This window comes from Hemiscyllium ocellatum, chromosome 17 (genome assembly GCF_020745735.1).
Source record: "Hemiscyllium ocellatum isolate sHemOce1 chromosome 17, sHemOce1.pat.X.cur, whole genome shotgun sequence".
Classification (NCBI taxonomy): Eukaryota; Metazoa; Chordata; class Chondrichthyes; order Orectolobiformes; family Hemiscylliidae; genus Hemiscyllium; species Hemiscyllium ocellatum.
In genome coordinates this window covers 51,125,784-51,197,872 of record NC_083417.1, presented here as the reverse complement: position 1 = coordinate 51,197,872, position 72,089 = coordinate 51,125,784, and the positions used below count along the sequence as shown (strand labels likewise).

Here is a 72,089-nt window from a genome sequence, read left to right as displayed (position 1 = left end):
CGTCATGTTGTTATGGTCTGGTGATGGAGGAGTCCAAGGACCTGCATATCCTTGGTGGAGTGGGAGGGGGAGTTGAAGTGTTGAGCCACGGAGTGGTTGGGTTGGTTGGTCCGGGTGTCCCAGAGGTGTTCTCTGAAACGTTCCACAAGTAGGCGGCCTGTCTCCCCAATATAGAGGAGGCCACATCGGGTGCAGCGGATGCAATAAATGATGTGTGTGGAGGTGCAGGTGAACGGACCCCTCCACCAGGGATATATTTCCCTCCCCTCCCCTATCAGCGTTCCGAAAAGACCACTCCCTCCGTGACTCCCTCGTCACGTCCACACCCCCCACCAACCCAACCTCCACTCCCGGCACCTTCCCCTGCAACTGCAGGAAGTGCAAAACTTGCACCCACACCTCCTCCCTTACTTCTCTCCAAGGCCCCAAGGGATCCTTCCATATCCGCCACAAATTCACCTGCATCTCCACACACATCATTTAATGCATCCTCTGCACCCAATGTGGCCTCCTCTATATTGGGGAGAAAGGCCGCCTACTTGCGGAACGTTTCAGAGAACGCCTCTGCGACACCCGGACCAACCAACCCAACCACTCCGTGGCTCAACACTTCAACTCCCCCTCCCACTCCATCAAGGACATGCAGGTCCTTGGACTCCTCCATCGCCAGACCATAACAACACGATGGTTGGAGGAAGAGCGCCTCATCTTCTGCCTAGGAACCCTCCAACCACAAGGAATGACCTCAGATTTCTCCAGTTTCCTCATTTCCCCTCCCCCCACCTTGTCTCAGTCAAATCCCTCGAACTCAGCATCGCCTTCCTAACCTGCAATCTTCCTCCTGTCCTCTCCGCCCACACCTCACTCCGGCCTTTCAGCCTCACCATGACCTCCTTCCACCTATCGCATCTCCAACGCCCCTCCCCCAAGTCCCTCCTCCCTTCCTTTTATCTTAGCCTGCTGGACACACTTTCCTCATTCCTGAAGAAGGGCTTATGCCCGAAACGTCGAATTTCCTGTTCCTTGGATGCTGCCTGACCTGCTGCGCATTTCCAGCAACACATTTTCTGCTTGGCCCATATACCTCTATACTCTTCTTATTCATATACCCATCCAAATGCCTTGTGAATGGTGTAATTATACCAGCCTCCACCATTTCCCCAGGCAGCTCATTCCACACACGTACCATCCTCTGCATGAACAAGTTACCCCTTAGGTCTCTTTTATATCTTTCCCCTCTCGCCCTAAACTCATGCCCTCTAGTTCTGGACTCCCCGACCCCAGGGAAAAGACTTTGCCTATTTACCCTATCCATGCCCCTAATAATTTTGTAAACCTCTATGAGGTCACCCCTCAAGTGCTGACGCTCCAGGGAAAACAGCCCCAGCCAATTCAACCTCTCCGTATAGCTCAAATCTTCCAACCTTGACAACATCCTTGTAAACCAGATTGCAATTATCCAACATTCCCTCCGTCCAATTCTTTTTCGTTTCATTCCTTTGAATAATTCTTTTCATACTGTGCATCCATTTCCACATATTAGTTCATCAATCGCCTCCATGTGAAACATTTTGACTCACTGTTGAGTTATCCTACCACCTTATTTCCTACTGTGTCTGAACAGCAACTGAAGCCTTGCTTATGACTCTGTATTTCAAGAATAGGAGGAAGTAAAGCCCAGATTTGGCAGAGGCAGAATATAACTAGGAACAGTGGCAATCAAAGAATCCTCCCAGTATGGAAAGAAGCTATTCAGCTCATCGATTCCACAGCAAATGTCTGAAGAGCATCCTACCCAGACCCACCCTATCCCTGTAACTCTGTATTTACCATGGCAAATCCACCTAACCTGTGCATCCCCGGTTCAATTCCCACCTGTCTGTGTGGAGTTTGCACATTCTGCCCGTGTCTGCGTGGGTTTCCTCCAGGTGTCCGGTTTCCTCCCACAGTCCAAAAATGTGCAGGTTAGGTGAATTGGCCATGCTAAATTGCCCATAGTGTTAGATGAAGGGGTAAATGTAGGGGAATGGGTCTGGGTCGGTTGCTGTTCGGCGGGTCGGTGTGGACTTGTTGGGCCGAAGGGCAAGTTTCCACACTGTAAGTAATCTAATCTAATCTAATCCCTAGACTTTATGGGCAATTTAGCATGGCCAATCCACCTAACCTGCACATCTTTGGACTGTGGTAGGAAAGCGGAGCAGCCAGAGGAATCCCACACAGAAACGGGGAGAATGTGCAAACTCCACACAGACTGCCCATTATATCCCACCTCTGATTCCAAAACCCATTAAAGGAATCAGAGTGGTCATTCTTGTATTTATCACCTTTGAATTCGCCTCGTCTTAGAGACTAATAGCACAGAGAAAAACCACTTGGTTCTTGGTGCCTGCACCAACTCTAAATGAGTCTAGTTCCACTTCATCTGCCGTTTCCCCTCACCATTTCATTTTTTTATATGAAATATTTATCCATACTCCTTTTAAAATTTTACCATTATAGATTTTGCTTCTGCCATTCTTTTTAGCAATCTTTGCATGAGATAACATTTCTCAACCTCCTTTATGCTTTGATTAATGAACTTTAAATCTTTTAGTTACTGACTTATCAATGGATCCTAGACTTATCTTGATTCAGATATTTTCCTGACGGCAAGTTTTTATATTATGCTTTGAGGTGTAATCCAAAGGTTCGGTTTTAAAACGATTTGACACAGTACAGTGCACCAAGGTAAGTTGCCAGGTAAGCCAGTTAAAGTCAATGTCCCCAGTGACCTAACAATAGGTTCCACAACAGCTTCAGGGACAACAAGGTTGTGAAGCCTATTATTAGTTCACAAGCAGAGTCACCCAATCCAAAGCATTGCAATTACCTGCTCTCGAAAGCTCTGAAATCATTGTTTGAAAATTACATGGTGTACATTTGCTGTTGGCAGATTTTCATTTACCCCACAGCCAATGTTTATCCCAGGATTAGTAAGAACGGTTTTTGGTAATTTAAAAGGGAATTAATATGCATGGCAGATCTTTTATTTTCAGACTACAAGAAATACTATAAATGGAAGACTAATGTGGTCTGGGTTATTGCGTCCTTACAGCAAACACACTGGTGAAGTTAAAATGAGTTACTGAGTAACATACAGTGACTATATGGCACTGCATTCTGGAAATGAGTATATATTTAATGAAGAGACTGATCCGAAACCAATTCCCTCCCCCCACCCTCGCAGCTCCTGAATATTGACAATGAACACTGACACCCGGCTAATTCTCAGCGATGCAGCAGCCAGCAGTCTTTGTTATGCAAATATTAATAAGGAGTAAAATGGCAGATGCAACATCTATAGTCTGGGGAGGTTTGCCTCCAATGGTTTCACGATCCACCTGCATCTTTCCTCTATTTGAATATTTCTTAGACTGAGGTTCCATTAAAAAAATTATTCATATCTCAGAAAATATATTATTACCATAGAGGGAATGCAACAAAGGTTCAACCAGGATGGGAGGATTGTCTCATGAAGAGAGATTTAATAATTGGGCCTGTATTCCCCAGAGTTTCAAAGAATGAGAGGTGATCACATTGAAACTTACAAAAACATTTGAGAGATAGATAGCGTAGATGCAAGTAAGATGTTTCGCCAGATTGGAGAGTCAATAACCAAGGGGTACACTTTAAAAATAAGAGGGATGCCACTAAATGACCAAGAGGAGCTAACGGTTGTGAATTGTTTGGAATTTGCCATCAGAGAGGGCTGTGGCGGCTCAGTCTGTGAGTATATTTAAGCTAGAGTTGATAGATTTCTGATTACCAATGGTGTACAGAGTTATGTGCCTAGTGTAATCAGACTCTGAAGTGTTTGATCAGCCATGATCATATTGAATGTGGGGCAGGCTTGACAGGCTGGATGGCATAGTCCTATTACTAGATTCCTAAGTTCATACTGTTATTGACACCACTAAATTTCAGTTACCATGTCCAACTCAACATGAGAGGAACAAATGCTGAAATTACCACATATCTAACAATAATACAATTAATACGGCAACTCTTTTCATGCATCAGCTATTTCCTTTTTTGTCCCTTTGACTTACTGCACACTTAAAACTTATTGTTTTTGTCTTAATGTCTCCTAAATGGTTGTGAAAGCTTAGATATGGAAAGAAAGCAAGTTGTTCACTTTGGTACCATCACACACCAGCTCAGTCCTGTCTTCATCTAGATCCAGGTATGCACTTTTTAGAAAGATGGTCATTAGATATCGATCAAGGGTCAGAATGTTGTTTGATCTGCAACTTTCCCCCAAGGACACTGATGCTGTTTGTGATACCCACATTGTTACTCCAACAGACGTCAGATAACTTAGCTCAAACCTGAGCAATAAACAAGCTTTTCTTGTGACTTGTTCAGCTGAGTGTCACACTACCTGGTACGATTAACCAAAGGCCCGTTAGAGGGCTAGGTATCATAAGCCAACCTAATGATTGTTACTGAAAATTCAGCTTCTTAGTTTTCTTTGCAAAAGTTTTTAAAAAACATTTACAAAATTAAACTAAATTCTCATAACATTGAATTCACCAACCTTCTTTATTAATTGTGCAGATAACACTGCAGCTGAATAAGTTTGCAGTTACAGATATAGGCATGTTTGCAAGTCAGACTGACTTTAGAAAACCTTCTCTTGATCATGTGCCCTATGATAAACAAAAACTTCACAGCACTTGCATAAACTGCCAGTGGCTCATATTTCAAGCTATTTTAATTGTAAGTGAAAAACACTATTAATACAAAGGAACACAAAATGCTACCAAGCAGTGATCTGAATGAAAATTGCTAAGCAAACACAGAGCTTGAAATACAGTCCTTTTGTTTTCTGGGTCTTTTAATAAAGAAAAATTAAATAAGCGACCAACAGTTGAACACTGAGTTCTTTCACAATCTCAGTCACATCTAAGTTGCCAAAATTACTAAATCTGCACATGTGCAGCTTTCTTATTCAGAAAAGGCTAACAATCTGTGGCTGAGAATGAGGTGACCTACAGTCAAGGACAGAATAAGAAACTGATGGTCATTGAATCGTAAAATACTAAAGAAGGCCATTCAGCCTTCTGTGTCAGTGTTGGCCTCTTCAAAAGGGCTATTTAATTTGATACACATTCCACACCTTGCCCCACAATCCAGAAAAAAATTGTTCTTTTCAAGTTTATAACCATTTCCCTTTGAAAGTTTTTATTCAATCTGCTTCCACCACCCTTTCAATTAGAGCATTCTAGATAATAGTCAGAAGATATCAGGTTGAGCTTGAAGCAGTGAGGAAGTGTGCTTTACTGAGGTTTGGTAATACACATGAAATTTGATAAGAGCTGTTTTTGAAGGATTAGCGTGTAGTCTCAGTCAGAGTGTAACAGGGTGAGATGTTCTTAAATCTATAATTTACCCATCTATTTGGTACAGTGAATTACTGCCTTGTCCTGCAAAGCCCCCTGAGGCTATTGCCTTGATTATTTAGCTATTTGACTCAGCATTCACTCTGTTCATCACCCAAGCAGGGTGTGCTGAGGCCTGTGGGAAGACACTCTGCAATGGCAAATAGGACACTCTACCTTTAATGCTAAAAAGAACTTTCAAAACAACACCTGAAAATTGGGTTTTTTTTTCTTTAATAACTACTTTCCACTTTCTGCCCAGCAACATTCAAATCCCCCCTTTTGAGTAACTCCAGTTGTCTCTTGAAGGTATGGTCCTTGCTGACTGAACTCCCACATACTGGGAGCTTGCTGCAAATACATACGTTCTGAGGGCATGGTGCACCAATGCCAACTTGCCATTTCCTTCGATAATTTGCAACACTGATCAACATCAAAGAGAATCCCATACCAATATTAAAGATGCAACAAGAGCAAAATTTCTGTTTGATTTCTTGTAGCAGTGATTTAAGAAGTGGACGCTATTTTAGCTACTAATTACAAATATACTAGAGCTTATCATGCTTTGGTGGCTCACATCTGGTAATACACTCCAAATAACTCAATCTGCCCTGCCTTTGCTGCCTTCAGTCAGATCCACATTACACCAACCAGGTGACTAAGGCCTTTCTGCCAAAGTATAACAGACTATCTTGTTGCCTCAATTTATGTAAACAGTGTCCCTGCCCAAATAAGAAATGCGTTTGACTTTTGCAACTGTAGAGAATGCCAAATTCCAATGTTTTGTTTTTCTTGACATGCAAAGATTGTACAGAACTGATTCAGTACCTGCAATCATACATTCATTTTTTGATGAATACAGTATATTTTTGCAATAAAAGAATTTGTGTGTAGACTAGTGCCTGGGTCTCCCATGACTGAGCTAGTGACAACCCAGAGTTCTAATCATTTTGAACACAATAAATTGGAATGCAGAGTACTGAAAGTTCTGATTGGTATCAGAGTGCAAATAACATTAAACAAGTAAATATTATGTGGCACTGTATGAACAGTTCCCTTGCACCAACCTTCAGAATTTGAAAGTAGGTCTGGGAAGGAATTATGACAAGTAACCATACCTGCCTCTGGCACTTTGCAATAATTCAAAATCTAAAGAGGTTGATTTACCTTTTGCCTGTTCTAAGGAATTCTGTTCTGTGGGCGGCACGGTGGCACAGTGGTTAGCACTGCTGTCTCACAGTGCCTGAGACCCGGGTTCAATTCCCGACTCAGGCGACTGACTGTGGGGAGTTTGCATGTTCTCCCCGTGTCTGCGTGGGTTTCCTCCGGGTGCTCCGGTTTCCTCCCACAGTCCAAAGATGTGCGGGTCAGGTGAATTGGCCAGGCTAAATTGCCCGTACTGGGTATGGGTGGGTTGCGCTTCCGAGGGTCGGTGTGGACATGTTGGGCCGAAGGGCCTGTTTCCACACTGTAAGTATTCTAATTGAATTAGTGGCAATTCATTTCAAGAAACAGTCATGTGTTCAAGTTTCTCATTTCTTATTGGTCCTCCCTGGCCTGAGCTTATGGATTGGAAACTAGAATTTCACATGCAAAGCAGCAGGAGACCTAGCTATAGAAACTGCACATACCTGGGGCTGACACCTGCTTCAGAAACTTACCTTTCTTCATATCAGATGAAATATTTCAGCAAGTCAGCTTCCTCTCTGACATCAAGGGAAATAATGACTTCTCTCTGGAGCCTAGATTCCTTCTTATAAGTTTTTTTTTAAAAGTTCTCTATTTTCAGTTTTACATTAGCATTGTTATACACATGCATCAGAAATACATGAACAGAAACAGCTTTTGGAGAGTGAGTTTATAGATAAGAATATGTTCAAGTAAAAATAACGTAAAACCAAGTGAATACATTTCATTTGAATTAATAGTCTTAGTACAAAGGAACATCAATGTATAAAAAGTTAAAACTTGCATACTGGATGTTACAATACATTCTAATGGGAAGTGCCTCTTCTGTTATTACAACGATAGCCATTGTTCCTCTGGTGCTTGTAAACCATCTATTGAAAAATGCATAGACTGGGAAGTTATAAAACTGACCTCAGATAGATCTGCAAGTTTGGAAGAAAAACGGACCCTCTGTGTTATACTTTAGTGTTACATCTCTGTTGATCATTTAACTTCCAGCATGCCGTGCCTTTCAGATGACATCATTAATAAATTGCCTGGATAACAGCTGGTGCTCAACTAAATGACCGCTGGGCAATTTCAAGAGATTCAGAAGTATGAATTATTAAAATAAGGCTTGAGACCATGAAAAAGTATATAAGTATTAGACTCCATTACGTAAAGACTTGAGCTTTTAATTATCACGCTAAGCTTCTGAAGTAGGAAAACTCCATATTAACAACATCGGTGTTAGTATCCATGATATTTGAGAGGGGCCTGAGCACCTTCTGGTTGTAACACTGATCTATATTGTGCAGGTAAGCCTACACAATCCACCTCCAGTCTCTACAAATGGATTTAGCTTTTGTGGTTGAATTACAAAAAATGGCCTCATCTAGGGAAGGAAATAAGAATCATCCCTGAGTTCATGGCTCAGATATTTTCAAATCAATCTGTTTAGAGATGTTAGTACACATCTCTTGGTGCAAGTGGGACTTGAACCCAAGTGTCAACTCAGACATAGGGACACGACCACTGTGCCACAGGAGCCCTATGTGATGAGTGCTGTCCTATGAGCTGGCTCATGTTTGCATGGATGGATATGGCCAACGATAAGGTGAATGTAAATTAGAAAATGTGGCCTGGCCTCCACAGCCTTCTGCACTAAATAATTCCACCGATTCACTCTCATCTGAGAGAAGAAATTTGTCCTCATTGTCTAATCTTTAAGTGCTGCAACATTCAGTCATGATTAACAGTGGACAACTGAATACTTCACTGGCAGCAGAAGCTCCACAGATATTGGATGATGAGGACGTTCAGCATCAGTGTAAAAGACAAAACTGAATTACTTGTGTCTTTAGTTAGGGATACCAAGTGGATGATCCATCACATCACCTCTGGAGATTCCCAGCATCACAGATGTCAGCCTTCAAGCTAGTTCAATTTATTCCACTTGATATCAAGAAACAGCGGAAGGCACTAAGTACTGTAAAAACCATGAACTCGGACAACATTCTGACAAAATTACAGAAGACGTGCTTCAGAACCAGCTGTATCCTTAATCTAGTAGTTCCAATACAGCTACAACACTGGCATCTACTTGACCAGGTTTAAAATTGCCCAGGTAGGTCCTGCAGAATAAGCAGAATAAATCCAACCTGGCCAATTACTGCCCCATCAATCTACACTCGATCATCAATAAAGAAATCAAAGGTAACATCAGTGTTATCAAACAGCACTGAGTTGGCAATCACCTATCCTGTCACCCAGTTTGTGTTCTGCCTGGGCTACTCAACTCCTATTCCTCATTCCAGCTGAAGACTGGAGGTTGGCAAACATGGTGCCACTGTTTAAGAAGGGTGGTAAGGACAAGCGAAGGAACTATAGACCAGTGAACCTGACATCGGTAGTGGGCAAGTTGTTGGAGGGAATCCTGAGGGACAGGATGTACATGTATTTGGAAAGGCAAGGACTGATTAGTGATAGTCAACATGGCTTTGTGCGTGGGAAATCATGTCTCACAAACTTGATTGAGTTTTTTAAAGAAGCAACAAAGAAGATTGATGAGGGCAGAGAAGTAGACATGATCTATATGGGTTTCAGAAAGGCGTTCCACAAGGTTCCCCATGGGAGACTGATTAACAAGGTTAGATCACATGGAATACAGGGAGAACTATCCATTTGGAACTAGCTCAAAGGTAGAAGACAGAGGGTGGTAGTGGAGGGTTGTTTTTCAGACTGGAGACCTGTGACCAGTGGAGTGCCACAAGAATCGGTGCTGGGTCCACCATTTTTCATAATTTATATGGATGTGAGCATAAAAAGTATAGTTAGAGTAAAAAGTGAGGTCTGCAGATGCTGGAGATCAGAGCTGAAAATATGTTGCTGGTTAAAGCACAGCAGGTTAGGCAGCATCCAAGGAACAGGAAATTCGACGTTTCGGGCCAGAGCCTGATGAAGGGCTCTGGCCCGAAACGTCGAATTTCCTGTTCCTTGGATGCTGCCTAACCTGCTGTGCTTTAACCAGCAACACATTTTCAGCTAAAAAGTATAGTTAGTAAATTTACAGATGACACCAAAACTGGAGGATTAGTGGACAGCAAAGAAGATTCTCTCAGATTACAATGGGATCTTATTCAGATGGGCCAATGGGCTGAGAAGTGGCATATAGCGTTAAATATGAGGTGCTGCATTTTGGGAAAGCAAATCTTAGCAGGACTTATACACTTAATGGTGTGGTCCTCGAGAGTGTTGCTGAACAAAGAGACTTTGGAGTTTTAGATTAGATTAGATTAGTTACAGTATGGAAACAGGCCCTTCAGCCCAACAAGTCCACACCGACCCACTGAAGCGCAACCCACCCAGACCCATTCCCCTACATTTACCCTTTCATCTAACACCACGGGCAATTTAGCATGGCCAATTCACCTAACCTGCACATTTTTGAACTGTGGGAGGAAAACAGAGCACCTGGAGAAAACCCATGCAGACAGAGGGAGAATGTGCAAACTCCACACAGACAGTTGCCTGAGGTGAGAATTGAACCCGGGTCACTGGCACTGAGAGGCAGCAGTGCTAACCACTGTGTCACCATGACACCCATAGGGCAGATTCATACTGCCTTGAAAGTGGAGTTGCAGGTAGATAGGAGAGTGAAGAAGGTGTTTGGTGTGCTTTCATTTATTGGTCAGAGTATTGAGTACAGGAGTTGGGAGCCATGTTGCAGCTGTAAAGGACATTGGTTAGGCCATTGTCGGAATATTGTGTGCAATTCTGGTCTCCTTCCAATTGGAAAGATGTTGTGAAACTTGAAAGGGTTCAGAAAAGATTTACAAGGATGTTGTCAGGGTTGGAGGATTTCAGCTATAAGGAGAGGTTGAATAGGCCAGGATTGTTTTCTTGGAGCGTCGGAAGCTGTCAGGTGACCTTATAGAGATTTACAAAATCATGAGGGGAATAGATAGGATAAATAGACAAAGTCTTTTCCCTGGGGTGGGGGAGTCCAAAGCTGGAGGGCATAGGTTTAGGGTGAGAGAGGAAAGATATAAAAGAGACTTAAGGGGCAACTTTTCCACGCAGAGGGTGCTACGTACATGGAATGAGCTGCCAGAGGAAGTGGTGGAGGCTAGTACAATTGCAACATTTAAAAGGCATCTGGATGGGTATATGAATAGGAAGGGTTTGGAGCGATATGGGCCGGGTGCTGGTAGATGGGACTAGATTGGGTTGGGATATCTGGTCAACATGGACAAGTTGGACCGAAGGGTCTGTTTCCGTGCTGTACATCTCTATGACTCATTGATCTCAACGTGAACAAACAAGCTGAACTCTAGAGGTGAGGGGAGAGTGACTGACCTTAACATCAAGGCAGCATTTGACTGAGTGTGACATCAAGGAGCCCTAGCTTAACTAAGGCCAATTGGAATCATAGGGAAACTCTATGTTGGTTGGAGTCATGCCTGGCATAAGGGAGATGTTTCTGGTTATTGGAGGTGAGTCATCTCAACTTCAGGATATCTCAGTAAAAATGCCTCAGGGCAGTAGCTTAGGCCCAATCATCTTTAGCTGCATCATCAATGACTTCTCTTCATCATAAAGTGTAGAAATGGAGACACCTTAGTGACAATTAAAGCAGTCCATGACCAAATGCTGCTGGACAATATCCAGTTTGGGCTTTCACGTGGTAAGTGATATTTGTAGCGGTTAAGTGCCAGGCAATGACCATCTCAAACAAGAGAGATTCCTAGCCATGGGGCCCTTGGTATTACCATTGCTAAATAGTTACCATCAACATCCTGGCAGGTTTCCATTGATCAGAACTGAATTAGCCAAGAGAAGGTCAGAAACTAGAAATTCTTGACAGGTAACTCACCTCTTGTCTCCCCAATGCCTATCTACCATTGTCAAGGCACAATTCAGGAATAATCTTGATCTCACTGGAATCTGAGGAGGATTGCATGAATTCTTCATTTTAGCCACAAGACGACAGGAATTCTCTATTTTGGCCACTCTGCAGCTCAGAGCAGTAGCACTGCAAAAAATATTTTAAGCAAGGAAAATAAATAATCATAATAGGAAGATGTGGCAACAGAAATAATATTGTCAAGAAGATTTAATTTCAGAGATTAGCTCAGAATTGAAAAAAACCAATTCTTAAGACCCAGTATAACGTTTAAGGTAAATACTAACTGAAAAGCTGAGCAGGTTAATACATTTTCATATAACATTCAGAGTAAAGCTGATGATATGACAACCCACCAATAAAAGAAGCAGCAGGTATTATTGATGTACTGAAAGACATCTTTTAAAATCTTGAAACAAATAAAATTATGGAAAAAGCAAGATTTAATAAAAACATTCTGCTTTCAGGGAAATCCATAAATGATTTCATGAATGATCGCTACAGATTTGTGGGAAAATGTTACCTTGATAAATTGTCAGAATTTATGACAGATAGAATTGTTGTTGTAATTGTTAATGAGTATCAGATTTTTTACAGTCCAAAGAAGATATAAATCTCGAGAAAGCCATTCAGATGTCCAGAGGCAACACAGATCAATCCTAAGAGGACAAAGATCGACCTTAGCACATGAGCTTAGCAGAGTCCATTCAATTCTGAGGTACAAAACTACCAACAACACATCAGATACTAAGGGTCCTTGTCAATTCTGTGGAGCAAAGCAGACTCACAGGCGTAGACAGTGCCTAACTATGAAGCATGAATGTTTTATCAGACATGAGCAAGTCCTTTTCAGAAAATTTGCTGAAGTAGGACACAATCCCAGAAAAACAAGAAGTTACTCAAATGGGTTAATGAGATAGAACAGTCTACAAAATCTAAAGTATTCCGAGGGGCATTCAGTGACTCCCAACCTTGCACTTTGGCAAGCTGATATTTATGTCAACGGTCTTCTCAAGAATTTCAAGTTGTCCCTCATGTGTGAGTTTCATTGTATTATCGGAGAGTGAGCTATAGTAAAGAAAATATAGTAAAGACAACAGTGCAGCTAACATGGATCAGGAGAAATAGCATTAAGGATTAAAAGTGTGTCATAACCAACTCCACAATATGGGGATACAATTGGTCGAAAACTTATTTCATGATCAAGAATTTATACTGTTGAGTAGGAATGTGTGCCTCAATTTCAATCCTCCTCAAATGGCAAAAAGATTTAAACTAGTTAAAGTAGAAAAACCTGATCAAGGAATGACCGGTCAATGGACTGATGGAGGAAGATTTCATCGGGCTCCCTAGACCCAGGCCAAAAACAAATAGGAAACAGAATACATGGAGATTAATGTTTTTGGCATAAGAAGCTTGCTTCTTATTGTCAATGAGATGTGGGCCTGTGACTGTACTAGTTTGGAGGAAATGTTTTCCATTTCTATCCACAAAGAAGTGAGTTTGGACTCCAAGAATCACTAAGGTTTGTGAGGAGGCATAAGCAATGGGATAGCAGAAGAGCAGAACACCCCAGTTGAGCCAAAGATGGACATACAACTAATAACATATAATAACTAATATAACAACTCGGAATGAAACAGGGTTTGGTGAACAAGCAGCTAGTATAGATTTGATTGTAATGCTAAACGCTGAGGTGATATGGGAGAGACAAGTTCAACGCAATATTTGATTTCCTTATCTTCCCAGGAAATATCTTCAGTAACCGAGACAGAGAACAAGCCAAGCAAGAAGAATTCCCAAACAGCAGAACTGAGGAAAGGAATATTTGGGTTTCTTCAATAAAGCAGTCGCTGAGCGTGAATAAGAAAGATTAAATCAATCAACAAACTGAGGTAAAGGGTCTACAGAATAAAACCGATTTGCTGGTAAATTGAGAATTAAAAAGCTGCTGACACAGATTGAAAACGTGGTGCATTCAATTCCCTGGAAGCCACAACTTGAAGGATGGCCAATGTCGAGTGATACTCCACAGAGGAAATCACCTCTCTCTTCGAATAAAGATGATATGGAGAAGTAATTTCCTGTTTTATCAGTGAAGATGTTCCTTGTGAAGGAAATCCAAGAGATTAAAGATCTCCCACTTTAAAGGGATATTAGATGCTAGGAAGAGGATCAAAGACGCCAGTCTTTCACTACAAACTAACCATCTTACTAGTCTGAAGAGAATGTATTCTGAGAGAACAGTGAAACCTCTGGATTATCTCAATATGTAAAATATGAGATGTGGGGCCAGATAAGACTGGAGGTTGGCAAACATGGCACCCCTGTTTAAGAAGGGCGGTAAAGACAAAGCAGGGAACTATAGACCGGTGAGCCTGACCTTGGTGGTGGGCAAGTTGTTGGAGGGAATCCTGAGGGATAGGTTGTACATGTATTTGGAAAGGCAAGGACTGATTATGGACAGTCAACATGACTTTGTGCATGGGAAATCATGTATCACAAACTTGATTGAGTTTTTTGAAGATGTAACGAAGAGGATTGATGAGGGCAGAGCAGTAGATGTGATCTATATGGACTTCAATAAGGCGTTCGACAAGGTTCCCCATGGGAGACTGATTAGCAAGGTTAGATCTCATGGAATACAGGGAGAACTAGCCATTTGGATACAGAACTGGCTCAAAGGTAGAAGACAGAGAGTGGTGGTGGAGGGTTGTTTTTTCGGGCTGGAGACCTGTGACCAGTGGAGTGCCACAAGGATCGGTGCTGGGTCCTCTACTTTTGGTCATTTACATAAATGATTTGGATGCAAGCATAAGAGGTACAGTTAGTAAGTTTGCAGATGATACCAAAATTGGATGTATAGTGGACAGCGAAGAGGGTTACCTCAGATTACAACAGGATCTGGACCAGATGAGCCAATGGGCTGAGAAGTGGCAAATTAAGTTTAATTCAGATAAATGCGAGGTGCTGCATTTTGGGAAAGCAAATCTTGGCAGGACTTATACACTTAATGCTAAGGTCCTAGGGAGTGTTGCTGAACAAAGAAACCTTGAAGTACAGGTTCATAGCTCCTTGAAAGTGAAGTCGCAGGTAGATAGGATAGTGAAGAAAGCGTTTGGTATGCTTTCCTTTATTGGTCAGAGTATTGAGTACAGGAGATGGGAGGTCGTGTTGCGGCTGTACAGGACATTGGTTAGGCCACTGTTGGAATATTGGGTGCAATTCTGGTCTCCTTCCTATTAGAAAGATGTTGTGAAACTTGAAAGGATTTACAAGGATATTGCCAGGGTTAGAGGATTTGTGCTAGAGGGAGAGGCTGAACAGGCTGGGGCTATTTTCCCTGGAGCATCGAAGGCTGAGGGGTGACCTTATAGAGGTTTACAAAATTATGAGGCGCATGGATAGGTTAAATAGGCATAGTCCAAAACTAGAGGGCATAGGTTTAGGGTGAGAGGGGAAAGATATAAAAGAGACCTAAGGGGCAACTTTTCACGCAGAGGGTGGTACGTGTATGGAATGAGCAGCCAGAGGAAGTGGTGGAGGTTGGTACAATTGCAACATTTAAGAGACATTTGGATGGGTATATGAATCGGAAGGAATTGGAAGGATATGAGCAAGGTGCTGGCAAGTGGGACTAGATTGGGTTGGGATATCTGGTCGGCATGGACGTGTTAGACTGAAAGGTTGTTTCCATGCTGTACATTTCTATGACTCTATGACTCTATTTACTGGTAAATGTAATTAGATGTACACATGTCTAATAGTTATAATAGGAAAGCATTGTTGGGGTAGATATTGAAATGGATCTGAAAGGGTTAAGATTGAGAAGGGCAACATGGCGGCTCAGTGGATAGCACTGCTGCCTCACAGCAGCAGGGACCTGGGTTCAATTCTTCCTTCAGGTGACAGTCTGTGTGGAATTTACACATTCTCCCCATGTCTGTGAGAGTTTCTCCAGGTGCTCCAGTTTCCTCTTGCAGTTCAAAGATATGCAGGTTAGGTGAGTTGGCCATGCTAAATTGCTCAAAGTGTGCAGACCAGTTAGATTAGCCACGGGCAATGCAAGATTATAGGGGAGGGTCAGTGTGGATTCGATGGGCCGAATAACCTGCTTCTACATCTGTAGGCATTCTACAATTCTATGCTGTAAGCACTAGGATGATGTCATTTCTACTCATGGACAGAACAGCTTCAGGTCATATCATGTGAGACCTAACACTCCAGGCCTTCTCCGCCTGTAACAATGCCCATCATATAAATATAATCTGCAGCTAATCACTAAGATGCAATAAATTATTTCTTGTTCAGTACCAGAACCTCTTCCAGATAGACTAGAAAGCGGTTTCCCAGTCACAAAATAAAAAAAGCAGGTTCTTAGATCCCCACATAGAGGATGGAGACAGCACATGTACCACCTGGTGAGGTGCAATCCCAGTTTAGTTGCACACACAACACTTCCCTGTCAGGCTGCACCTCCAATGGGGACAGTAATCTGGATATTGCATCAGCATTTGTCATGAAGATAGGTCATTTTTAATATTGTTCTCATTCACATTTTGAAGGAATGTAAGATGATGAATTTATTTCAAGTTTTGTGAAAATATCTGGAGTAGTTTTCCAAAAGAGATTCTCGAAAGAAAGTGGACAGTGGGGAAAATCAGAGCACCAGGCTTTGGAGTATTCTACACTTTATCCTTTTGCCTTCAAGAATAATCTTTTAGCTAAGTTTTTCAGAAAACCAATCTCTGCAGAGAAATGTTTTTTTTGAGTGCGTGTGCCTGGGGTTATTTAGATGAGCATTGAGATTTCTATATTACTGACTGTACATTAACCACTTATTGCAATTTAATTGAATAAGGCTTGTTTTGATAATAAACCCATAATTGTGTTTATTAACAAACCAAGTTAATAGCTTTTGTTTAAACCTGACACAGATACGGTATCTAATTGGTCAACTTGGTAACTGGAAAAAGTATTTTTATTTTGTGTTGTAAGCTGTGGAATAGTGGGAATAGAGTGACAGAGTGAAACATGACAATGAATTTCCAATCATTTGTACTTAATGTCATCCTAATAAGTGGACAAGATCTAAGGCCATCTCGCTATTCAGGCTACAGCTAAAATGCTACTGAGGACTTTAATTTCAAATTAGCTATCAGTGGCCTATGATTCATTTCACAACAATGTTTGTAGAATCATCTAACTCTAAAACTTAAGAACAATGTTTCACTCTTTATCCAAGTGTAATTTTACTCACTGGTACCGAGGGTTCCCTCGCCATTATCTAACATGAGAGTTCACAGCACCAACGATGTATGGAGAGGGATCACATGCCAGCTCAATCTTTTCACACACATTATAATGCAAAAGCCTTGTTCTATTCACCAATTTACTTTGACACAACTTGAATGTTTTGTCACTCTCCTTTGCCCAATTCTATATAACACCATTCCCAAAGAGTTTATTCAATGAATGGTATGAATTTACCACAATTATTCACTAAGCCCAAAACCATTCTGATGGTGTGACCTATTTTTTATTGCTTGAACCTTACTGCGTAGGATGTAACTCGTTATTGTATACTGTGATCAAAATACACTCCAGAGTTATCAAACATTTCATAATTTGACTACCTCCACCTAAACTGCATTCTTTCCCAAACATGAGAGGACTCTATTTAACATGTCATCTGCTTTGTAATAAATATCATCCAAGCAACATAGCACTCACTGAATTCCTTGCAAAATTTAGTTTGTTACGCATTGTAAAATTCTGAGGCTGAAGAAACATCAAATTACAGCCTAACAAACTAAATTAGACTCATGTGGGAATTAGTAGTTAAATACAACTTAGAATCATCATCTAAATCCAGTTGCATGTCAGCATTTATCAGATCTAACTTGGAAAAAAATCTGGCTTTGTGACAACATTGTGACAGATCCTCTGCACTTGGCAAGTTATCAGGTGGATTACATTTTAGGATCTGATTTTCATTTACCTTACAATTCCCAAACAATTGTACACCAACATCTGACTTTGGTATCATCAACATGGGGGTTCAATATGGGAGGAGCCCAATATTTTTACATTAGAGGTATTATTGTCAGTTTCAAATCTATTCAGCTCTCACTACATTTTCTTTCTTAGAGGACAGGGTCTTGGACATTGCCTGCAATAAACTGGTCTTGTATTCCTCGGATCTCATACCTTTGCCTTATACTCTTGAATCGTTTGCAATTTTTGAGATTTGTAGCTCAGGTTGAGGTTCAGGTTGTAAATTTGCTCACTGAGCTCGCAAGTTTGTTCTCATATGTCTCATCCCCATGCTAGGTAACATCATAAGTGAGCCTCTGGTGAAACACTGGTGTTCTGACCTGGTTTCTATTTGTGTGTCATGGTCTGTTCAAGTGGGTGATTTCATTTCTAGTCCTTTTGCTAAGAGATTAGATTACTTACAGTGTGGAAACAGGCCCTTCGGCCCAACAAGTCCACACCGACCCGCTGAAGCACAACCCACCCATACCCTACATTTACCCCATACCTAACACTACGGGCAATTTAGCATGGCCAATTCATCTGACCCGCACATCTTTGGACTGTGGGAGGAAACCGGAGCACCCGGAGGAAACCCATGCAGACTCAGGGAGAACGTGCCAACTCCACACAGTCAGTTGCCTGAGTCGGGAATTGAACCCGGGTCTCAGGCGCTGTGAGACAGCAGTGCTAACCACTGTGCCACCGTGCTGCCCACCACGAGGTTGGTAAATGGGGTCCAAATCGATGTGTTTATTGATGAAGTTCCGGTTTGAATGTCAGATGTACAGGAATTTCCATGCATATCTCTGTTTAGTCTCGCCTGGAATGGATGAATTGACCCAGTCGCCCAAGTGTCCTTCTTCATCTGTGTGTAAGGATACTAATGATAATGACATTCATTTTGCTAGTTCTTGGTATCGGGTCCTTTAGGTTCATCAGTAAGTGTGTTGGTAGGTTTGTGGGCTACCATGATGCCAAGTGGTCAGAGTAGTCTGGCTGAGATGTCTTTGATGTATGGTAGTGTGGTTAGAGTTCTGGGTGTGTTGGTGTCTTCCTGTTTGTGTTTGTTGTTCAAGAATCAGTGGATTGTGTTCTTCTTGAATATGATGTATAGATTTTTTTTTCTGTTGCTCATAGTTCCTTGGTGCTGCAGTGTGTTGTGGCCAATTTAAATAATGTCCTGATGCAGCTCTGTCAGTGGGTGTTGGGATGATTGCCTTTGTAAGTGGGTATCTGGTCTGTGTGTGTTGCTTTCCTGGTCTGCACTTCTCCATTAACAGTTCGTTCCACTGTGACATCTAGGAAGGGAAATCTGTGATTGTTCTCTTCCTCATTGGTGAAATTTATGCCAATAAGGATGTTGTTGATGATATTGTAAGTTTCCTCTAACTTGTTCTGCTTTGTGATGACAAAGGTGTCATCCATGTAGCGGACCCAAAGTTTGGGTTGGATCATGGGGAGGGCTGTTTGTTTGAGATGGTAGAATTTTCAGAGATGACTACCAGACTACTCCGACCTCTCGGCATCATGGTAGCCCACCAACCTACCAACACACTGAAACAGCTCCTGATGAACCTAAAGGACCCTATACCAACAACCAGCAAAATGAATGTCATTTATAAAATACCCTGCAAGGACTTTAACAAACACTACATCAGACAGACAGGCAGAAAACAAACCACCAGGATATACAAACACCAACTAGCCACCAAAAGACATGACCACTAGTTTCCTTACACACAGATGAAGAAGGATACCTGGACGACTGGGTCAACACATCCATCCCAGGACAGACTAAACAGAGACATGCATGGGAATTCCTACACGCCTGACATTCAATCCAGAACTCCATCAATAAACACATCAATTTGGACCCCATTTACCAACCTCTGAGAAAAAGAACCAGATATGATATCATCCACCATAACAAACCCAGGCACATATATAGAAAGTGGGACAGAACACCAGCGCTTCATCGGAGGCTCACTGAAGATGTTACCCAGCATGGTGATGAAATGTCTGAAAACAAATCTGCCAGCTCAGTGAGCAAACTTACATCCTGAACACCTGAATCAGTTTGCTAGTGGGACAGCATGGTGGCTCAGTGGCTAGCACTGCTGTCTCACAGCACTAGGGACCTGGGTTCGATTCCAGCCTCTAGTGAGTGTCTGTGTGGAGTTCACACATTCTGTGTGTGGGTTTCCTCCCACAATACAAACATGTGCACGTTAGAGTGAATCGGCCATGCTAAATTGCTCATAGAATTTAGGGATGTGCTAGTTAGGGGTAAATGTAGAGTAATTGTGTAGAGGAACGGATTTGGGTCGGATACTCTTCAGAGAGTTGATTTTGGGTGAAAGGGCCTGTTCACACAGCATAGGAATTCTGTGATTCTAGTCTCATGAAGCACTTGAGGGTCAATTACAATAATGCCTTCCATTGTAAATGCTGGTTTAATGGGAAAAGCGTGATCTTCCAAGGGAAAGGTCTCAACTGGCTTCTCATTGGCAAGATTAGAGTGGTGCTGGAAAAGCACAGCAGGTCAGGCAGCATCTGAGAAGCAGGAAAATCTATGTTTCTGGCAAAAGCCCTTCATCAGACTTCATATATTAACATCTAGATTGGAAGGAAAAGACCATAGGACCATTCAAAATGGGAACAGGAGTTTAGCCCCTCAAGCCTGATCCACCATTCAATAGGGTCATGACTGATTCAACATTTCTCATTTCCTGCCTTTCCCACATGACCCTCGATTCCCCGACTAATCAACAATACATCTCTGCCTTTAATATAACAAGGATTCTACTCCCACAGATCTCTTTGGCAAGGACTCCATTTATGGTGGCTCAGTGGTTAGTACTGCTGCCTCACAGTGCTTGGGGCCCGGGTTCAATTCCATCCTCAGGCGTCTGTGTGGAGTTTGCACATTCTCCCAATGTCTGTGTGGCTTTCCTCGAGGTGTTCTGGTTTTCTCCCACAATCCAAAGCTGTGGAGATTGGGTAATTTAGCATGGCAATTCACCTATAGTGTTCAGGGATGTGTAGGCTAGCTGTATTAGTCAGGGGTAAATATAGGGTAGAGGAATGGATCTGGGTGGGTTACTCTTTGGAGGGTCAGTGTGGACTTGTTGGGCTAAAAGGCCTGTTCCACACCGTAGGGATTCTAATTCTTACTCACAACCCTCTGAGATAAGAACTTCCTCTTCAACACAGTCTTAAATTGGCACCCCTTTATTCTGAGACTATACCTCTGCTCCTAGACTCTCCCATGAGGGGAAACATTGTCTCAGCATTTACCCTGTCAAGCCCTTTAAGAATCCTATAATCTTTAAATGAGATCACCTCTCATCCTTCTAAACTCCACTAAGTACAGTCCCAGCCTGTTCAGCCTTTGCTCGTAAATGAATCGCTTCACATCAGGGATCATTCTAGTGAACCTTCTCTGAAATGCCTCCAATGAGTTGATGTTTTTCCCTTAAATGAAGGGACCAATATGGTGGGCAGCACAATGGCTCAGTGGTTAGCACTGCTGCCTCACAGCATCAGGGACCTGGGTTCAATTCCCACCTTGGGTGACTGTCTGTGTGGAGTTCCCACATTCTCCCAGTGTCTGCATGGATTTACTCTGGGTGTTCTGGTTTCCTCCCACAACCCAAGCTGTGCGAGTCAGGTGAATTGGCTATGCTAAATTACCTGTAGCATTAAGTACATTAGTCAGGGGGTAAATGTAGAGGAATGTGTCTGGGTGGGTTACTCTCAGAGGGTCGGTGCGGACTTGTTGGGTCGTAGGGCCTGGTTCCATATGTAGGGAATCTAATCTAACCTAATCAGAAATAATTAAGAATACCTCAGTATCCATGCTAATATATTATCTCCAACACCATGGCTCTTACCTCAGGACTTAACATCTTGTGAATGCTTTCTGGAAGTCCAAATATAAACACATCTACTGGTTCCCCTCTATTCGCTCTGGTTGAGACTTCCTCAAAAAACTCTAGTCATCAGACACAATTGCCCTTTAATGAAAGCATGCTGACTCTGCTTGAATAGATGACGATTTTCCGAATGCTGTAATGTTACTTCCATAATAACAGAAATAATAATAGATGATGCTAGATGAATTGGCCTATAGTTACTCAATTTTTGCCTTCTTTTCTTTTTAAACAGGGGTGTCACATTAGCAGTTTTCCGATTCTCTTGTACTTCACCATTTTCCCAAGACTTCTGGAAAATTACAACCATTGCATCCATGATCTCTGCAACTATCTCTTCTGATCCTAGGATGCAAGTCATTGGGGGCCAGTGAACTTATTTGCTTTTAGCCCCATTAGTTCATCTAATACAATTTCTCTCGTAATGGTGATGGTGCTTAATTCTTCCCTTGTATTCTTTAGTATTAATAGGATGTTTGAGGTATCTTTCACAATAAAGACTGATGCAAAACATCTGTTTGACTCCTCTGCCATTTCCTTGTTCCCATAACTGTCTCCCCAGATTCATTTTCTAAGGGGCTGAAGTTCACGCTGAACTCTTTCTTCCTTTTTCTATATTTGAAGAATCTCTTATTATCAGTTTTTATATTTCTTGATAAAATACAGGGGCAAACTACTTTCTCTATTATCTTTTTATTCCTTCTTTCCCAGATTCTGAATTTATCCCAGTCTTCAGGGCTACCACTGGATTTTACCTCTTTAAATACTTTCTCTTTCAACTGAATATTCTCCTTCATTTCCATGGTTGGTTTAGCCCTGTCTTAGACTCTTCCTTCATCACTGGGATCTATTTTTGCTGATCTTTAAGGATCAGAATGTAAAATATCCTTGGCCACTCCACTCATGGAGGGAAAGACTCTTCTATAAAAGGTGTACTCTCCCCAGGTCAGTCATTCAGCAACACTTTCTGATGCAGTCTTCGAAGACCAGTCCAGCCACATGATTGTGCAGTTGGTGAGGCAACTGTAGCTTTTCCTCATGGTCACACTCTCATACCTTTGTAGGGCAGAAACAATGCTGCTTGTGCATGGAACGCCAACACAAAACTGACACTGGTTTACCTCAATTGGCTTACACTGTATCTGTATCCTAGCCACTCCCAGTGTGAATGGCATGTAGGCTGGCGGACAGACTCGCTGGAGCACTCAGCTCAGGATTAAAATATAGTTGTCAACAGACATTGATTCTATTCTGGGGGATTAGCACCTTGGCCAAAACGTGTTTGTAGAACTGATGCTTGGCAGCATGTCAGGTAGATCCAATGAGTGAGACACTGCTTGGATTTTAACTGCGCTTTCAAACCCCCTTGGGATAGGGTTTAAATTTGGGTTTAGTAACTATGCTTCATTACAACATTCTTCAGAAATTCTTTGAGTTCTAATTTCCTCACTGCATTTGAAACAAATGTTGATTTTGCTATCAGAAAAATAAGATTTACTACCAAATAATAACCAAAAGTACAAAACAAAGGTGTACATTACTTAAATACCAAAACTTTTTAAACAACAGCAAGGGTGAAATGGATGCTTTTTGAACAATTGATATGCTTTGCTCAAATGCTACCCTGTCTGAAATTGGCAGTGATTTACAGGAGGATTGGAAAGGGATTAAGCTGAGTCCTGTGAAGGGAAATAAAGATCAGGTCAGGATGGAAGTACTTAACAATTTCAGGCCTTTTGCATCTTGAGCTAAGAGCAGTCAGAGTATCTTAAAATCCTGAACTGAACAGTATTAATCCAAAAGCGAATTCAATACTGCTGGGAGAATCAGCACAGGTATGTCAAGAGGGTGCACTGCTCAATTATATTAAGTTTAGTTCCTAGGTTCATTCAAAGAGGGGAGGGAAATGTTAGAAACGGCTGCATGATTTTAAAGAGTTATAGTAGATGAAGCAATTTCCCAAACAGCCCAATATTCAATGATGCAGAAAGATAGATCTGAGCCTCGACGCACCATCTCCCATGCTGCTGAGTACCTCACCTCAGCTCTGTTACGGTGGCAAAAGGATCAAATAGAAAACAGCGTATTCCACAAGGAAGAACAACTTGCAAGAGAAACACAATATTCTTCGTGGCTGTGGAAGGGACCTGGGAGCGGATTGATTGTCACAGTCAGAACATTGACTGCTTGGGAGAGCCTTCATTAAGGTCGACGCATGAAAGATATTCCTGAAGACATCAGTTAGTCTGGCAAGTGCCGTGTGGAAGGGATTGCCTTTGGAGTGGTACAGAAGTTGTCAGCATCTGCCTACTGTGAGAATGCTTAGAGGCTGCAGAGTGTGTTGACAAGAAGCATCCATCACTTCATAGAAGGACACAAGAGATTAACATCTGTGATAGGAAAGACAGTCTTCACTTCCAAACATTTAGCTTGCAATCTCTCTGTGTTCATTTACTCATCCAGCAACAGTTCATCATCAAAACTATTGCTTTGACTCTTAATAAAGCTCGCTGGATTGGTGGGTGATTCAGAGTGGACAGGTTTATGTTAGGAGAAGCACCATAAATATAAAGCATGTATATTTTGACAAACTAATAAGTACATTCCTAAATACTGAGGGTAGGGAGCTTCTCTCTAAGGGTACCAACAGGAAGTGCTGGCACTTACCTTTGCTGACCTTTCCAGCTCATCAAATTTCTGCCATAATTGTAAGGGCTACATGAGGTGCCACAATTTGCAACTGTCCCTTCCTTCCACACTACTTAGGTTCCAGTTCTGGCAGGGTCACTCAGCAGAGCCCTTACATTGTATTCTTGAGGCATTTTTTCTTGTTCCATTCTCAGGTAAAATCTCTTCTGATTCCTTGGCAATGTCATCATGTTGCAGCCCTTTAAATAGGGCTTTCATTCCAGAAATTCTTCCATCCTTTCCCCACCCTGGCAACTTCTGGGCCTCTGTGGGCATAGTTGCTGATGGCTGTCTCCTCTCTGTTCTGCCCATCAACCACAGACGTCAACTCATCAAAATCCCCATTATGGAAACCTAGTCACCCAACCACCACTAGAGTGTCACTGGTACTAGGGAGGTCCAAATATTTCAGAGCCTTTCACTTTAAGCTTTTCAGTGGCATAAATTTCAGCCTGATTTCAACCCATTCAAAAACCCATCTACTTGTATTAAATTTAAAAATTGGGCCCTTTAAAGTTGGAGATTATCTTCAGTTGTTACAGTCAACTATGTGTAGGACCTCAGAAAGATGACAATAAAGGTTCCTTAAGATCTAATTCCTCCATATAAACGCACTGCATTAAAAGAAAAGCATTGATAATTTTCGAAGATCTTCCTTGTCACTGACAGCCCAGGCAGCCTTCATCATGGTCACCTTTCAGAAGGCATTGGTTTGTAATGGACTAAAACAAAAGGGTCATTTCACCTGGTTTTGCCTTCCTCTGAGTACTTTTAAAACTGGCTGTACAGTTTTCTGTGTGCAACGTGACTGATGAAAGGATGATTCATTTCATTGTGATGTGAATAATGTATGGTTCATGTAAACAGTGACATAACTTGCTTGGCAAAATGCAAATACTTTAATTGTTTTGATGGTTTTGCAAATGGAAACGACTGGAGTTGCAAAATGAAGGAAAGGAATATGTACTGATGATCACTTCAATAGTTGCTGCTTGATAAGTTATTTTTTTCCCTTATCTAATTTTCTCCTCAGACTAAAGGATGGTTCCACAGGCCCTGGGAATTCCTGGTACCTTGTTTGGTTGACTATTTTTCATGTATGAATCTGGCAGAGAGTAACAGGCTTTTCTAATTTTAATGTCAACATATTTGAACGAAACAATATCGGGAGCTGGGGTGGTATCCTCCTTAGATGTATGTAGTCACTATACACATTAAAAGCACACAGTGATATGCCTTTGATTTTAGTCAATTTAAATATTGATCAAATTAAAACTTTCAGAACCATTACCAGTGCAGGTTATCTTACTCCTTCTTTTCCTCTTTCCAGTTTTATTGATCAAACAGCTCTAGGCTGAGAACTCTGGCACTGCCTTTCTTTGACAGACAGATGACATTGGAACAATGTCTTTCCCAAAGTAAATCCCATTACTTAAACATGTTCAGAAGGAAATGAAAGCAAAGGAATGGCAGGTTTGCCATCACCAACAGGGGCAGACAATGGTCACCTGCAACCAGCTTCCACCCGCACTAACAATCAAAATTCCATCCAATTGTCAATGACTGCCTAATACAAGTAGGTGGATAATCAAACAGAGCTGTTTGTACTATTACAATGTCATTGCAGCAACTATCAAATAATTGCCCTCTTCGCCTTTCAAACTCACTACTATCCTGCCCTCCAAAGTAAGTTCTTTGATGTGACAAGGAAAACGTTCTGTTAGCACTACATTCTGCCTCTTCTGTCCTTCACCAACCATCAGTTAGGAAGTTGCGGTGTGATGCCACTCCATTGCTTGGCTATGCATTGCTCTCTGCCTCCGCCATTTATTGCATCTGCTAGGCATTTTTATTAATCCAGAATTGAAAAAGCTGACATTTCTCAACAACCTTTGTCCTGCTGTTTGCCACACTTTACTGTTTACTGTTACTTTCCTTGAGCGCCCTAATCAAGTGTGAAATGTTTGAGGACCGTCTATGTAAGAAGATTATAAACAAGGTTAATCTCGGTCATACTGAAATGAATGTTGCCCAGCCCTAACAATTAACCTCAATTATGGTAAATTGTAAACTGAAGAAATACAGGTCCCAATGTCTCATCATTTCCATGCAGAAAACATTCCCATGTTATACCAATTTGTATGGATCAACTGAATGAGGAAGCAAGACAAAGTGCAGATGCTAAACAGAGTAATTTACACCATGTACAACTATGATGACAGTTTGAAATGCTTCTCTCAAGTGAAGTCTTGGAAAAGAGAGAGTCTTGTAATGAACAGAACATGAACATCATGATTTAAGAACATCTCTCCCCTTGAAGTTTAAGCAATTCCTTTGCTGAACCGAGGTCAACAAAATATCAAGAGTCTCGGCAGCTAATACAGCAACTGATTAATGGCCTGCAACTGGTTGAATTTCCTTTCATGACAAATATCTTACTTCACATCTGATAATAACTGGAAGCTATACATTCTATTAGTTTGAAATAAAGTTCCATAGTCAGGTGAGCTGTCCATCATCTGTCATTTCAGTTTCACTAATGTATTTGAAGTCTGTATTGGAACTAGATTTCCACCTTTTATAAAAGAAATTCAGGCAAAGCATGCAAATATCACAGGATGGAAATTCCCTATCAATGCCACTCTTTCATGGTTACTAAACTAGTTAAGATTTCCCACAATCTTAACTACACTTTGTTAGCTTGTGCACCAGCTCCTGTTAACAGCATCACTTACTATGTACTCTTGCATCTCCTCTTCCGTCTCTAAAGCTTCATCCCTCCCATTGTCTAGACTCGGTTGACAGGTCCCAATAATCCCTATTCAGTCATCTTAAAGAAAACAGCATGGATCCAGACCTGCATTAATGTAACAAGCTCCACTGTACCATATAATAGACCAGGAAGGGAATATGGCAAAAGCAGAATTTTTTTAATCTGCCTTGCTCCACAGACGTGTCTATATTTAATAATGTCAGATTTTCATCCATTCATAATGATTAGGTAGAAGATCGAGATCAAGATTCTCATTTCGGCAACACTTTAGATTAGATTAGATTAGATTAGTTACAGTGTGGAAACAGGCCCTTCAGCCCAACAAGTCCACACCGACCCGCCGAAGCGCAACCCACCCATACCCCTACATTTACCCCTTACCGAACACTACGGGCAATTTAGCATGGCCAATTCACCTGACCTGCACATCTTTGGACTGTGGGAGGAAACCGGAGTACCCGGAGGAAACCCACACAGACACGGGGAGAACGTGCAAACTCCACACAGTCAGTCGCCTGAGGCGGGAATTGAACCCGGGTCTCTGGCGCTGTGAGGCAGCAGTGCTAACCACTGTGCCACCGTGCCGCCCAATACTTGATGGACATAGACTGTCCTTATCCCTATGACACCCCAAATCATGTCAGAGCAATTGGATTACTTTTGAACCCTATTGCAAAGTAGGAAACTTGGTGTATAGTACACACCCACAAGTAGAAGTGAGACAAGTGACCAGAAGATTACGTTTTGATTGGCATTGATTGAAAGAGGATATTAGCTGAAACAGCAGCTTTTCTAAACATGTCGCAGTGGATCATCGAGACCCAAACATGAGAGCAGAAGGCTCTTTTTTTTACTTTCTCACCTAAAACAACCTGTTGTGGAGTCCACCAGAGGAAATAATTTGTAAGCACTTGCAATTGTCTTCATACATGACTACTACTAAAGTTAAATGATCCATCTTAGTTTCCTTGGGAGGACCTCGAAATGACAGATGTCAGTCTTTGGCCAATTCTAAATCACACCACCTGCTACCAAGAAATGGTTGAAGGCACTGGATTCTGAAAAAAAAACCATTGCCATCATGGCATTGAAGATGTGTGCTTCAATATTGGCTGCACTCATAGCCGAGCTACAACACTACAGTACAGCTACAACACTACATCCACTCCCTCCCCTTCCTGGACCTCCCCATCTCCATTAATGACGACCAACTTGATACTGACATTTTTTGCAAACCTACCAACTCCCACAGCTACCTGGGTTATACCTCTTCCCACCCTACCACCTGCAAAAATGCCATCCCATATTCCCAATTCTTCTGCCTTCGCCTCCATCCCTACCTCCATTCACCTATTGTACTCTATGCTACTTTCTCCCCAACCCCACCCATTTATCTCTTCACTGTGCAGGCACCCTGCCTCTATTCCTGATGAAGGGCTTTTGCCCAAAACGTCGATTGTCCTGCTCCTCGGATGCTGCCTGAACTGCTGTGCTTTTCCAGCACCACTCTAATCTAGACTCTGGTTTCCAACATTGTTTTTACCTATTTGGAAAACTGGCCAAGCACGTCCTAGCTACAAAACCCAGGTCAAATCCAAACTGAGCAATTACCATTCCATGCTTCTTACTCTTGATCATTTGCTTCAAAGTGTAGTGGAGGCAGGTTTAACTGAGGCATTTGGGAGACATAAGATAATTATTTGAATAGAAATAGTGTGCAAGGACATGGGGGGAAAAGAACGGACAATGGCACTAAGTCATGTTGCTTATTTGGAGTTGCTGCACAGACAATGTGATGAATTTCCACATTCTACACTGTAATACATTTGTAATTATCAGAGTGATAACCTGCAGTAGTATCAAGCAGCACTTGCTCTGCAATAATCTGCTCAGTGACCCTCAATCTGTGTTTTGCCAGGGCCAGCTCCTGACCTCATTCCAGCCTTGGATCAAAACTGGTCAAAAGAACTGAACTTCAGTGGTGAGGCAAGAGTGACAGCCCTTGATGTCAAGGTAACATTTGACCAAGTACGGCATCAAAGGTGCCCTAGCAAAACTGAAGCCACTGGGAATCAAGGGGAATTTCTCCATCAGTTTGAGCACAGAAGAAGGTAGCTATGGGTTGTTGAAGGTCAATCATCTCACCCTCAGGCTCTCTCTGTTGGGGTTCTTCAGGGAAATGAGATAGCCCAACTATCTCCAGCTGCATCATTATTGACCTTTCTTCATCACAGGAAGTGGAACATTTGCTAATGATTGCACAATGTTAAGCACCAATCATGACTCCTCAGATACTGAAGCAGTCCATGTCTTTGTGCCACAAGACCCGGGCAACATTAATGTTTGTGTTAGTGGCAAATGGCAACTAACATTCACACCACACAAGTAGCAGATAATGATTACCTCCAATCAGAGAATCTAACTATCTTGACATTCAGTGGCATTACCATCCTAATCCCTAACTGTCAAATGCTGGGGGTAATCATTGCCCAGAAACAGAACAGGATCAGCCATATAAATACTATGGCAACAAGAATCAGACAGAGGCTGAGAATTCTGTGGTAAGTAACTTATCTACAGTCTCGCCCCTACCTGTCCACCATCTGCAAGGCTCAAGTCAGCAATGAAATGGAACACTGTACATTTCCCTGGGATGAGTGCAGCTCCAACAATACTCAACAAGTTTGATACGGTCCAAGACAAAGCTACAAGTTTCATTTATATCAAATGTAGCATCTTAAACAATCACTGCCTCAACATACCATCAACACACAGTGGACACCATCTGAAGGATGTATTGCAGCAAGTGACCCAGGCTCCTTTGGTAGCACTTTCCAAACCTCTCCAACCCAGGAAGATGAGAGGAGCAGGCACATGGGAACATCACTGCCTGTAAAATCCCCCTCTAAGCCCTTCTCCTTTAGGACCTGGAATTATAATGCATCTACATACACTATTTCTTCATTGTGATTTGATTGAAATCCAAGCAGCATTATGGGTATACCTCTACCAGATGGACTTTAGCAATTCAACACAGGGCTCACTGCCATCTTCTCAGAGCAATTAGGGAGGAGCAATAAATACTGACCTAGCCGGCAACGGCCACTTCCTATGAATTCATAGATAAAAACAGGACAGAGCACACATGTGAACAAACACCAATACACTTGTTTCTGAAAGTGCTATATGTCGTATAATACAAATAGATATTTGGCAATACCACATCCCTTTTAAATTATAAACTTTGTTGTCACCAGTGGAGACGTGGGTCAAGTGATCAGTAAGCCTTGGCTAACTGCATTATAATATGTGGCAGTTTTATGGAATACAATGTCTTCCATGCTTTTCAATCTGCACATCTATCTGTCAATCACATCTACTGACCAAACAGTGTATTTAAAAGTAGATTATTTGTATGTTAAACCATTTGGTTCTTTTATGAACAGCCATACCTGTGTGCAATAAACATGGAATACACCAGTTCAAATTCTTAACATTACCAATTAGCTAGCATTATAATCAAATCTACATTGCCTTTCTCAGCAGTGTACTTGATCTTTTTGATGTATTGTTCTTTGCTTTTAACCAAATAGTTGTCTTTCTCCCTTAACGTTGTTCTGGGTGAAACACTCCATTGCCATTGTCAGTAAGAATGCATTTCTAGTGTTACTTCACAAAAGATCTCAAGCAAAACATGTGTCCCAAGGGATTTTCAACAGCCATTCATAGAATTAACAAATTTTCTATTCAAAAGGAAAATTGGAAAAAAAAACTGATTTAGAAGTCACAAAAACAGTGACATCTTGCAACAAATGAACCTGCCACATTTCTGTGCCACTTGCACCAATTACAGGCCTGGAAAAGAACAGCAATGCTACATGCAACTAAACTGAGTTTACCAAAACATATTGTGAGAACCGTACCCTAATGTATTGTCCAGAAACAGAACTACAATTACATGTACCTGTATATCTATAGAATAGTAACAATATGCGGTGGCAATTCTTTGATATCCATGCTCAGTGCAAATACTAACGTCTTGGCTATCATGTATTACATAATCTATTACACACTTATCAAAGAGGAAACAACACATTGTCTTGATGTCCAGGCCAGCACTCATTCTGCAACCAACATCATCAAAATCAAATGTTTGTCTCTGGCATTAATGAGATCTTGTTTTATGCTAAGTGGTCACCATATCTACTGACCAAACAGTCAGTGTATTTAAAAGTAGTTTATTTGTATGTGAAACCATTTCTTTATTTTATGAACAGCCTGTGTGCAATAAACATGGAATACACCAGTTCAAATTCTTAACATTACCAATTAGCTGGCATTATAATCAAATCTACATTGCCTTTCTCAGCAGTGTACTCTCAACAACTCCATATACTCAGTTAGAAATGGAACTGAAGACATGCTGTGTTTAATTTTAATAAAATATGAAGATAAAGTTTAATAATTTTATTCTTCTAATGGAACTACAAAAGTTCATGCATCATACTTGCACAACATACATGATTAAACAGATGTACATTTATAGGAATAAAGTCAAGCACCCAACATAACTGTCAGAACTAAAATGTCATAACTGGTGTCAGTCTGTTGCAATGTGGTGTTTGTGATGTCTCACAGTTCACTTAGTAATTCTCTGTTGCTTTGACAGCATGTTCTGGCAATATATACCTTTACATGCATTTTACAATAAATGCTGCAAACTGTTTTGCTGTCGGATAGCTGACCAGGAATTTCTCTCCCTTTGAATTCCTGTAATTAGTATGCAATGGAAGGATTTTGCAGATTCTCAACCTGTTGGATATGTACGAATGCACCTCCTTTAGCCCTCAAGCCCTAGTGTGGAACTTGAACCTGGAGCTTCGAGCAGAGAAGCAGAACACTACCTTCAACGTCACAAGATCACCTCTTAAGATGTGCACATTATCATATTTAATGGATATGTTCGTGTGCATCTGGCTGAATCATGATCATTATGTTATAAAACTAATATAACAGCAAAGTACAATAATCTCTGAGCTGTAAGACAGCTCTATCTGGTAAGAATATTTGGAATAAAAATCTGTTTTAATTACACTAAAGAGCTAATAATGTACTACATACATCACAACAGGTGAGCATGGTGACATATTATGATGGCTAGCCAAGGACACAATCATACTTATAAAGTGAAAATTCTATTTAAAAAATGCTTTGTGTATTCCAATGTGTTGCATCTTGTATGATAGAAACTGTAATAAAATTGGAAAAGTGTTAATTTGGTCTGCTCTTTATTTTTTATAAAAACAGTTGCAATGTATACAATTATATGATTAATCTGAAAAATATACTGTACTTTGCATGCATATTTCATGTAGGATTAAGCTTGGGAAAGTTGGGCTTCAAGTACATCAAGAATTATGCATGCTTTTTCTTAAAAAAATACAGTTAAAATACAAACGTAAAAGATTTTCACTCCTCTACTTGGTAAAGTGAATAATTTACGATTCAAAGAATGATGGAATAATACATTCTGGACAATATTAATTTTTATTGTCAACTTCACATGCAAAATGAATACAATTCATTGTAATAAAACTGAAAAACAGATTGTAACATTAAAATAAGGTTTATCTCATCACTCATTGGATACTATCAAGTATTGTTAAAGACCCTTGCTACATTGATAGGATTTAGGAGCACACCTCCCCACTGCCCTTGAAACACCCCACTGAACATCTCTTCATTTGGAAAAGTCTGTAAGGCACAAGTAGGAAGAACACAACAAAATTCAAAAATATATGCAGCGAATTGAATCCTAAAATTTGGGGAAGAAAATCTGCTGTTACCTTTCGGAAAGATGAGGGGAGCCTGAATATTGTAGTCCGTATAAACAGTGACACAACCAACTTGCATTCAAAACGGAGTGATCAAGCAAACTCATCAATTCTTCCTGCTCCCACTCTCTACTGAAAGACACTTTGTAAGAAGCATTCATATTCTGTACCTATATGTATAGTAGCCAGCATGTTGTCAGTATACTGTGATTTGAGTTAATATAGCAAGTAGTTGGTGACTGGGTTTAATTGATTCAATTAATTGATGCTAAGGCGGAGCAAGGAGATCCGGTTCAAGTCCCACCTACTCCGAGGTGTGTAATAATATCTCTGAACAGGTTGAATAGAAAATATTTGAAATTGATATTAAAGGTAGGACTGATGTATGAAGATGCTGTAGAGCTAAACAATTAAACTATCCAAAAACAAAGGTGACTTGGGCTCTTTTTTTCACTGACTGGCTTGGATCCCATTGGGACTAACAGCAGAGTATGGCTAAAAACAGAGATTGGAAATCAAGTATTCTTCACAGACTATGTGGTGTAAATTGAGTTACTTTGAGAAGAATAGATGAGATCAAATGCAAAATGTAATAGGATTTCCCACCATTGTACTGTGAAGTTGAACTGCATAATCAATGAAAAAGTGAGGTAGAGATGTAAACACTGATTAAAGTCTTTGCCAAAGAAGAAACAAGCAAAATATGGCCTTGACACTGCCACTTCCTACCAGATCCTGGATCCTATATAAAGAGTTTGGACTCCAAGTTAGAAAAACAAGTTTTGAATAAGTATCTCCTTTTAATATTTTGACACTTTGAAATTTGCTACCTGAAGATTCAACAATCAACAAATAGATATCATAATTAAGTCTTAATTAGGCATTGTCCAAAGGGTGAAAAGATATCTCTCTCCAATGGGTTATCTAAAGTTTGGTAGGCCCCACTCTGCAGGTACAAGGTCAGACAAGCAGGCAAACCTCTAGGAAGTACTACAGTTATTACAGGATTCAAGTAGCACCATTGGTATCATTCTGCCTCATACTCTAGCCAACCAACTCCCACACATAGACACTGGTGGGCAAGTTAGAAAAATCCATAAAATGTCACTTTTTGTAGAAAACCACTTAGAAGTTAGAAAGCTATTAGGCTAGCTGTGACTTTGTAGTGTTGTGTTAACAGGCCAGGAATGGGAAAAAAAGGTTTATTTTCAGAAATCAAGGAAAATAAATTATTTTAATTCCTCGGGAGATAATCCCATATTCATATTTAGGTCAGCAACCCTGGGTAGTTTTCTTTACCATGTTAAAGATGTTCTAAATGCTCATTGGACAACATCAACTACACTTCATTTATTGCTCTATTGTAACTTACCAGAGAAAGAAGTCTGCATTTTGTATGACATGAGAACAATTGCTTCTGTCCATCTAAAATAACACAGACATCAAACCAGTTCCTGCCTCTGACAGGACGGAATTAAATCGATAGTAAAATATAACCAACAAATCTTCGGTCCTTGCCTCTAGGACCGGAAATAAATTTACTGCACCGGCGGCAACTTTTGGAAGGTTTTTCACTGAAAAGTCATTCGGCATTGAGACTCTCACTTTCGGCTAGAGGGTTTAGTCTCTGCGATTAATTTTCAATGAAGCACGCACACGAGGTGGAGTAATAAATACATCGACTGTCTAATAGACAAGTCATAGATTTCCCCCCAGAGCTTCGCATGCTCCCGCTGCTTTATAATTCCAGTAATACGGGGTTAATCAGAAAACCAAGTGCTTGTTCTGTTGCTATTTTGCATTCTGGTGAGAATTAATTGAAAGATTTACCCAGAAACGCAGGACAACCATTGCATTATCACACCAATTATTCTTTAAATGCACCTTCCCCATGGTGCTGGCCACTGTAGCTCTTGTCCCACAACACCGTCCAGTTAACATGAATATGAAATAGCTTCAAACAGAAACCGTTTCACCGCTTGTTTTACTAAAGAACTGTCAAGTCTAGACTAGTTAATCATTATTTGCACCAATCACCTTTTATCTCAAAAGAATGAATTAGGAATCCTTAGCAAACACAAGTTCCGTTCTTACCAGGAGTTAGAAATTGTAAAATGTCAATAAACCAATGTAATGGATAGTTCAAGCCTATTTTACTGATGGTTCATACTGTTAGGTTCACACATTGAGCTCTGTTGCAACAGCTACTGTACACAGACTGAAGGCGTGGCGCCGTTTCTATGGGAAATCCCATGGTGACCTGGGCGGTTGCAATCAAATTCTTTAAAACAAACAAACCTGCCGAGTGCTTGAGAGCTGCTAATTTAAGTGTTCGCAGGTGCACCTCTCTAACATGATAGTTGCTGGAGGAGTCTTGCTTCTGCTAGTTTCTAACGAGCCTCGAAGTGGGTTCCTACTGGAGGCTGGACTCCTGCCCTCCCATCCGTGTTTACAGTAGCAAGTCCGCTGTGTGTTTGTCTGCGGGGAATGGCAAATAGACCTGGTTATTGTTTAACAGAGCCAGGCAAAGGCCGGAGCACGTGGTCAGGGCACACTATGCGGAAGTGAATCCTTCTCAGGGATTTCACTCCAAAAGCATACCAGCCTCCTGCAGTCAATAGAAGCTGTTAGATTGAGCACAACACCGACCAAACTTCTTGCTGTAATTCCAATTCAACCCCAAAACCATAAAGTGCGAAACGCCCATATAAATTAATTGGAACGAAAACATTAAGAGAAAAAAACTTCGATGAACCAAGCGTCATGGTTGGAGAAAGTATCAGATATTTTATTTCGAGAAACATATAATAGGTTAGTTCCAGGCTAAGGTAATTAGGCGTGAGTGCATATCTAGAATTTTGATGAAGGGCTTATGCCCGAAACGTCGAATTTCCTCTTCCTTGGATGCTGCCTAACCTGCTGTGCTTTAACCAGCAACACATTTTCAACTGTGATCTCCAGCATCTGCAGACCTCACTTTTTACCCGTAGAATTTTGACGATACAATATTACAAACTACTTTTTAGAATTTCGGTAACATCTCCAAAAGACAGCTCTATAATATTTATTATTAAATGTTGTTAACCAAAGCTAATTCTGCAAACTTGCAGCTGTTATTGTGACAAACGCATATTTATAACCAATCGCTCATTCTTTTTCGTTAGAGATTGTTCAGTTTTATCCCTGGATTCACTAACAAGAAGGAGTAAGCTTACAAAGGATCCGCCTTCGGGCAAAAGATGCAAGTCTGATTTAAAGATGTGACACTGTTTCACAGGTCCCACCTCAGACTAGGTCCTGTAACGTGGCTGGAGTGATCACGTTGGAAGTGTAACGGGTTTTATCACGGGACCGCCACAGCTTTCCATCAAAAGAAAACGCTTCCTCTGAATTCAGGGAGTTGAGGCCCAATTTCGTTTTCAACACCAGCAAACTCTCAATATCCACCAAACGGAGGACGCCCGAACTAATGAAAATGTAGGGAATTTCTTCTAACGCCCGAAACTAGGCCAAAAAAAGCGTGTTTGTATAATATTGTGCTGATAGTTAAACCGGCAAATGACCGGAATGCTGCTTTCCCATTGGTGAATAAAGTAAGTACTTCCTTTTGCACTAACCAGCCGTGTGGGTCAATGTATTACTTTTGAGTCCAGTTTCAGTGCATCTCCTAACGAAGGTGAAAACGTTAAAGAGAACTCCAGGAACATATCCCGTCCTTTCAATAACTCCTCAAAATCGTGACCCGAGGAGGCAACTTTACATGTTCTGGGCAACTTGGAATCTGTTAGTTTAATGTTTCATTAGAAGGTAAACGCTTTGGACACTGGAGAGTACATTCTCATAACCCCACAACCCTGAGTCAGTGCCAACACCAGGCCGCTGGTTTAAACACCAGTTTAGGATGTTAGTGCTATAAATGTAGGAACTCAACCATTAAACTTTTAAAGTTTGTTGAGATTCTAAAATATGAAACACTATAAAAAGCAAAAACACAGGAGACAACTATCTCTTAGATACTTTGAGCAACAGGGAGTCTAGTGAGTATGCTAAGATTTTAAATATCAAAAATGGCCTGCTCTCGAGGCACACCCTACCTATGAGACAGTTCCAGTGATTAAGGTGATGTGTTTAACTATCTTTTGATTGCACAGCGAGTGAAAGGTGAAGCGCCGGATTGGGCTGTTCCATTACATGCAATGCCACGTTCCTGTTTTTTTTGTTCCCAACAAGCCAATGGAATCTCCCTGGCGATTGCTGCTTTGCCTGTCACATGGTCTGATCTGTAGGCAGGTAAAGGAATACAGAAAGCAGCCATCGCTTTTCCCCATGTCAGAGTGAAAGAGACCAGCTTTGTCAGTTTCGCCTCGTGAATGAGCAAGTCCACCAACACGTTAGCACCAGGTAGACTTCGAAGAGACACTTTGGCTCTTTGAGAGAGAGGGAAAAGAGACTTTCTTATCTTCCCTTCCCTTTTTGTTAAAAAAAATCTTTCTTTAAGACCGGTAGAGGTGATCACTGGAAAGGTGAACACTTTTTTTTTCTCCTTGTGTTTTAAGCTTTGCTTGTTGTAGTTCTCCGTCATGACGGCTTCGCACGATTCTCTGGTGGTTTTGTCTGGGGCAACAGCTGGTGCAAATGGGGCTAAACTTGGTTCGGATGAAAGGGAACTAGTTCTCTTGGTGTGGCAAGTTGTGGATCTACACAACAAGAAGGTATGCAATCGACCTGTTTTTCCAAACCCCCCTCCCTCCCCTTCCCTTCTCTCTCTCTCTCTCTGTGTCTTCTGCCTTTTTCGATTCGTACACAGACCTGTCCGCACATTAACTCTGCTACTTGTGGAAGTGTTGATTGTGAACGGCTCGTTTCACGGACATTTGCTGCCCCTGTCTCTCTCTCTTCCCCCCCACCCCCCACCCCTCCCAAAACAGGTGGGAGAAGTCCACAAAGTGCTGGTGAAAGCCGACAGCTTAGAGTTGAGCGAGCAATGTAAAGGGGACATCGGCGTTAGTCTGGAGGACATCGCCAAAGCGGAGCCGCTCGATCGAGTCCTTGAACAGGTGAGTTTCCCTGGGGAAGGAGGTGGGGGGTGGGGGGGTGAGAGAATGGAAAAATAAACTAAGTTTTCAAACTTAATTTACTAGGCGACCACCTCGCAGAATGGGGAGTTGGGAGAGCAAGCACACTGTGTGAGGTCTTTAGGAGCACCCCCACCTTCCTCCCTACCTACCTTCCTATACACTTAAGGGGGAAGGGGATGCATAAATGAGGGATCACCGTCGGAAAAACACAGTTACTCAAATCCAGGAAGCGGTGCTGCTCCCTAGCAGCCACTCACCTGAATCCTATTGGAGTCTGGTCTCCTTTGCAGAAATGCAGCGTCTTAGAATCCTGCTAAAGTTCAGCGGATTGAAAATGTGGACTTAAATATTTGTGACGTTTAGCTTGTGGGGAAGCGTTCATGTTTTGTATCAGCTTTGATTTCAAGGCTCTGAACTATTTGGATCAAACTTGAGCCCTCTCTTTGTGAACATGTTCCTACTCCGTGCCAGGCCCAGAATTTAAGTTGTAAATATGATCTAATCCAACTGATCAGAGATGCTATGACACTACTCCAGAGCAGGTGGGACTTGAATCCAGGCCTCCTGCTTCAGACGCAGGGGAACTACCACTGCACCACAAGACCCCCAATGAGAGAATATTGCTTAGCCCAATGCTAAACTGTATTCACCTGTGCCTGATCTGACCTGAAACAGCTGGATGGGAAATAAGGATTTTTTTTTAAAATAAGCACTTTACACTTTGTAAGACAGGAAGCAGAGGTTGAGTTGTTCCCATCTTTGATAGTTTGTTTAGCAAAATTTTAATTAATTTTTGGAAATTTATTCTTTGCTTTTAAATTTAAGAAATCTTAGCTCTGGGTTTGGATGTGGGCAGTGAGACTACCTCAAAGTTAATTTCTAAATGTAATCAATCTAATACAGTAAAGTCATGTTCTGTGTTGGTGAGCCATCAGTCAAGGTTTTCTTGTAAAGTTGAGTTATAAAAGGAATGGACTGTAAATAGTCCATAACCTTTTAAACGCTCAAGAACTCTTTCTTCCCCCCTGGCCCCAACCAAGTTTCTGATTTAAAATCGATATGTTGAATTGGTTCAATGAATACAGCCTATTCTGTAACATGAGTACCAGGATTTGGTCTTTATTATCATATGTACAGATAGCACATTTCTGTGGATATCAACATGTTCATTTAGTGGTCGTGAATTATGCTACTTCCAGTAAATAGATCTGTTGCTAATCCCTCTTTATTTAATTACTGCTAGTTTTCTCCTCTTTGCCCTCCCACCCACCTCCATCGCCACCACATAAAAAGAGTGCTAACTTTATTGTAATGCAACAAACAAACTGATATTTAACAGAATGGAAGTGATGGGTTCAAGTTTATCAAATGAGTCAAAATGTAATCTTGTGTTTTTGAGTAGTGCTGTAATGTTGTCGTTTTTGGTTTGCCAATCTATTTTAAGTTGGAGATGCAGAAAGTCTGCCCCTCTGGTCGCGCCACTGTCTAGGAGCCCTGGACTGAATGTCCAAAAGGAAGTATTAATTAGTCAAAGAAAAACTGATATGGCCTTGATGTCTACTAAAGCAACCAGGCACATTGACAACTCTTGCAGACTGGAGGGTTTAGTTCCACAACCTCTAGGATCCATATGCAGAAGTCCAGTAAGCTATCAAGGAATGGACAAGAGGTTTTAGAAATGGTTTCAAATTTTGGTCCATTTTTATTAATCCAAGCTGGTCTTCAATTTAAAGACTGTCAAAACTCTAATTTTTTTTTAAATGTGGCTCAATGGAGATGTGGGTGAAGGATTTTTCGACCACCTCATTTGCCTGTTGGAGATGCCCATCAGGTATGGCAGCAGTTGTAATGAAATAAATAGTTTTGATGTTCGGAGTTGAGATCTGTTGTGAAAGTCTTGTACCCCAACAGTGAGCTTAGTTTTTACTCTCTTATATTTGATAAGTTAGTGAAATTATCTTCTTGTCCATAGTCATTTCTTACATTATTTTAAATGAAAGAAATAAGGGAAAATTGAAGCATTTTGACCATGCTATTTCAGTTTCCCTATGATTTTAGTTAATTCCTTTTGAACTAGAGTTGGAGTCTTTTCTCTGTTCCCCTCTTCACCACCATGGTCCTAGTGAGATCAATAAGAGATTGATGTTTAGCTCTTTCTGTACAAGATTGACTAAGTGAACTTAAAATCATAATTTATTAAGTTCTAGTTTTCAGCCTCCAACCTAAAATAGATATGTCTTGCTTTACTCATAAACCAAAAAAAATTGCATTTATATCGCACTCTTTGACTTTGGGCGATCCCAAGGTCATAATGCTGTACAGTCAATAAAGAACTTTTGCAGCATAGTCACTTGTAAAGTTAGGGAATAGCAATCAATTTGCACTTAGCAAACTCTGACAAACAGGATTGCCATCATTGCTGGCCAATCTACTTCAGTGATGTGGAGTGAGTGATAAACAGTAGCCACGACACTTTGGAGTAACTCCTCTGCTCTTTTAATGCTACATGATCTTTTACAACTGACCTGGAAAGCAGAGTGTTGGTTTAACATCTCATCCAAAGGATTGGCAACTCTGACTGCAGCACATTCAGTTCTGCAATGGAGTTTTGCCCTAGATCTTTATGTTCAAATCTGAACTAAGTCTTGAATCCACAATCTCCTGATTTGGAGGCTAATTGTATCAGCTGGGCTTATAAAGTTAAATTATGCTGTAAGTATTTTCAATTAATAATGCTGTTTTCTAACATTCTGCTTGTTTGTAATGAGTTTTTTTATTCATACAGAAGTGTTTTGAACTAGGAGTAATTTGAGCATTGGGGATGTTGGATTGTAATGTGAATTGTTGATAGGAGATTAGTTGTCTTTAAGTGGTCAAACGTGTTAGTCTGCCTTGTGGTCCAAGCAATAACAAAGTTGCTAAACTAGTATTTCCACTTCTAAAACTTTGTATTTCCTTTTAACCCTTTCCTACCCAGATTGCCTGTACAAAACTTCCATTCCAAACTTAAAAAGTTAGGAGCTGTAGACTTGGTTGAGAACATATTGTTTTTTTTCCTTTTTTTTGTGAAAAGAAATGAGTTTCATTGTTTTGTAAAGAATTTGATTTGGTGAAGTCAGAGTGACATTTAGGGTGTTGTGTTCCTGATGCAGGTGACTGTCATTCTGACTCTGCTGTCAGTGCAAACCACTTGGATGTTTGCAGACTTGGTGGAGCCACTCATAATTGTTAGGGGAGAGCACTTCAGGTTCAGTGCTTTTGTGGTCAGAAATGATGATATGTTATTGCAGATGTTAGAGCGAATTCAAAATTGATAACTTGATAAATCTTGTGGGATACATTTTAAAGGAATTGCATCCTTTAATGAAGAAATCTCAAGTCTTGAAATCAAAAAACAGCAGTCTTGTGTACACTGTTGTGTAAAGTTGAGTGAGGAGGTGTCTTAGACTGAGAAATCAATGATTTTAACAATTTGACATTCTGTCATTACTTGCCAACACCCCAGCCACAGACACTGGACCTGCCAAATAAGCAAACTTTGGGAGTGGTGAGAGTTTAAATACTTAGTGCTTGCACATATCCTTTATTGGTTGCAAATCCCTTGTTCTGTATTACTACTTGAATGCCCTCTGAGTAATATTTTTTACATGGTTTGATTTACCAATTTAAGAAATGTAATGTTCATTATGCAGTGGTCGTTCATGTATGGCTATCAAAGGTATGTAAGCGTTGTGTCTAATTTTAAATTGGAACATGCCTAGAGGTATGGGAGTTGTCTCTTGATCATCCTTTCCACCCATTGCAAACTGAACGATCCAATTCTAACTCCCAGAACTCTGCCTGATACTAATTTCTGACAAATCCTTCATCTCGTCGCTGACCTTCAGTTTCTGGCTTCAGGCTTCAGTCCTGATGAAGGGTCCCAAACAGAAACATTGCCTTTCCTGCTTCTCTGATGCTGCCTGACCTCCTGTGCCTTTCCAGTTCCACATTTTATCGACTGACTTTCAGCATCTGCAGTCTCCAAGTTTTAAAATCCTACTTTTGTTATCAAATTCCTCAAAGGCCTTGCTGCTGTTTACCTCTAACCACAGCTTTGCTTCTCAGCTCCATGACTCCTGTGCTACTAATTCTGAAACCCAGTGTTAGTTACTCCACTAACAGTCATGTCTGTGTCCCAAACTCTGGTGTTCCCAGCTTGTCTTTATTGCCTGTCTGTGTGTACCTGTAAAAGGCAAAATGCTCCAAATAATGGAAATCTGAAACCTACAGAATGCTGGGGAAACTCAGCAGGTTTGGCAGCATTTATGAAGAGAGAAACACAGTTAATATTTCAAGTCTGAAACGATTCTTCAAGTCATGTTGGCCTCGATGCATGAACTCTTTCTCTCTCCACAGACACTACCAGACCCGCTGAGTTTTATCGCCTTTGAAAACTTTTTCTCACTGATTGTGTTTTAGATAACCTGTCCTGATATCTCCATAGGGGCCGTCACTTTAAAATTTTTATCACTTTTTGTGACGGTGATCATGTGACTTTTGTTTTGACATGATCCTGTGGCACCTTTTGTCCCATATTTCTGGGACAGTCTGTGTGAGTCTCCATTGTGAGTCAGCTAGTGGACTGATGAGTTGGATTAAGAGCACTGCAGTGTCTCAGATTTAAAGTGCTAAATTGAATTTAGCTACAAGTGATGCCTCTCAGCTACTTAAAACTTTGTTTCACGTTATTTTAAAATTGAGTTTCTGTGTATATTCTCGATGTCTCTCAACTGCCTACAGTCTGAACAAACTCCTTGTAAATGCCTTCGAAATTCTCCAGTTGAACATTTGAGACCTGGGAAGCAACAATCATTTATGAATGTTGGCCAATGCAACTACTTGTGGTTTAAATGTTGTCAGGCTATCAGAACTCCTCCCACATTCTCTACAAAGGTGTGAACAAATAATTGCAAATGCATGGAATAAACATATGAATCACTTCTTTCTTTTTCAGTTCAGCCAGGTTTTGTCGAGTGAATTGAAAGCATTTGGGAGGAGTTCTTATTGTCTTTGTACTGATGGCCAATTACTCATTCGCCAGGTTCTACACCCAGAAGCATCCAAAAAGGTAAAGAAATTTGACAGCTGTAACATTGCAAATGTTTTATTGGTCAAACTATTCAACCTTTAGGCAATAAATTGGTGTGAACATAATCTCTACTGAACCAAACATGAAATTTTCAGTTTGGATCTATCTTAAATTGCACTCATCCAGAAACTGAAGTAATGAACTTAGCTTGATATAAAGTATAGGTCATTCTGCTAAAATGCATGTTCGTTACTGCGAGTTTGCTGGAACGCAAATGATGAATTGGGATTGCTGTTTCTAAAGCACAAACGTTTAAAATGCGTTGGCTGTAACGCAATTATGTCGCCAACATTTTGAACGGTTTCTAAAGTGTGATTTTTCTATAACGTGGGGTCGGACAAGAACGCAACCATCGTGTTATTGAAGAACTACCTGTACTCTGTCAATACTGTGGCTGCGCTGTGTCTTGGGTCAGCCGCTTTAGGTGGCTTGGGCCAACGTGGTTTGAGTGGATTGGGGGTCACTTGAAGTTTGAGTAGACTGAAGCGTGAGTGGTGAGACTGGCCAATCCTGTGCACTTAGCCAAATTGTCTAGATAAGTTAATTTTAATAAAGCAAAAAGAGAAACTAAGTGCTTGGCATAATCTTTGAACAATTGCAGTTTTTGGCTGGGTTTGAGCATGCTGGTAGTTATTGAACCCACAGATCCAGCTTCCTTTCCTTGAATTGTCTATTATTACAATTGTTTCTAATCTGCCATGACATCCTGGTTTACAAGATGCCTTAAATTCTAATGAGAGAGCATGTCACATAGAAGCCAATTGGCTTGCTGCTCCAGGAATTGGATTTGGTACGCTGAGTTTTGATTGGTCACAGCATTGGATTGTGTCTGCCTCACATGTTAAAACTAAGTGTGTCTGACCAGTGCATTCTAAAAGAACAGCATAATATTATGGAGAAGATGGGATGTTCTGATTGCAGTGTTCTGTTCTATTGGTACCAGTTCAGATAATGATACTATCAGTCTCTTGTACAGCCACACGTGGGCAGTATTCTGATTTTGGTCTATAAGTGACAAGTGGCATTTATGCAGCTGTAGTGTCAGACAATGGACATCTTCAAAACGAGAATCTAACCATCTCTTCATAACATTCAATTGCAATTGCTGAATCTCTGACCGTAATGTCTGGGAGTAACCATTCCAACCATTGGCTTGGAATTCTGAGGCAGGTAATTCTTCCCTTTTGACTCTCAGATCTGTCCACTGTTGTGATGGAATTATGCTGCAATTACCTGTATGAGTACAGCTCCAACAAAGCTAAGATGCCATCTAGGACACAGCAGCCTGCTTGATTGACACCCCATTCACCACTTTAAACATTCACTCCTTTTGCCATTTGTGCATGGTGGACTTTGACAAGTTCTTGCAGTACTACCATTCTACTGATCTTAACAAACATGTGATATTCTGCACCTAGAACAACAACAATAGATAAATCACTTGCAAGTTCTCCTCCTCCAGTTCAGTAGATCATGATTCTGTTTTTGTCGCCTGGTCAAAAACCTGTTTCTCCCTAACAGCACAGTTGGCTTTACTATACAAGGGCAGCAGCAGTAGTTTCATTCTCGAGGGTATTGTGTACACCAAATTCTTTCTTGTTAGGAAAGGCTGGTGTTGGGGTTGCCATGACGTAATTGCCATTGTCAGTCTCTGCCTATCTGTCCCCTGGCCTGAGGTTATTCAGGTAGCTACGATCGATTGTTATCGGATCCTGTTGCATCTCCATGCCAACCCTGGCCCTACAATCAGCACCCTCTTCCTATCCTGCATAAATCGGTGTTCCCTTTCAGAGTTTGGTTTCTTTTGACTTCGTCTCTTTTTTTTAAAGTAATGTTTTGCACTCATTACGTTTTAATTACAGTTCTAAATATACAACTGGACTATTCCTCCATTCTGGGAACCACACTCTAGGAAGCATTTTGGAATAGTTAGGAAAGAGATTTACTAGAAAAAAAAGTACCAGGGATGATGCTTCAGTTATGGCATGAAATTGAGGGGATTGGGTTTGTTCTCCTTAGAACTGAGAAGCTTGAGCAGAAATTTGATGATGGTGTTCAAAATGCTGTAATGCTTTTGGTGTTAATGAGCAGAAACTATTGCCATGACAGAGAGACTAGTAATGGATGTAGTGCAAAAGTGCGATTGCCAATGTGATTTTTAAGATAATTGTAATCTCAAATGCTTTGATTAAAATGGTTGCGGAAGCAGATTTGGTGACTTTCAAAAGGGACTTGGATAAATGTTTGAATGGAAAGCAATATTTGTAGGACAATGGGAAAAGTATGGGGTCTTGCGATGAATGCCATGGTCTACTAAGAGGATGCGTGTCGAAGAGGGTGGTTCTGGAAAAGCACAGCAGGTCAGGCAGCATCCGAGGAGCAGAAAAGTCGACAGTTCAGGCATTAGCTCTTCAGGAATGCTGGGGCAGGACCCAAGGCGGCTGAGAGATAATGGGGAAATATGGTGGGGCTCGGGGAAGGTAGCTGGGAAGGCAATAGGTAGATGCAGGTGGGGTAATGGTGATAGGGCAGAGAGGAGGGTGGAGCAGATAGGTTGGAAGGAAGACAGACAGTTCAAGAAGGTGGTCTTGCATTGGAGTATTGGATCTGGGATAAGGTGGAGGGAGGGAGGTGAGGAAATTGCTGAAATCAACATTGATGCTGTTGAACGGTCCCAAGATGGAAGAGGAGGCATTCTTCCTCCAGGCATCAGGTGTTTAGGGTTTGGTGATGGAGGAGGCCCAGGACTTGCACGTACTTGGCAGAGTGGGAGGGGGGAGTTAGAGTTTGGCCCCAGGGCGGTGGAGTTGTTGGGTGCGTGTGTACAGGAGATGTTCTCTGAAATGTTCCACAAGTTAGTGTCCTGTCTCCCCAATGCAGAGGAGACCACATTGAGAGCAATGGTCACAGTCGATGAGGTGTTTGGATGTGCAAGAAAATCTGCTGGATGTGGAAGGGTCCTTTGGGGCCATTAATGGAGGTGGGGGCACAGGTTTTACACCTCTTGTCGTGGCAAGGGAAGGTGCTGGGACTGGAGGGTGTTTTGGTGGGGTGCATGAACCTAACGAGGGAGTCACTGAGGGCAGTGGTCCCTGCAGAAAGCTGAAAGACATAGGGAGGGAAATATACCTCTGGTGACTGTAGGTGGTGGAAATGGCATTGTATCCAGAAGTTGGTGGGGTGGAAGGTGAGGACCGTGGGTTCTGTCCTTGTTGCAGTTGGAAGAGTGGGGTTCAAGGACGGAGGTGCAGGAAGTGGAGGAAGTGCAATGGAGGGCATTGTTGACCACGTGGAGGGGAAATTGTGGTCCTTGAAATAGGCCATCTGGGATGTTCTGGAGTGGAATTGCTTCTCTTCGGAGCAGATGCGGCAGAGGTGGAGGAATTGGGAGTAAGGGATAGAATTTTTACAAGAGGGTAGGAGGGGTGGGAGGGAGTGCAATCCAGGGAGCTGCAGGAATCTTCAGGTTTTAAGTAGATGTTTGTGTTAAGTCGATCGCTGGAAATAGATGTGGAGAGGTCCAGGAAGGGGAGGGAGGTGTCTGAGATGGTCCAAGCGAACTTGGTCAGGATGAAGGTGTTCATGAAGTTGATGATCTGTTCAACCTCCTTGTGGGAACATGAGGTGGCATCAAATTAGTCATCAATGTAGTGGAGGGAAAGGTGGGGAATGGTGCCGGTGTAACTACGAAAGAGGGTCTGTTCCATGTACCTGATGAAGACGCAGGCATAGCTGGGGCCCATGTAGGTGTCCCTGGCTACCCCTTTTGGTCTGAACTAAGAGGATGGTCTATGAATGGTATACTAAAGATCTCCTTTATCATTCCATGGTTTTTTTGACTAGACTTGTTATCTCATTGAAGGCTTTTCTGGATGTCCAAACAATAATTCCATTATGTACATGATTGTGTTTTATAGAAGTGTGGGACATTTCACACATGGGATCTCTGCTTTCTAACTCTATTCCTTCAGCTCTGCGTTGGATTATACCCTAATCCCTATATTTTTAGTACAATTTTGATACAGGTGACACCTGTAATTACCTGGGTTATCTTTATCTCACACTAAAGATTTTTAATGTGACCTGATCAATTCGAAGTCTGCAGCAGCTGTCTGCTGCCAATAGATAAAACAATTCAAATACATCCAGAAAGAGAGAAACAACATGTTATGCAGTGCCTTCCAGGATCTTCAGGCATGCCGAATCACTGGATTATTAACCCAGAAATTCTGAATATTTTCTGGGGGCATGCTGAAAATTTGGGAGGAAGAAAAACAGGAAATGCTGGAGAAACTCAGGTCTGGCAACATCTGTTGAGAGAAATGGTTAACATTTTGAGTCCAGGCTGATCCTTTGGAGTGCCTGGATCAGATTATTGATTAAATGAATAAGTACTTATTGCTTCAGCAGTCCTCAAAGAATTTATAATTCTTTGTCCTCATTTCATAAATGTTGATTAAAAATTGCTTAAAGAAGGACAAAAATGGTATTCATCAACTACAACTTGAAGTAAATGACTTTCATAATCCATTGGTTCTTTTTTAAGCAATCGTTTGGTTTTTTTTTGGTTTTTGTTGGAATTTTGCCTATACTTGTTATTTGCTGAATTATTGAGTCAACTGTGGTAGTTGAATATTTCTGGTACTTAATTGTAACATCTAGTATTGCTTCCCTATGCTTTCATTTGTGATTTGCTGCAGTCTTACTACGCTCAAGCTGAGTTAGTAATTGAGGTTACTTTAGTGCTGATGTTGCAACAGTATCTGTGGATCTGGTTTCAACCTTTATCTTATGTTACGAGAAGATTACTTTGAAATAAAAACTGCATTATTTTTGAAAACTTTAGCCATGAATATTTGTGAACTTTAACCTTAATCGATTTTTCCTTATCTTTTGTAGAATTTGGTGCTTCCTGACTGTTTCTACTCGTTTTATGACCTGCAGAAGGAATTTCACAAATGTTGTCCAAATGCAGCCTCCATAAACTCCATCAGTTCAATGGCAGAATGTATCCTTCCTGCTAACCATCTGTCAAGTGCCTGGACTTTATTTGCCTCTGTGTTTGCAGTTCTGATTAGAGATCACTGATCTAAAGATGGATGCACATTTACTGGGCTCCATAATAACAATCGCTTCAGTATAAGGGTGCGCTGAAGGCCTAGTAGTATTATCACTGGACTGTTGATCCAGAGGTCCAAGTCATGTTCCGAAACCTCTGGGTTTGAATACTGCCACAGCAGATGGTGGAATTTTGAATTCAATGAGGAAAAATCTGGAATTAAGAGTCTAGTACTGACCGTGAATTCATTGGTCAATTGTCAGAAAAGCTCACCTGGTTTACTAATGTCATGAAGGAAAGGGAACTACCATCCTTACCTGGTCTGGCCTACATATGACCCAAACCAATAGTGAAATGGTTGATACTGGGCAGTTAGGGATGGGCAATAAATGCTGGCCTAGCCAGGGATACCCTCACCCTGTGAATACACGAGATAAAAGCACTTTTATTGTAGTAATCTATTGTAAGACACTTGTCAGCAGCGTTCTCGAAGAAGGTTTGACACAGGCATATGTAAAGTTGTGGGAAGATGATAAAAGTGTGATCAGAAGTGTCCTTTACAGAGTTTTAAAGGAGGAGAGGGAAGCAGAGGTTTAGCAATCCAGATCCTGGGCTTTGGCAACTGAACCCACAATTAACCTGATTTTTTTTTTTGGTTGGTTTTGCATACATGATACAGCTAAACCATATGGGTGTCATTGAAAAAGCTAAATCAGCATCCACAACTTGTGTGCATAAGGATATTGGAAGCTTTAGTGCAGCAGTTCAGGAATCTTTCTAGATCGATTTTTAGTCAACATTTCTCATTTTCCTCTGTAGCCTCTGCCTAAAAAGGGACATTTGATTAATGTCTGACGGTAACATGTATGCCCTGATGCAGCCCCTTTATCCTCTTCTGCACTTAAACTAATGCATGGTGGTTTTCACTTTTTAAAAAAAAATCAAACAAGATTCAAGGTTATGGGAAGTTGGGAGGATTCTGACAGTGAAACTTCCTTAATATTGTGTACAGACTTGGAATTAAGTACAGATAATACAGCCAATGAATATGGTGTATTTGAAGTTATTACCATGGGCGCAGTTATTTTAAGCTTAATAAGCGAACCTTACAGTAAGAGCTTTTTAAATTCAGTATTCAAAGTCTTTCAACAGTAATCAGTTGGCATATAGTTAACTTCATTTTCTCTTTTAGATTATGTGTTCAAAAACTTTGAAACTGTCAAGTACAAGTTTGAAACAGGTCCCTGGTAAGTGGTGCTTTGGTATTTAAAAGGCATTGTATTGTAGTTCAAGAATGATAAATGAGAAACAATACCTAAATATTGAGTAATAAAGTTTCTTAATTTACTTCTAGTAGTACTGCCTGTGAAGTGGGTAAAAAGGAAGAAACTATTCTGCGAAGCACTTAAACGTTTTGAACTGTTACATAAAGTCACTTTTCACAAATAATAGTGATGGATAAAATCTTGTTAAATGTTCTCTTACAGTAGCAAAGCTGAAGGAGTGAATGGTGAAACTGTCATTAGGGCCAGAGGTCTACCATGGCAATCATCTGACCAAGACATTGCAAGATTTTTTAAAGGACTAAACATAGCCAAGTAAGTGTACTTTTGAACAAGAGCCTAGTCTGTGAATGTTTTGTGGATTTAAGTTAAAATGAGTGCATGGCTCAATTTGTTAGATGTAATTGTCATCAAATACTTTTAATGGGTTTCCTTCCAATTATACATGTTCCTTTAGAACTTTATTTTTTGTTTGAAGCTGTTTACCTCCTCGAATAGAAGTAGAATTGTGAAGTGGGTCATAATATATGATGATCTTATGGCCCCAACTGTTTTGGGGGAAATATCCAGTTGATGTTCGTGCTGGACAAATTGAATTCTTGACAAGAGCCTGGCCAGATAGATCACTTATTTTAGCAAAGTAATCCTCGCTTTGAACAAAAGTGGGCATCTATGCAATCTTTGTTTAATGATAAAACAAAGCAAAAGTTTATTCATGACAGGAATTAAAAGTAAACAAGGAGGAAAATTCCGCTGTATTCTCTGACAACACAGATTCAAACAATTCTGATGAGCGTCTTCAGGGGCAGCAATTGTAGGTTGTGATGCCTGTCATTTGATCCTGGCAATGGATGGATTGAATCTGCCATTTTCTCAGTTTTTATATATTCCTTTTATAGTTACAGAAGAAAGGGTTGCTGTCAGATATCCCAAGACTTTTCAGGATAGGAGAGGACAAATTTGAAAGCAAAGCCCCGGGGTTTAAATAGGCCAAGTCATGTGCATGAAAAAAAATTGCCTAAGAGGGTGCAAGATCTTATGTGGTTTGAAGTGTATGGGTTCAAGATAATCTGGTCAAGGCAATGGTGAGATCAAGAATGGTCTTTGGTATTGGCTTTGATAGACTGCTATATTGCATCTTTGAAAAAAACCTTCCTTCCTGGGATATGAACTTGGCTGGCTGGGCCAGCACTTATTGCCTGTCCCTGAGAAGCTGGTGATGAGCTGCCGCCATGAACAGCAGGATTGATGTGATGGCGATTCCAGAGATGGCTGTGTGGGGCTGAGAAACAGACATTGTTCGAGGTGCAGAGGCTATTGTCAGTTATAGCTTCTGAGATTTGGTCAAGAGAAAGCAATCCTTCAGGTGGAGATGATAACAACAATACTGTCAGACCAGATAGATAGTGTTCTTGGCTAGGAAATGGTTGTGTTTGGTTGAAAACAGAACATAGACCTAAAAGCTAGAAACATATATGTCCTACTCTAATTATTTTTTGGAGAAAAAGTGGTGTGTGTGTGACCTCCCTGGGACTCAACTGCCAGTCTATACAAGTGGTGAATCAAAAGTATTTTTATCACCAGGTCTCTTAGCCTGGCATCTTGTTTATGTAACGATTCTCTCCTCTCAACAACCATTATTCTCTAATATGCTGTCAAAAACTGTTCACGTGCCAATTTTAACACACTCAACAAACCTTTAACTGTAAGGGGAAGCAGTAGAACTGATTGTTACCTTCACCAGTTTGCACAAATGTCTCCGATCATCAAGAGGTGTCCTGCAAGAATTGTATATTGTAAAGGTGAATCAAGAGTAAAGCACTGAATTTTGTTTTTAAATTGATTTTTGAAGAAGCAAAATGTTAAGTATTGCGTGGATTGAAAGCTCAGCTTTGTGGTTGGCACTAATGGATGCATAATAGAAGTTTCCTGGTTTTATTGTAGAGGTGGAGTGGCGCTGTGCCTCAATTCCCAAGGAAGAAGAAATGGTGAAGCACTCGTCAGGTTCATCAATCCTGAACATCGGGACCTTGCACTCGAGAGGCACAAACACCACATGGGGAGTAGATACATTGAGGTGGGTACAAATGTGAAGCAACATTTCAAAATTTCACTTAAAATGGCAAACCTTAAAAAAAAACGTTAATGATTATGGAAATTAATTTCCATTCAGGTGTACAAGGCTACTGGAGAAGAATTCTTAAAAATTGCCGGAGGTAAGTTTTTAAAAAAATAGAAAAATCTCCAATGGGCAATTTTTACAATATGTTGTTAAACAGAATCAAGCTGAGGGGACCAGTGGTGTTTAATCACATTGCCCATTTCTCCCATCCTTGAATCTGTTTAGATTATACAGGCTGGTGCATGCTGTTAATGATTAAGAGCCTGTTACAACTCTGCTTCATGAATTCTATGACCCTAGAAATCTGTAGGTATGTCACATCACTCTAACCGTGGTTGAATGAGGCGTCCTCTCTCGTTTAAGATCAAAGGTCCTTGCATCAGGAACATCTCTATTGAATGGGAATCTGTTCCTGCCAGCAGTGGTGATAACACTTATCTGTTTTGTGAGGGTGGGAAAAGGCGATGAGCTAATGTGAGCAGCAAACTAGGGAAGCTGCTCTGGACAAAAGAGGTATTTATAACTCCATTGTAGGCACTTGCCTTTAGTGGAACCTGAACATAGAGACTGGTTCTGTTAATGAGAATATCATTCAACATCTGTGCGCCTCACTTCTGCAGTTCTGGTAACTGGAAATGTAGAGGTCACTTGCAGAGAGAACTGGATGGAATTCTGCCAAGCTATTAGTCCTGCCTCCCGAAGATGCTGCCAGTTTGGGTAAGCATCCGAAACGTTGACCCTGTCTTCCTGAGGAAACCATGTGACACGCTGCATTTTTGCATTGTTTGGGTAACCGGGTCTTAAAACGTGCTTGCCAGCCCAGAATTGAATTCGAAGGGCTTTTTCAGGGTGAATCCCTCTCTCCATTCCAGTATAATCATGGGGTGTGTATTGCTACCATAATGATATTCAGTACCTTCTGTCCTAAAATGCTTAAATCTGTGCATGTTGACTTAGTTCCAGATCATCCGTAATGTTACAAAATTTATTGTCTACTTTGGGTGAGGGTTCTCGAATTGGAAATCAAGATGGCAGCCGCCTGTTTGGTTTTAATGCTCCTTTTCCAGCTGACGTAGGTGACTGCCAATTAATGTGCTACTCAACCTCATTTGTAAAATGATGGGGGCAGGGGTGGGAAGAGAGAAGAAATGATTAATTTAATCCCTAATGTAGCAAAATGATCAAATAAAATCAACTCTTAATATTGTAAGAGCACCCAAACTGTACATTTCTGTAAGTTCGGCTGTACTTGGTAGATATCTCTGGCTAAGAACTTTTTTTGGTCTTTCTGATCTTTTGCCATGATAGATGGCTCCCAAGAGACCAATTTTATGAAGCAGCAGTCCAGTTTATACCATTCTAAAAGTAGCTACTTTTGCTGTCTCTCATTCATTCATTCAGGTTAAACCTGATCTCATTGGACAGCTGGTTTCAGTAAACTTATTTTGAGATGAAGGAATTTTTTAAAAAAAACTTACTTTGAGATTGAAATGACCATTATAATCTACTCCAAGGTTTGTTCTTTTGGATTTGTTATTCATTATTGAACTAAATAGTTCATTTGTATTTAACTGATCTCTGGTCCTTGCTGTATTCATAGATATTTTCTGTTTTGGAGGATGGGAGGGTGGTAGTCTAGTCAGTGTACCATTTTGAAAGGTTACTTTTAAATGCAGGTACTTCGAATGAAGTCGCCCAATTCTTGTCAAAGGAGAACCAAGTTATAATACGAATGCGTGGACTACCTTTCACAGCCACGGTCGATGATGTCCTGGGCTTCTTTGGAAATGAGTGTCCTGTTACAGGTGGCAAGGAAGGACTCCTCTTTGTTAAATACCCCGATGGAAGACCGACTGGGGATGCGTTTGTGTTGTTTGCCTGTGAAGAATTTGCACAAAATGCACTTAAAAAACATAAGGAGATATTGGGGAAGCGTTACATTGAACTATTCAGGAGTACTGCAGCAGAAGTACAGCAGGTTGGTATTATCACCATTGTGTAGTGCGTTTCACTGAACGTTATTTGGCTTTTTGTGTGTGTGGGATTGTGAAGTTGGAATGAATGAAAATTGTCATTTTATGGTCTCGTTTCCAATTGATCCTGCTTTTCTTGCTCCAAATTGTTCAGTTCTGGTACTGACTAACCTTGGTTTGAAACCTGAGAATCTAAGGCCCATTATAGGCTACTTAATCAATCATGCTTATGCCAGTCTTTTCAAAGAGCCACCTAGTTAGTCCCACAGTTTGAATTTTTTTTGAAGCTGATCTGTTGTAGAATATTACTTTAAGGCTTAGTATTTAAACCATGCAAATTAGGGTCAACACTTCCAGAGAAAAAAGATGTAAAGTTCACCTTTGGTGTAGAGTGTTGAGACTGTTAAATTAGGAGTACCAACAAGCCATTTTTAAATATAAGGTAAAATTAAGTCTTGATATTGTAAAGACAGCCAATTGTTCTTTCCTGTAATTATGGCTGCTGTCAGTGGATGTGCAGTGTCACTTCTGGCTTTGTCATGTCCCAAGGTGGAATTTGACCTTCTGGCCCAGAGATAGGGACACTAGTGCTGTGCCACAAGACCCTCTAGAGTCAGTTATAGCTTACTGACCGTGATTAACCAATCCTAGCTCCTTTTTTCTTGTGGTGAAACCATTCAAATAATACTCGTTTTTAAAGCAAAACTCAACTTCTTGAGACACAGTCTGTCAAACCAGCCAGATTGTTCTATTTATGTTTGATTTTTAAATTTCATTCTTGATCTCTGGATTGGATTAACTTTTTTCCCCCCTCTTTTCCAAATTATGGAAAAGATTACATACAATCACAACGTTTAAAAAACATTTGGATGGATACGCAATTAGGAAATGGTGTGGCAGGAGCAGGCATGTGAGACTAGTTTAATACAAAGACAATGCCTCCTTGAACTAAGGGATATGAATGTTTTGAGAAAGAAATGTGATGCCTGGTATTATTGTAACATAGACTTTTATAGCATTTACACTGTACTGTACTAATCTCTCCAATATCACAAGAGCTAAGTATTTCCTTGTACTCATTTAACCAGCCCTCTGGGGCTGCATTTACAATGCAGTTGTAACATTAGGATGAGGTACTTTGGAGGATGATGCTCAGTTTAGAATGAGGGTTCAGTAGTCCCCAGCAAAGTGGGATGTTACAGTATAAAGGAGGCTCTTTCTCTGATTCTAAGTTGTCTGTTATTCCTTGCACTGCAATCTTTTACCTTGTTTCATAGCAGAAGTCTAAATGTGACTTTAATGTCCCTGTAAGTGACAGTGTGTTGGAGCAGATTACAACGATACTATGATTCTGTGAAATTTGCTTCCATTAATACTTCTCCAACTGCTCTTTTTTCCTTATGCTTTAGGTATTAAATAGGTATATGTCGACACCACTAATTTCGACACTCCCAGCTCCTATCATCCCAGTGATACCTCAGCCATTCATTGCCACTGGACATACAAGAGACTGTGTTCGTCTACGGGGCCTTCCCTACACAGCAACCATTGAAGATATTCTGGACTTCATGGGAGAATTTACAATTGATATAAAACCTCATGGAGTTCACATGGTACTAAATCAACAGGTACCTTGCAGTTTGCTGCTTCTAATGCAAGCTCTTTGTCCTTTTTGGGAGTGCAAACCTCTGGTTAGAATTGGATAAAATAACATTTGTTAAGCTACCCATTTGATTTAGATATCATTTAGGTTCTCAGGGATTCTAACCTGATTAGAAGGCATATCAATACCAAACTGTAAACCCGACAGCCTCTTATTTCAGGTGTGCAAACTGTTATGATAAGTTGGAATCTATTTCAGTTTGCTTAGTTAACAAGCTGACCTCCATATAATGTAGATTGCTAGCATTTGTTTGGTTTGTGGATACCACCTGTTGCTTGGGCAGGAGGTTGGGAGGGAGCAAGTTGGGGTAGCGATATTAAAGTCTTCAACACATATCCCTGTTGTGATTCCTAGTCTGCTAAGCTTTGGTGATTTGCAAGTTGGGAGTGTTTGAACTTTGCATGTGAGGTGTGTGCGTGTAGGAAATTTTAAAGCCTCTAGTGTTGGGTCTCCTTTTTTTTTAAAGCTCTGCGGTTTTCTACAATTCAGACCAGAATTACCCTCATGTAGTCTTTGCTCACGTGAGAGATTTTTTAAAAAAAGGTTGGATTTCAAACCTCTCTATTTCTAGTGGCTTCAAATTAATCTTTATGCATTTATGTGCACTTGGGGATTGCTGTTTGTGACTCACTTCTGCAATAGTAAATCATGATGTAGAGTAAGAATGCATTTGAAAGGAATTGCTGGATGTTTTCTATCTCGTCTCTCCCCATGCCTGAGCTCCATTGATGTTCACTGTTCTGTGTTGAAAAACATGTTGTGTCAAAACCCAGTCAGGCCACCTCCTTAAAACCAAGCATGGAGATATAAATATATAATTCAGTAACGTGGAGCTTGTAACTGTGACTTGTCGTTTAAGTCATTCTAGTTTCGAACAAACATCTTCTTGCATAAAATTACTTTTGTTTTCAATCTGCTCTTATTTAATAATGAAAACCTTAATAAGTCTCTGGGTTAATGAATTAGGCACTGAGCAAGCAAATGTTGTAGGGACTAACCTGCGCCCAGACTTGTTTAGGCAGGGGAATAATTGAGGCAGATCTCTTTTTTTTTTCTCTCTCTCTTCCTATTTTAGCTGTAGGCACCGTGCTGTTGGCAAGAAGCATTGAGGATTTGAGATACAGCCTGTTACTCACTTCCTGCTTCGTCTAGGGCAGTTCAATCTCGGATGTTCACATAACTCTGTATAACGTGTGGAAGTAATTGTGTAGCATGAGCTGAGATTCGAAAAGTTGTCCTCCAGAAAGTGTTGAGGTACACGGTTCCGATTTTAGTAAAACAGGTGATACTAGCTGCTGTTTAGGCTTTCAAAATAATTGTTCAAATTGCAATTTTAGAAGTAATTGGAACAAACCTGGAGTACTTCATAGAAAACAAAAACTTATACATAAAGATTTTGTTTGGTCAAATTGAGAGAGTTAATGTTGGTTAATACTCAAGATTTTTTTAAGTGTTTTTTTAAAATTAATTTTGTCTCTAGTATAACAAGTTTTGATTTAATAGTTTAGATATGAATTGGTTTAACTGGTGTTTGATAAATCTGACTATGCATGAAGCTCTTTGCAGTCAGTTAGTGGGGATAAGAAAACACTGAACACTTGAACAAATGCCACTGTCTTGTGATTTTCATTTTCTTTCTTGTTCCTTGAAATGCAGCTCCTGAGTAAAAGGAGATAAAAGTCTTCAAATATGGGCGGCACGGTGGCACAGTGGTTAGCACTGCTGCCTCACAGTGCCTGAGACCCGGGTTCAATTCCCGACTCGGGCGACTGACTGTGGGGAGTTTGCATGTTCTCCCCGTGTCAGCGTGGGTTTCCTCCGGGTGCTCCGGTTTCCTCCCACAGTCCAAAGATGCTAAATTGCCCGTAGTGTTAGGTAAGGGGTAAATGTAGGGGTATGGGTGGGTTGCGCTTTGGCAGGTCGGTGTGGACTTGTTGGGCCGAAGGGCCTGTTTCCACACTAGATTAGATTAGACTAGATTAGATTTAATCTAAATTCCCAGTGAAATTGGAATAAGTTTAATTTTGCTTAATTTTAGTTGTTAACTGTGACTTGTAGATGGGCACCCTGTTCTTTGCACCATCTTCAAGTTGGTCAGCATCATACATGTGATTTCAAGCTAATCCACCTTTATTTGATTTATTGTCATGTCTATCTAAGTACAGTGCAAAGCTTTATGAGCAGTGTAGGCAGATCATAGTAAACAAGGACATACAAATCATAGGGTTTTCTTTTTTAAAAAAAAAGCTTGGACAGTGCGATGTCTACAGGTTACACCACGCAGGACATGTGTGAGGCAAGAACAACATTAACAAGATCATTATTTGAAGTTGAGGAGTGTATCCATCAGTTTAATAACGGCAGCTGTTCTTGGATCTGGTAGTGTCTGTCTGTGTGTGTGTGTGTGTGTGTCTGTATCTCTATCTTCAGCCTGACAGAAGAGGTTGTAGGAGAGCATTGCCATGGCGGGGGGACTGTTTGATGATGCAACCCTGCCATAGCAGCAAGGAGTATAACTGGAGTCCATAGATGGGAGGCTGGCTTCTGCAATGGTCTGGTCCTTATGTAGTTTCCAACCAATTCAGGATTGGCACTGCATGTTTAGTACTGTTTGAAACGGTTCTAAATGTAAGAGTTTGTCCTTTAATAAGTGCATTTGCTTTCTTTAAAATGTTTTGAATTTCCAATAACTTTTTTTTCCTTTTCTCCCCATGCTGTCTTCCTTTTCTCCGTGAATCTCTCTCCCCCTCCCGCCCCAGGGCCGGCCCTCAGGTGATGCCTTTATTCAGATGAAGTCCGCAGACCGTGCTTTCTTGGTTGCGCAGAAATGTCACAAAAAGACTATGAAGGACAGATATGTGGAAGTGTTTCAGTGTTCTGGAGACGAAATGAGCTATGTTTTAATGGGTGGCACTTTAAATCGTAGTGGCTTGTCTCCGCCACCATGTAAGTTACCATGTAAGTTTTGACTTCTGATGCTCTCTTGCTGCTAAAGGCTGAAATGATGGTAGGTGGAAGCTGGGGCTTTGATATCTCTTCATCCTTACCTGGTTTGCTGTGATCAGTAATTCATTAATCAAGGCTTGAGATTGAATGAGGGTTTTGATTTTTTTTTTGTTGTTTTTTTTTCCCACTGCCCATTCTTCCCCTTCACCACATGGCAAAATTGGACAGTTGCACTGGGCATTTTGTTTTTGCTTTTTGGCGTACTTTCTGGAGCTCTGCAGTAGGTCTGCCTGGTAATAGGATTTTCCAACTTTGGAAATGGAGTTGCCAGTGTGTTGGAGATTACATTGGGGTGTCTCTGCTTAACATCCAAGGTGTCATACATGTTCAGTTTGCATTTGACTTATGAACCTGTGCAGTTTTCAAAACCCAAGGATAAGCAATGTGCCAAATCAACTTGAAGGAAATGCATGAAGGGAGAACTGGAATGAAGGTAGTCAATCATTGGCAACAGTGCAATGGCTGCCTGTAGTGTTCAGGCACCTTGAACACTTCAAATGCTAATTATGCACTCTGGGTGTTTGGGATGCTTGCACATCAGGTGATTGAACACATTGCTTATACTTAGTTGTTCCTTTCTCTGCCATCTTATAGGCCTCTCCCCGCCCACGTACCCAACATTCTCACCTGGTACTGCTGTAATACCGGCTGAAGCAGCGCTTTATCAACCCCAAGCCCTTCTGGCTCCAACACGGACAGCACCACCGCCACCTGCAGTCGCCTATTATCCTGCTCAGGCAACCGCCACTCAGCTTTACATGAACTACACAACCTACTATCCAAGGTAAATGTTTCAGTGCCATTTCTTAGTGCTTGTTTGTTGCTCAAAAATGTTTGTCTTTGCTATTGTTTAGTGTGCAAATACGCTTGACAATAAAGCTAAGGTCATGGAGCTGTTCTGTCATGATTCATGTTTGTGAATGTTGGACTGATTTGTCACCTTCCTTCCAGCCCTCCCGTGTCTCCAACTACAGTAGGATACTTTGCAGCTCCCCAGGCAGCCATGGCTGCTGCTGCTGCAGCCACATCTGCAACACATGCTGTGATACCGCAACCTGGAGCACTTGTTCGCATGCAGGGTCTGCCGTACAACATTGCAACGAAAGACATCCTTAGCTTCTTCCAGGGTTATCAGGTAAAGCTCAACACTTTATATTGTTTGGTGATCTTTTCCTATCCAGCACAAGAAAATTTGATGTGAGGATATTCAGCATATCTGCCTCCTTTTATCAGGATTGCAGTAAAACTCTGTTGTGTCTGTGTGTATATTGTGGTTTGCCAAGGCCCAAGGATTTCTAACTGAGCAATTTTTTTCCTCATGCGTTCCATTTCTCTTGCTCTCCTGGATATGTTGAATGACGTGCTGATCTTAACGTGAATACATTTTGGACCATCTCTAGCTTGGTATGGCCGTGTGACAATGGGAGTACTGTTTACATTGCACTGTCTGTGGGGATTGACTTTGACAGGTGTCAATGGTGATGTAATTTAGTGGGAGTTTGGTCTCTGCCATCTCCTGGGAGAAATGAGATGGTGGTGGTCCTTGGGTTCTTTTGTCCACCCCAACCCCCTTCCTCCTCTTCCCTGCTCCCCATTTTAGAGTCCTGTTTGGTTTCATGGGGCTTTTGTACTGCATGTGTGAGCACTTTACTGAGCAGTCGCAGTAATACCAGACCTGCAATAGTATAAATATCATTGTAATATGGCAGTGAAATGTACTGTCCCAACAGTAAATATACAAGTGTTCTCCCTTTCAAAGAAAACCAAATTGAAAGTGGATTTGTCTTTTAAATATGCTGGAATCCATTCTGCTTCTTTCTTGACTGTGTGTAATTTACTATTCTTTACTGCTTTTACTACTTTTTCTTTATCTTTCTGACCACTTTAATTATGATGGTCTGCTTGTCTTATTACTTGAGGCATATGTATTTTGGTAAAACACACAAAGCAGAGTTACAGCTAATCTTGGACAGCCTACCTATTGTATACTTTCTTCAAATCTAAATGTTTACTAAGGAGAGCAAGGACAATGTGGAAGCCATTTTGTTAATGGATTTGATCAAATAGTCCCAAGTAAGGTTTTTAGTAACCATGATTTGGCTTGACCCAGTTTTTGCTTATTCTATGCCCAGGTGGGTTTTCTTTTCAAAAATGCACCATTTCCAAGACTAGCTGTAGTATTTTCCTATGAGTATGCAAGGGAATTTTAATTTAAAAACAATGCTCCATCTTCCTCTTGGGAGTGTGTGGTATTTGCTTAGTTCCTGCTCCCCAGTCTCTGATGTCTGAAACAGAATGCAAACATCTTGTTTTTCCTTTTTGGTGAGTTCAATCTCCTCTCCTGAAAACTGCAACGTGCACCTCTCCAAACCAGAGGGTTCATGAATATAAACCTATATGCTTTGGATTCTTTTGAACTTGGATTGTGTTGGTCTGTATGCCTTTTCTGGATTTTGTTGAACGGAGCTGTTTTTATTATTTAACGTTGCGAAATATTTTCCATTTTATATATTAAAGTCCCTAGTTCAGACAGTTGGTAGAACACAATGGTTTGGATTAGATCCTTACAGAACTGCAATAGACCAACCAGGTTGTTTGTAGGAAAAACAAACTAACTAATCTAGTCAATCTACATTTGCAATTCAGATTAAAATCCTGAAATGGTGCAGAAGTTTTTTTTTCTGTATGTCTCTGGACTGTGCACAAAATGAGATTGCAGTGCAATAAACATGCAGCAGAAATGAGTCATTAAGGCAGTCAAATATTTGAATTCCCTTACACATTTTTAATTCAAAAAATTGTCTTTGGTTGCCTTTATCTGGGTGGTTTGTAGCTAACATTTTTATACTTCTGCCTATCCTTTCCTGCATTGCCTTTCTTCCTTCTATCTCTGTCCTCTCCCACAAAAAAAACTTCTTTTTACAATTGCATTCTGCGCAAGCAGGTCTGGTAATATGCAAATATTTGCACAGCCTAGCCAATCTAATCTAGAGTATTTTGCTGGGCAGGATTAGTCACCAGATAATGGTTTATTATAAAATGGTGGATGGGTCTAAGCCAAAATTAATGATTCAACAACAGGTTGTGACTGCATTGTGAGTTTGTGAAGGTACACATCTGCTTTTATTGTAATTTTGTCTTTTTTTTTCGCTTCAGATGCCTGAAGCAATTTTCTCCCAAAATATGAATCTTTGGAAACTGGCAGGAGAGTTTTTACTTTTACATCTCTGAAAGTCGATTGTATAATCTAGGAAACTAGAAAAGGCTAACTGGTGCTTTCTAATCCCATCTGTTTATAGCCCCACACTTTTTTTTTCCCACTTGAGATGCAGAGCATAAATTTTTCTCTCTCTCTCTCTAGTTCACTATCTACATTTTACTGTTCAAAGTCCTCGCATCTTATCAATTAAGATTTTTAAATATATTAGGAATTGATGCAGAATCTCTGATCAAGTATCCATGTTTGAACATTCATGGATAATGGCATTTTCTGTACAGTGCCATTTTTGTAATGAGTAAGTTAAAGAATGTTTTATTCATTGTCTTGTTTATATTCCTTGATCCTACTTTATAATCAAATTATCCAGCTTCATCAATACTTAATATTGATAGGTTTACATAATTATACAGTACATGTACTGCATCTATGATCTTTTTTAATATGGCTGATGTACTAGGTAAAGATCAGCTTTATTGTAACCTGTTTTTCCATGATTGGCATTGGCCATGGGTTTGTAATACACAAGGTGCATGAGGATATGCATGAATAGAGTGTCGAATGTGATTGTGTTTTTGTCTTTACAGTTTTTATTTTTAAATTCTTGATGCCTTTAGTCTTGCAGTCAAAGGGCTGTTAATTGATTTCATGGTTTGTAAAAGTTAAAGTTCTCTCTTGCCAAGTTACCAATGCCCAGGTTAAGAATTTGTGGTGAAGCATTAAACTCACCTAGCAATGTTCCTTTTGACTGATGTATGTATTCAAACTTGTACTGTAGTATACACCTGATGACTACAGCGGCCTTATTCAGATGAACGAACAAGCAAGGAGTATGTTTCAGGCACCCAAAGAGTGGGTCTGTTTGTAGATGACCGTCTTTACAAATTTCAACAAGGTAAGAGAGAAACCTCCCAGCTGGCTTTATGGCCAGGCTTCACTCTCGAGTGACCTCAAGTGGTGTTTCGGAACTGGGATTTTTACTTCTCTCTCTACACCTCCTCTTTGGGACTACTATCATCTCTCTTGACCCCTTCCAATGATGAGCTACAAATGCACGGGTGAGGCGGTTGCACCCATTTTCTTTGAGCAGCGGTGGTTGCAGTGCCTTTCACAAGGGGTAAAAAGGTTAAAACTTTTCTTTGCATGGCTACAGTAACGCTGGTTCTTCACTCACTGCAGTAATGCAATCACTTCATAACATACTTAATGTTCTTTCCACACAAGTTTAATCTTTCTTGCAGAAATTTCTTTCCTTCCAGCAGCTAGATAATTGTCATGACTGGATTGCAAGGATCCAGAATATGTATAAAATGATCCAATCCTCTGATCACGATGGTTCTTTTTGTAGCTTTTGAAGACCAAGCGCGCACAGCTGTGAAGGGCAGCCAGACCAGGTTGAATGATGGAAGATGTAATTTATAATGAAGGAGAAAAAAATGCTATTTTGCTGAACTTAAGAAATGTAACTATGTGGAATCAATAAAAGATTATTTGTCAGCAGGAAGGAGTAACATTCTCAATCCATCTTTTACAGAGAAGGTGCTCTGTAATTTTAGTTCTACAGAGTAATGTCGAACAAATCGTGCCCTTTGTTTTCTCCAGTTTCAGCCCTCCCATTGCGCCCAATTGCTAAAGATCTGGGGATTTTGACCTTTTTTGATTTTTAACAGCTCAAATTCAATGTCCTGCATGTAATCTTGATTTTTCTTAAAGATGCTTGAAAACCCATCAAGAGATGCCTTATGTTCAAGAACACTGAATTTTGTCTTTGGTTCACAGTCATGCTGTGACAGTACAATTTCTATATAGTGAAATGTTTCGCAGTTTCCTGGCTAAATGGAACAAATCAATATGCTGACTTAGAAGTCATTGACTAAAATATGTTGCTCCATCAAAATACAGAAGGCACTCAAAAGGCATTTAACTTTACATCAAACAATTTCTAACCATTGTGATTTCATTTGTCCTCAGCTTCCTGCAGACGCAATCTTAGTTCTGTATAACTTTGCTGGCCAGCCCAGTGGAGAAGCTTTGGTGACTTTCCCAACCATCGAGATGGCTACACGAGCAGTGTCAGAAAAGAATGGGCAACTTATTGGTCATGAGTGTGTAAACCTCCAATTGGTGTAAGACTTGCACAATGACTCACCAGCCTTCATACCCACGGGAAAGAGATGATCATTCCTTTATATATTTTTTAAAAAAAAGGAGTGTGGCCTTGTACAGAGCGTGACAAAAGAGGAAACTGCATGTGTCGGACACCCCCTTGCTGCCAAAGGGTTGTGCACTAACTCAAAAGCCATAATAGACTGCAATATTCTGCATCAACCTCTTTTTTTGTTTTAAACTGCCAACTAGCATTTCTGATTTTGACTTTATACTGATGTGGAAATGACTTACAAAACTTGACGATGCTAACTGTGTAGTTAAGTTATATATTTTATTTAAACCTAGTAGCTTCAGAGCCACATGTAGACTCGCCATTCCTAACATGCATGCAGTGTTTATGTTAAACTATTTGTATGATACAAGAATGCTGCTTATAGGTAATGCCTTTAATGCATGCAATAGAAGTTTTTTGTATATGCCTATAAGCTATAAGGATATTTTTTTTACTCTTAAGATGGCTAAGTGATGAACTATCTGCTGTTGGAGCACTAAAACTTGTTATCCATGATTTATTTTCCCTGTGCCTTAATGCAAAGTGCAATATCAGCAGAAAAAAAGTTTTGAAAAGGCCTCCTGTGAGGCTAAAAGAGTTGTATGTACTTAGTTAATAGAGCAAGTTTGAAACTTGCAACAGTATAAAATTGTATGCTTTGTATAGCCAAACAATAAAAGTTTAAAGATGCATTGATGAGTATTTGTAGTTTTTTTTTCTGGGGGAGCGGGGGAAAGTGCCACCAGGATGGCAAGAAGTCATTGAAGCCAAAGTCAGCTTTCCATTCTGATTTAAGTACAAAGTAGATTTCAGTAATTTCACAGTTAAAATGATCTTTGTGTTCTCCACTTGCAAAAAAAAAGCTATTAAGGCAAATTGTATATTAATAGTGATTAAGCTATTAAGGCATAGGATTTGCATGTGCCTTTTCTGCTCTGTCACTTGATAGCATTTTTAGAGAAATTTTCTGATTCAGTATGTGGATGTACCTACTCTTAGGATATAAGGCAGGGCAGGTGACTGAGGTATCAGTGGGGGAGCATTTGGGGGCCAGTGACCATAACATTGTAATGGAAAAAGATAGACCAGATCTAAATTTTGATGGTATTAGGCAAGAAATTTGAAAAATTGATTGGAGGCAGATGTTCGCAGGTAAAGGGACAGCTGGGAAATGAGAAGCCTTCAGAAATGAGATAGAGTGCAGCAAAAGTATACTCCAGTTACAGTGAAAGGAAAGGCTGGTAGGTATAGGGAATGTTGGATGATGAAAGAAATTGAAGGTTTGGTTAAGAAAAAGAAGAAAGCATATGTCAGGTATCGACAAGATAGATCGAGTGAATCCTTAGAGTCTAAAGGCAGTAGAAGTATACTTGAGAGGGAAATCAGGAGGGCAAAAGGGGACACGAGAGAGCTTGGCAAATAGTTAAGGACAAAAGGGTAACTAGGGAGACAATGGAGCCCCTCGATGATCAGCAAGGCAAACTTTGTGTGGAGCTGCAGATGGGGGAGATACTAAACGAGTATTTTACATCCGTATTTACTGAGGAAAAGAATATGGAAGATATAGACTGTAGGGAAATATATGATGACCTCTTGAAAAAATGTCCATATTACAGAGGAGGAACTGCTGGATGCCTCATTAAAGGTGTATATATCCCCAGGCCCTGATCAGGTGTACCCTAGAACTCTGTGGGAAGCTAGGGAAGTGATTGCTGAGCCCCTTGTTGAGATATTTGTATCATTGATAGTCATAGGTGAGGTGCTGGAAGACTGAAGGTTGGCTAACATGGTGCCACTGTTTAAGAAGGGTGGTAAAGGCAAGCCAGGGAACTATAGGCCAGTGAGCCTGACATCAGTAGTGGGCAAAGTGTTGGAGAGAATCCTGCGGGACTGGAGCTACGTGCTTTGGAAAGGCAAGGACTGATCAGGGATAGTCAGCATGGCTTTGTGCGTGGGAAATCATGTCTCAACAACTTGATTGAGTTTTTTTAAGAAGTAACAAAAAGAATTGATGAGGGCAGAGCGGTGGACGTGAGCTATGTGGACTTCAGTAAGGCATTCGACAAGGTTCCCCATGGGACACTACCTAACAAGGTTAGACCTCATGGAATATAGAAGAACTAGCCATTTGGATACAGAACTGGCTCAAAGGTAGAAGACAGAGGGTGGTGGAGGATTGTTTTTCAGACTGGAGGCCTGTGACCAGTGGAGTGCCACAAGGATTGGTGCTGGGTCTACTACTTTTTATCAGTTATATAAATGATTTGGATGTGAGCTTAAGAGGTCTAGTTAGTAAGTTTGCAAATGACACCAGAATTGGAGGTGTAGTGTACAGCGAAGAAAGTTACCTTTGGTTTACAACGGGATCTTGATTAGATGAGCCAATGGGCTGAGGAGTGGCAGATGGAGTTTAATTTAGATAAATGTGAGGTGCTGCATTTTGGGAAAGGAAATCCTAGCAGCTCATATACACTTAATGGTAAGGTCCTATGGAGTGTTGTTGAACAAAGAGACCTTGGAGTGCAGGTTCAAAGCTCCTTGAAAGTAGATTCGCAGGTAGATAGTATAGTGAAGAAGGCATTTGGTATGCTTTCCTTTATTGGTCATAGTATTGAGTACAGGTGTTGGGAGGTCATGTGGCTGTACAGGATATTGGTTAGACCATTTTTAGAATATTGCATGCAATTCTGGTCTCTTTCCTTCCTATCAGAAGGATGTTGTGAAACTTGAAAGGTTTCAGAAAAGATTTACAAGGATGTTGCTAGGGTTGGAGGGTTTGAGCTATAGGGAGAGGTTGAATAGGCTAGCACTGTTTTCCCTGAAAAGTCAGAGGCTGAGGGGTGACCTTCCAGAGCCTTATAAAATCATGAGGACATGGATAGGGTAAATAGACAAGTTATTTTCCCCGTGGCGGGAGTCCAGAGCTAGATGGCATAGATTTAGGGAGAGAGGGAAAAGATAATAAAAGAGACCTAAGGGGCAACATTTTCACACAGAGGGTGGTGCGTGTGTGGAATAGGCAGCCAGAAGAAGTGGTGGAGACTAGTACAATTGCAACATTTTAAAAGGCATTTGGATGGATATATGAACAGGAAGGGCTTGGAGGGATATGGGCCGAGTGCTGGCAGGTGGGACTAGACTGGGATGGGATATCTGGTCGGCATGGACAAGATGGATTGATGAGTCTTTTTCTGTGCTATCCATCTCTAAGTCTACCAGTTTTCCATTTAGAGACAATCAGAAATTAGGGATACCCATCTAACTAGAGTGACCAAGTAAGGAGGTATTTATAACCATTAGAGCTGCAAGGCCTAGGTTAATAGAATGTTCCTGATGCTTATGAAACATTAATTGAATTATTTCCTTCAGAAGTAGGACTACACATGAAAAGGAAAATGTCATCCTTTCTTCTAGATGCCTCCATTCCCCCACCCTGTAAGGACCACTAGTTAAAGATCTGTTTATCTCAAGAAGAATTTGCAGCCAATTCATTTAAAAACAACTCTCTTCCTTGTAACTCTGTAAGTAATTGTCAGGAGCAAGGACTCACTGAAACTAATAACATAGAGTGAAATATTTGTTGCTCTTAAACTTGATATTCCTTGTTTAAATGACACTAGTTACTTTTGTGAGCCTTTGGAATTTTGCTTGAGGGCAGTGGCTGTGTGAATAAATGTTTACTGGAGTGTAATGTCACATTGCTTGTTGCTTTTAGGTCTGACTTCTTGCCAAACCTCTTTATTTTCTTCAAATTTATTTACATTCAGATGAACCCTCTGCTTTCCTTAAAAAAAAATCTTCGAGGCTGCTGAATCTCTGAAACATAGCATCTTGGTTGTCCCAGTGTCTCAATGAGTATAGGAAATTAAATAACAGTTTGGTGTTTGTTAACCTGAAAATCATGATGTTATGCACATGGTCATATTTAAATTCTGACATAATGCTACCAATTACAAGCTTCATCTACATCTGTTGGTAACCCATTGAATCTAAGCTTCTAATGTGAAAACGTGTAATGTGATAGCAGTTACTTTAACGGCTGAAGGTAATTAAAATGGGGATAGAGAAAGCAGGTAGTTTCTATTTACTGAAAATGAAAATATTTGCTGTTCATCTTTCTGAATGTTCACTAATTCAGGAAAATTGCTGAAAGATTATGTGAACTGTTCAATGGTACAACAAGGGAGTGACTGTTCCTGATGCCTCTGCCATCAGGATGTCAGAAGTTTAGGACAAATTGGTCGATATCTGTGATCCTTGTTATGCAAAATAAATTGGATAATAGGTCTTGATGCAGACCTTCTGTAAATGTTGCACAGAAAATTATTCATAGTGCAACAATAATATTGCTTTCTCTCAACAAATGCTGCCAGACCTGCTGAGTTTCTCCAGCAGAGTTAATGTTTTGGGTCCAGTGACCATTCGTAAGAACTCTCAGGACTAGTGTTAACTACATTCTCTCTCCACAGATGCTGCCAGATTGGCTCAGTTCTTCACCAATTTTTGTTCCAGATCTTTGGCATCCACAGTCCTTTGTTTTCTAATATTATTAGTGTGGTCTGGTTAACAGCTGGACTTGAGTAGATGACAAGAAAGCTTTAAATGTAAATGACAAATTGGGGATGTTAATTCACCTAAAAAAAACCCAACAATTGATTAATAATTGCAGAATTAAGTTGAGCCAAATATCCCAATCAAAGCTTATGGTTTTTTAAATCTGAATGCATGCAGCATTTCTAACAAGGTAAGTGATTTTACAGTGCAAATAGAAATGAATGAATATTAGTTGGTAGCAATTTCAGAGATGGGGTAGCATGGTGATCAAGACTGCAAACTCTGTTTAAGAGGGGTTCAATATTCCAGAAGGGTAAGCAAAGAGGAAATGGAGGTGGGATAGCTTTATTAATAAAGGAAGGTGTCAGTGCATTGGTGAGAAATGGTATAAATGCAATACAGTAGGGTGGTATCACTTTGGGAAAGGTGTTTCAGGAGATGTCTGTAGGCCCATGAGAGTTGCCTCACTAGGACAAAGCATAGATCTGGAAATGATGGAGGCATGTAAGAAGGACATTACAATGATAGGATATTGGGAATCCTCGAGGATCAGAGGGACAATTGTGTGTGGGCACGCACCTGGCTCCTTAGGTTATCAATGCACTTGGATGAAGTAGTTAAAAAGGGATATGGGATTCTTGCCTGTATTAGCACAGGCATAGAGTTTAAGAGCAAGGTGATTATGCTAGAGCCGTATAAAACCACAGTTACAACATTGTGCTGTTCTGGAATCTACATCATGGGAAGCAAGTAATTGCACTGCAGAGAATGCAGAGAAGGTTTAGCAGGGTGTTCCTGGGGTAGACAGTTTTAGTTAGAAGTTGGACAGATTGGGGTTGTTTTCCTTCAAGCAGATGGGATTGAGAGAGGACATAGAATCATAGCATCACTACAGAGTGGAAGCAGACCATCCAGCCTGTTGAGTCCACACTGACCCTCCAAAGACCAACCCTACCAGATCCATGCCCTTACCATCTCCCTGTAACTCTGCATTTCCCATGCCTAATCCCCTTACCTGCACATCCATGGACTGTGGGAGGAAACCAAAACACCCAGAGGAAACCCACGCAGGCACGGGGAGAATGTGCAATACTCCACACAATCGGTCACCTAAGGCTGGAATCAAACCTGGATCCTTGGCGCTGAGGCAGCACTGCTAAGGACTGAGCCATCATTCTGCCCTGATTGAGATGTGTAAAATTGAGGAGCATGCTGCAGGCATAGATTTAAGTTAAGGGGTAAAAAGTTTACAGATGATTTGAGGAGAAACTCTTAAACATAGAGGGTGGTAGGAATCTAGAATTCACTGTAAGGGTTGTACAGAGAGAAACATTTAAGAACTATTTAGATATGCATTTGTGATACCAAGGTATACAAGACTATGACCAAGTGCTGGAAAATTGGATGAGAATAAGTGGTTTTTGACTGTTGCGGGGCCGATGGATTGGAGGGCTTTTTCCTGTACTGTTGACCTCTGTACAATTCTCTTGGGTGATTTTAATCTACATATTGATTGTCCAGTCAGAGAGGTAAGGTTAACCATTGAAAGAATAGTTTGTATTATGGCTTTTAAGATAGTTGCATTGCTGTCATGGGACGTGGGCATTGCTGGCTGGACAGCATTTATTGTCTATCTCTAATTGCCTTTGAGAAGGTGATGGTGAGCTGCCTTCTGATCATGTGCTGCAGATAGACCCACAATGACATTAGGGAGGGAATTTCAGGATTTTGATCCAGCAACAGTGAAGGAACGGCAATATATTTCTAAGTCAGGATGGTGAGTAGCTTGATGGGGAACTTGAAGGTGGTGGTGTTCCCTTGTCTTCCAGTGTTCATGGGTTTGGAAGGTCTATCGCAGGATCTATGGTGAATTTCTGCAGTGCATCTTGTAGGTATACGCTGCTGCTATTGAGGGTCAGTGCTGGAGGGAGTGCATGCAGTGCCAATTGAGCAGGCTGCTTTGTCCTGGATGGGGTCAAACTTCTTGAGAGTTATGCACTGATCCAGGTAAGTGGAGATTATTCCGTCATACTCTTGATTTGTGCCTTGTAGATGGGAGACAGACTTTAGGGAAGGAAGTATTTAATTTCCACAGTATTCCTAGCCTCTGTCCTACTCTTGTAGCTACTGTGTTTATTTGGTGAGTCCAGTTGGGTTTCTGGTCAATGATAATCCCCAGGACATTGGGAAATTCAGTATAGTAACACTGCTAAATGTTAAGGGGCAGTGATTGGATTGTCTCCTATTGTTGTTTGTCAAATCCTGGCATTTGTGTGATGTAAATGTTACTTGCCACTTGTCAGCCCAAACCTGGATATTATCCAGATCTCGTCATATTTAACGATGGACTGCTTCAGTACCTGAGGAGTCATGACCTGAATACTAAAGTCATCAGTGACCATCCCTAGCTCTGGCCTTATGATGGAGGGCACGTTATTGATGAAGCAGCTAGAGATATTTGGGACCAGAGCACTACCTAGTGAGGAACTCCTGAGATGTCCTGGAGCTGAGATGACTGTCCAACCACCACAACCATCTTTCTATGTGCTAGGTATGACTCCAAACAACAGTGTTTTTTTTAGATGTAGGTTTGCTTGGTGAGCTAGAAGGTTCATTTTCAGATGTTTCATCACCTTTCTAGGTAACATCTTCAGTGAGCCCCTGGATGATGTCACTGAAGATGTTACCTAGTATGGTGACGAAACATCTGAAAATGAACCTTCCAACTCAGTGAGCAAACCTACCTCCAAAACCTCAACCTGAGAGATCTGGTTATCCTCACGCTTGAATCGCAGAACGTTTATATACAGGTACAGCAATTATTTAAGAAAACAAATACAGGTAGTCCTTGAATAACACACGATCTGGCAGTGTGATATGCTTATGATGTCACTGAGGAATTAAGGAACAGTATTTTCGAGAATGATTACCTCTGTTTGCAATAGCACGATTCTAGCGGTGATCATTTTGTATATCCTGAGCATGTGCCAATGTCAGCTGCCAACAGAGCAGCTTTCTGTGAGACCTACATCGAGTAGCTTCCTGCGAAAGGTACATTGTTCCTAGCTTATCCCTTTTATCGAAAAAGTGGATGGGCATGGTGTAATGCACCAGGCCAGAATCCCTCAACATATTTTAAGAAGGTAGCCTATTTGAAAGGCAGATGTGATGTGGTTATTCCAAGTTTGATGTAGCTGGTCAAATCACTCTGCTTTAAGCAAAACAATTTATTTATACACTACAGGTTGTGGGGAGTGTTGCTGAATAAAGAGACCTTGGAGTGCAGGTTCATAGCTCCTTGAAAGTGGAGTCGCAGGTAGATAGGATAGTGAAGAAGGCATTTGGTATGCTTTCCTCTTTTGGTCAGAGCATTGAGTACAGGAGTTGAGAAGTCATGTTGTGGCTGTACAGGACATTGGTTAGGCCACTGTTGGAATATTGCGTGGAATTCTGTTTTCCTTCCTATTGGAAGGATGTTGTGAAACATGAAAGGGTTCAGAAAAGATTTATAAAGGATGTTGCCAGGATTGGAGGATTTGAGCTAGAAGGAGAGGCTGAATAGGCTGGGCCTGTTTTCCCTGGAGTGATGGAGGCTGAGGGGTGACTTTATAGAGGTTTATAAAATGATGAGGGGCATGGATAGGCTAAATAGATAACCTCTTTTCTCTGGAGTGGGGGAGTCCAGAACGAGAGAGCGTAGGTTCAGGGTGAAAGAGGAAAGATTTAAATGGGACCTAAGGGGCAACTTTTTCACACAGAAGGTGGTGCATGGATGGAACGAGCTGCCAGAGGAAGTGGTGTTGGATGGTACAATTACAACATTTAAAAGGTATCTCGATGGGTATATGAGTAGGAAGGGTTTGGAGTGATATGGGCCAAGTACTGGCAAATGGGACTAGATTAGGTTAGGCTATCTGGTCGGCATGGATTGAAGGGTCTGTTTCCATGCTGTACGTCTCTATGACTACAGTTGAATTATGAACAAAAGAAAACTCAATTTAGAAGAATGTAACTATTGCGCCCAATACAGCAACTTAACTAAGGAGCTGTTCCAATCCAGATATACCTCATTAACACACCCCT

General features: G+C 40.8%; 1 protein-coding gene across 2 annotated transcripts; it reads left to right on the top strand.

Annotated features, from left to right (window-relative positions):
- Positions 1 to 37,028: 37,028 nt before the first annotated feature.
- esrp2 (epithelial splicing regulatory protein 2) lies at positions 37,029 to 64,144 on the top strand. 2 transcript variants are annotated; one of them, XM_060838149.1, is made up of 17 exons: positions 37,031 to 37,160; positions 37,316 to 37,471; positions 37,688 to 37,816; positions 42,834 to 42,947; positions 47,868 to 47,976; positions 49,040 to 49,138; positions 49,220 to 49,274; positions 49,515 to 49,625; positions 51,255 to 51,387; positions 51,484 to 51,526; positions 53,109 to 53,410; positions 54,815 to 55,033; positions 57,828 to 58,026; positions 58,669 to 58,858; positions 59,026 to 59,209; positions 62,070 to 62,186; positions 63,263 to 64,144. In XM_060838149.1, the coding sequence occupies exons 2-16, from the start codon at positions 37,340 to 37,342 to the stop codon at positions 62,157 to 62,159; spliced, it is 2,109 nt and encodes a 702-aa protein (XP_060694132.1). In that variant the 5' UTR covers positions 37,031 to 37,160; positions 37,316 to 37,339; the 3' UTR covers positions 62,160 to 62,186; positions 63,263 to 64,144. The 2 variants fall into 2 exon arrangements, with proteins under 2 accessions (XP_060694133.1, XP_060694132.1); XM_060838150.1 differs by having other exon boundaries at positions 37,029 to 37,471; positions 57,828 to 58,014.
- The last annotated feature ends 7,945 nt before the right edge of the window (positions 64,145 to 72,089 follow it).

Coding starts and splice junctions, on each gene's coding strand:
- esrp2 (XM_060838149.1), top strand. CDS start 37,340: ATGACGGCTTCGCACGATTCTCTGGTGGTTTTGTCTGGGGCAACAGCT. Junction 37,817..42,833: donor TCGATCGAGTCCTTGAACAG/GTGAGTTTCCCT, acceptor TTTCTTTTTCAG/TTCAGCCAGGTTTTGTCGAG. Junction 42,948..47,867: donor ACCCAGAAGCATCCAAAAAG/GTAAAGAAATTT, acceptor TATCTTTTGTAG/AATTTGGTGCTTCCTGACTG.